The 72,089-nt window shown below is 32.2% G+C and overlaps 2 protein-coding genes across 2 annotated transcripts; both read left to right on the top strand.

Annotated features, from left to right (window-relative positions):
- Positions 1–6,321: 6,321 nt before the first annotated feature.
- LOC127720970 (sigma non-opioid intracellular receptor 1-like) lies at positions 6,322–12,902 on the top strand. The gene is made up of 4 exons (XM_052227694.1): positions 6,322–6,535; positions 8,133–8,336; positions 10,135–10,227; positions 12,487–12,902. The coding sequence occupies exons 1-4, from the start codon at positions 6,400–6,402 to the stop codon at positions 12,729–12,731; spliced, it is 678 nt and encodes a 225-aa protein (XP_052083654.1). The 5' UTR covers positions 6,322–6,399; the 3' UTR covers positions 12,732–12,902.
- A 2,470-nt stretch (positions 12,903–15,372) lies between these two features.
- On the top strand, positions 15,373–44,965 carry LOC127719756 (protein Spindly-like). The gene is made up of 11 exons (XM_052226004.1): positions 15,373–15,425; positions 18,692–18,746; positions 22,180–22,353; positions 23,844–24,038; positions 25,646–25,795; positions 32,741–32,845; positions 35,053–35,163; positions 36,958–37,092; positions 42,493–42,605; positions 43,400–43,584; positions 44,570–44,965. The coding sequence occupies exons 2-11, from the start codon at positions 18,717–18,719 to the stop codon at positions 44,950–44,952; spliced, it is 1,581 nt and encodes a 526-aa protein (XP_052081964.1). The 5' UTR covers positions 15,373–15,425; positions 18,692–18,716; the 3' UTR covers positions 44,953–44,965.
- The last annotated feature ends 27,124 nt before the right edge of the window (positions 44,966–72,089 follow it).

Genomic DNA, 72,089 nt, shown 5'->3' on the forward strand with positions numbered 1-72,089 from the left:
GACTTTTCTGGTATCTAAATATCTAAGACCGCGAAAACATGTCTCAAGTGAGTAGAGTATCAAACACATCGAATCGGTCAACCGTGATGGTAACCGTCAAACGTATGTAGTGTCGACTCAATTCGTTTTTCCACACAACTCTGTTGGAGCAGGTTTTGTTTTTCAGCATGAGAGTGACGCATTACTTGAAATGTAAACCCACTCCGAAGAAAAATGGGAAGTTGACAGTTGGAAAGTTAAAGTCATCACGCACGTTTGATTAATACATGTCATTTTCAATTGAAGGGAACTGATTTCCGTGCACTCTGAACGTGTTTCTAGAGTAACGCTTATCAGAAATGCGTAAGAATAAAACTATAACAAGTTAGAGATTATTAAAAGGGCCGAAATGTAGCAATTTCATAAAAAAAACGTCTATGGTAAACTATGTCTGAGTTATTCATTACCTTAGATTTAGATCAACCGAAAATATATATAATTGCTTAAATTATTCAGTCAAAATTATCCGAAGCGCGTTTTTGGAAGTTGGAATCTTATTTTCTAAATTATTCTACGGAGTATTTAAGAAAAATATGTTAGAATCATTTCAGTACAGAAGCACTGACGACAAAGCTGATGATACCATCGGTGACAAGCTATCCACAATTCAGATAATTTATATACGTGCCTTTAATATAAAAGATGTTGACTGTGCATTTAAAGTTGTCATTTATTCAATATGAAATAAGTACGTCATTTATTTGAGCGCAGTACATTTGAGCCATTTTTTAAGATGTAGTATTCCATTTGACCCAAAGATAAAATACTCATTACGCGAAATTTTTTAGGTATCATAGATAAGGATTAAAGTTTTAATGTTAATTGTATTCCAAATACGAGGCTTGCATAACAAATTTTAAAAAGCACCCCCGAAGTTTAAGTAAGTTCACAATCATGTTCATACGAAATTGTATAGTGTTGAAATGTTCGAGGTGACAAGACAGACTTAATTATACTATTTTACTGTATCATTGCCGCAAATGAAATATTTCATCTTGGCGCAAATGAAGTATGTTTTGTGGCATAACGTAAACTGTTTTTTTTTTGGGGGGGATGCAAATAAAATATCAATTGGCGCAAATGCAATGCGCAGATCCATTTAGCTCTGTAGTATCATATAAGACTTCTTTTCGTTTTATCTAGTTCCTAGAAGTGTTTACTCAAGCATAAATGACAAAGATTTTTTTCCAGAAAAGCGTAGTAAGATAGTTTTCAAATGTTTATCTTATTTACATCTTTGAATGAATTAATAACAATCTGTATTTATTAACTTTGATTTTCTTTCAATCCTTCCTAAGTGCTAACTTCATTGCTGCACCTAACAATACACTTGTGGACTGAAAGAACATTTGAAATTAAAATATTCATTATTATTATTTAATCCATTTGTTTTTACTTTCTGTGAATAACCATTGTTACAAAAAATAAAACAGATCCGAATATATTATTTTCTCAAGTGAAATGCTGTTATAGTTCGTTATAAAAAAAAAATGTTCAAAATCTTTTTATCAAAGATTTTAATTCAATATGTCAAGTGAGTATGTTTTTATCGATTCCATAAAAGAATTTGTACCTACTTTACACTAGATGTCATTGTGCCATGATGTCCCTAAGCCATTTGTTTCTATTTCTGTACGAGCTCGTGCATGTTCTTTAAAAGAACAGTTAAATAGACAGTCATATTTCCTGAAAATATAGATCAATCATCATGGGAAATAAAAATAAAAGCATATTGCCTTTTCATTTACATTCAATCAATCCTGTATTAAGCTGGTCTTTTGTGAGTAAATTGTAAACCGTTTATAAACACCAGCAGTGTGGAAAGCTCTCTGGTAATAAACCTGTTCTAAGGAAATGTGCGTAATCCAAAAGCTATAAAGGCAAAAAGCATTGTTGTAATTTCTGTTCAATTTCACTTGCAGAGGCGTTTTAAATTAACTCTCTGTCTTTTTGTCCCTTACATGTTTAATTTTGGACTGTAGGTCCTTTCGTGTATGCACTTGAAACGAATTACAATTTTTGCTTTATGGCATTTTCATTCTAATTGGGTATTTTTTCCACGTAAAACCTTCTGACATAAAAATTGTAACTCGGAAAACTTTAATAATTGTAGTATATATCTTTTTGTGAGATATTTCATGTGACCATAGATAATGGAGTACGGTGTAATAAAGATAATTTTGCAAGACACAAAGATTTATAGATGTATTTTTTTTATATCACAGACCACTGATATTTTTTTTTTACATTAAAATATTGTTTATTTTACTTTTATTTTATGTTTGAAAATCATATTGTAATTATTCTGCTCATTTTGGGCGCCGAGATTGGCAAATAAAGTATCTGTTCGTTTGTTTGGTAATTAAACTAATATTTCGCAATTGAATAAAAACTGGGTATGGTTGTTTGTTGATGCTCAATATTTGTTGTATAAATGAACAATTTTAAAAAGAGACTTTTCTGGTAGTTTTGAAATTGTCTGCAGGAGGTTATTTGATAGATGTGATATGATCCGCCCAGTTTGATTTTCAAATTCAAAGGGGTTAAAAAGAGACCTATGGTATAACTTCGCATTTACCCTGTCTGTAACGACAAAAAAATCAACAATTTTATGTAAACATCAAAAAGTGCGAGAAATATTTCGCTAAACAGTTCGTTAATAAAAGTGCTAGTTATGTAAAGTCCGTGAACATCTAAAATAGAAGGCAGGCCAATGGTGGATCATGTTTAATATCATAAAGTGTATACGTGATATGGCTATTTATTATACTTCATGTCACAATGCCAGATTTTGATTGGTTAATACGAGGGAGACAATTTACTCTATCCTATGGTAAACACTCTATTACCCTTCACGGAGACGCTTGATTAGGTGTGCGCTTTATTGAATACGGATGGTTGTTATGTACAAGACGTCATAGTTTATTACTTTGAATTTGAAATTTAATAGACAGTAATAACAGAACATTCAGTATAATAAATTAAATAACACATATCTGATAGGGTGATAGAGCAGATTGTTACCCCTCGAAAAGACATTGTCAACCTTGGCTTCTCCTCAGTTGACAATGTTTGCTCGGGGTAGCAATCTACTCTATCACCCTCTCAGCTATGTGTTATTTATATAATGGTGTACTCAAACTGACATAGTGGATGGTTGATTTTAAACCGTTTTATTGGTTCCCATACATCAATAAACCATAACCCGGTGCGCATTTTGAAGAATGTGATGTCTCTATTACAGTGTTTCTGTTTTAGCACAACAGTTTTTAACACACGGACGAAATTCATTTGAATAGTTCAATGAGGATCAAGTACAGTTTTCACCGTCGCAAGATGTACAATAAATGTGATTCATCTGAACATAAAAACGAAAAGTGCATCCTAATTGTTTTTACAAATGATTATATTTGTTCCCACCATAGAAACTAAGTTATTCAAAGAGAAATTTCAAAATCTCAGTTATTGTTGGCCTATCAGTTAATAGTTACATTACATGTATGTTTCATTAGAAACCGTCGTTTTGATTGGCTGATAACAATCACGAGGCACTCCAATATTATATTTTATTTCCTTATAAATTACAACAGGTATGACCGCACGTGCTATCCGTGACATCGTTGAATAGTGCAGGAAAACGAAACGCTTGGTTTATCTCTTAATTTCATTGTTGTAGGATAAAAATGTCAATATAAGAATTGAATGCTTCTTTTAATAATTTTATAGGGTTGTAAAAGCGATGATCGTGCGCACATTTTTTAAATGTGCTTCAGTCAACGCTTTTTCACCACAATAAAACTATAAAAAATTTAAGAAGCATTCAATTCTAATCAGGATGATTTTTTTTCTTCATTTTTACAGACTGTGTATATGTTAGTCCGTGAGTTTTGTAATATACTTAAGAACTGAATGCTTCTTTTTGTAATTTTATTGGGTTGTAAAAGAGTTGACCGTAGCACGTTTTGTATGAAGCGAGGAAGCCTATAAAATTACAAAAGGAAGTATTCAATTCTTGTAATTACATTTTAATGATAAACCATAAAAAATAACGTGTTATAACAAATTGTTCGTTTGTTTTCCTATGCATTGTTGTGACGTTGCCACAGGAAGCATGTGCAATCAGGAATGTTAAATTTTATTCGGGAAATAAAATCTAATTTTGGATTGTCAGTCTATCAATAGTTTGGATTCTTATGAAACATACATCATTACATGGAATGTAATTGGAGATATTCTCGAGATGTAAAAGCCCTATATATAGTAGTACATCTCAAGTTAATTTGGTGTACGGAGACATGACTCCTGCATCAGCAGATTATATATTTTGATTGTTGGTGGGTGTCTTGTTAATGAAAATCAGGATGTGTATCTTCATTTTAAACGAATATCTATCTGTTAGTCTGCGAGTTTTGTAATATACATGGTTATAATCTAGAGATGTATTTGAAAGTACAGTTTAAGATAATTTAGTGTATGGAGACATAACTCCTGTATGACCTGCATCAGCAGATGAGGTATTTTGAGCTTGCATTTAATTAGTATAAATTAAAAAAAAGAGATGTGGGGCATGCGTTAAAGAAACAGCACGTCTGTTTTTAACTGAATTTATAGATGTCTTTTCAACTTATGAAGATGCCCCAAGGGTGAACCTGGTTATAGAAATACTGTGATCCCTGGATTTCTGACATCTAAAAGTGAACCACATTCTATGAGATGTTTAAATACGCTGCCATGTCCTATCGAAATAAGGACGTTAAATCTGATTCCTCGTGTAAGGAGATTTCCAAGCCTTTTGTACGTTAAAGAACACTTGCAACAACTCGTTGAGGTGGCCTGCTTCAAAGCAAAATTCCTGCTCCTATACAGCATACCCTTATTTTCCCGTTTACAGAGCCTACATATAGAATTTATTGTTAATTTGTTCTCGTCCTGAAAATGCATTAAATATTTGCCACTACTCTACTAAATCCGGTCTCGTGCATACAGTATAAAAAAGGAGATGCCAATGAGTCAAATATAATAGTATCTATAAAGACCAATTGACTGAGATTTGGACAACAATAAACAAAACCCATACACTATATGACACAAGTCTGATTGGGCATTTCGTGAACTACAATTGAGTAACCTAGAAGGAATTCAATCATTCATTGTGGTGAGCATTAACTATTTCAAGTATTGTAGAACATTAAACCATTTTAAAAGGCTATTTAAAGTCGAAATTAATTCTACTAAACCATGTAAACGATTTGGGAATTGAGAAAGACAGAAAAAAATATGACTTGGAAAACTTCAAAAGTAAGAGCTATTCAGATGTAAAATGCGCTGTAAAAGTTCTTTGTGACTGGATAAGTAATGGTCATTTATACATCATTATCTTATGTCAAGGGTGATGGATGACTGTTTAACGTCCAGAGGCAAATTTTAAAAATGCATATTTAGGATGAGAACATGTGGATGTGATATATGAAATTCAATATGAATTCTACTTTGTACAAGCCCGACATGCCATGTCAGATTTTTTTACGTTTAGGTCCATTATGTAACAGGAAGACGACACTCAATTCTGATTCCGAGCCGACCAGTCTTTGCTCTAACTCCTAAATGTCGCGTACGAAGCGGAAAAGCAGCGAATACCAATTTCCAAGTCTTGGTTTGACATAGCGGGGGTCAAACCTACAACCTCGTGCACTCGATGGATAACAATTATAGATCAAATCTTCTTTCTGAGTTAAGTTAACGTGGCAGAATTTTTGGTATGTTTCATATAACATTTTGAATCTAAATATAATTTCTTGTAAAAGTGTGCCTTCCTATTTCTTAAATTTTTAAAAGACATGTTTCTCACTCATAGACAAAGAGGAATAACTCAGTTTCACTGGTTGTACAAAAAACAAGTCGTGCATATATCTTGTAAATAAATTACTTATTCGATAAAAATTGCTTTGTTTTTACGAGGAAAGATTTAACTGACAGGCTGAGTAATCGTAAAGGGACCGATTTCTACTGAAAAATAAGAACAACACTTTTTGTTCATTTAAACAATTCTTAAGACATTAAAGTTTTTGCTATGTATGTACAGATCTCAATTCTTATCAGAAAAAAATAAACGACTTGAAATAACTGGCTAATTTGTCCCTCCAAATGAAGACCTACGACATTAGATATATTTTGTACTGTTTGTTAAATCCTTATTTTAATATTATGTATTATTTGTATTTTCAATTTTTTTAGTCTTTAAATAACATATGCTTCCTTAAACAGGAAAAGGAAACCCGGATTTAGGTCATCATGTTACCTGACTGTTTTTAAACTAAACTTTCCTTTGTTTACACTTGTCGTTAATGTTAAAAAATCGCAATGTTGTCGCTTATTTCTGCGATTAAGATTATATTTTTCGTATGCTTTATTGTATTTTGTGTGCAGTATTGGATGCAGAACAAAACATTTCTAACTGATCATAACGATATTGCAGAAATAGCACGGAAACACACCGGTGAGTATCTATATATAGTTGTATCTAATAAGGTTAATAAATAGGACGTAGTTCCTAATGCGGTGCAAGTAGATCTTCTGTTATCCGTACTCTTCGAAATGTTCTATCCTTGTTTAGCATTAGCCTTTCCTCCTTTCTTATGTCATCCTTCATTTCCGCTGTATTCTTTAATTTTTAGGGCCATTTTTCTCTATTCTTTATATTTTAACAACTCATTTTTCTATATTCTGTACTAAACCCCCATTCACACCTTCATGGATGATGGACTCTGTTTTATAATATATTTTTGTTGGTGACATTTCAGTAAATGTAGACTGTATTAGTTTCAGTTTCAGCTTATTTTTTCTTATTATAATGTGTTCTAGCGTGTATCCTCATATTACATTAGACGCAATTTAATCTTTAGCCCCCCCCCCTCTTTAGCCCCCCCTCTATACAAATATTAAAACAAACTTAATGATTTGTTGAATGTTGGTTGCTTAACGTCCAGTGGCAAATAGTTCATGCATTTTCAGGACGATAGCAAATTAATTAACAATAAATACAATAGATATGTCTTGTAATTGAGGCAGTCCGGGATAAGATCAGGGAAATTTCGACTGCCAGTGGAAAATAAGGGTATATTGGGCAGACTTTCCGTTTTGAATGTTCCTTGTAGTTCGGTATTTTTGTTATGGTACTTTTTATATTTTTTATTTACTTGAAAATACGGATTTTGCAAATTTAAGTATATGATCATGATGTTTCCAATTTTGGTGTAAAGATCGGGTACGCTCGAGACCAAAAGTTTTGGAAAGTAAAACCTAAACGGCATGTTCAGTCAAAAATCGGCTAAGGTAAACTTTGTATAATCATGGTCAGAATGATGGCGATGTGGTTGGAATCTTTATGAAAAATGAAAAGAATACCGATCTCCAAAGAAAATTCAAAACGGAAAGTCATTTATCAAATGGAAAAATCAACAGGTCAAACACATCTAACGAATGGAAAACTACTGTCATATTCCTGACTTGCTATAGGCGATTTCCTTATGAAGAAAATGGTGGATAAAACCTTGTTTTATAGCTAGCTAAACCGCTCATTTGTATGACAGTCGCATACAATTCTTAAACACTAAAACACTACGCGCAAATGTCCAAATCAAATGCTAAAAAATGAAACTAGTCGATAGGGTGTCTGATGATACATAATTGGAAGCCCAATTTCATAAATTGTATTCAAAACGTGTCATTTTAAAAACCATGCCAGACTACTACTTAGTAGATGGCACTTGATTGGTCACTCAAGGTACGGATGATAATAAATAAAAATCCAATAGATTATACTAACTATAGGCTACAGGATTTTCCATTAAAATTTAAATTAGTAGCACATGGAAATGTAATAACTGTAATTTATGTTAAATGGAAGTGGTCCTAAATTTTCACCAGTAGTTCGTCAGGGTTTTAGAATTTCAAATTTAATACAATCATGTAATATGATCCAATTTTTCAATCCAAAAAAAGCCTATATGGAAATATGTTTGTCAATATGCTTTTATACAGTGTCTAAATTCATTCTTTTGATATCCTTCATATAAAGTCCTCTTTTATTCTAGGGACGAAAGATATACAAGTATCGTATAAACAGATTTATAAAGAGTTGAAAAAGCGATTTCCTGGACACATATTACCAGAAGAGGATACAGAATGGCTGTTTATGAACGCCGGAGGATGGATGGGGAGCATGTGTCTGTTATATGCTTCTCTTACTGAGTATATACTCTTCTTCGGTACAGCCATTGATACTTCTGGAAATTCTGGTACGTATGTACACCATCACTCCGTGATGCACAGAATGAGAACGTTTAATAAGTATCTGTACAGGACTGTAAGAGTAACGGTTTAATGATTTTGTAAGGAATGACATGATGATCGTTCGGCTCATGACTTTTGAATGAAGGAAATAATTGATTTCTTTGTAATATTGTATGCGTTTGTCAAAGAACGTGTAGAGGTTGGAATGTCAAAAGATCGTTCAAGATTGTAAGATCACTCTCGGTCTCTTAAACACATCCGTTTTGATATAATACAAATCAAATCAAATCAAATTTCTGCACTTCCGTTAGTAAAACTGTTGATTTCTTCTTCAACAATATATTTAGCTATTTTTTTAAAGTTATCTTTTACGTTTTCCGTCAATTAGACTCTACTTTAGCGTCATTTGGTCTTTGGTGGAGAGTTGCTTCATTGGCAATCATACCACGTCTTCTTATTTTTATATTATAAGTCTGTCCCAAAATGAAATAGACAGGTCATTTTCACTTTGAAGGATGCACATATACATGTATATATATTTTGTTGTGTTACAAATAAGGTCTGGTTGTCTGTTTCAAAGATAAAGTATAAACATGCCAAATGGAGGCAAAAGTTATTTGAATGATTCCAATTTTTTTATTTCTTCTTCGTCTTCTACTTCTGTTGACAATAAAAAGTCAAATATTTTCGAACTTTATCATGTTAATGCGACTGAGTTACGATTGTAAGACCAACTACAAGTATTTCTTGTTCTATGCTAACAACGTGTCGTATATGGTAAGAACTATGCCAAATTGGTTCCTACTTTACACTTAGAAAATTAATTTTCATCATCTTTTCTGATTGATTTTGTTTAACATCCAGTGGCAAAAGTGTCATGCATTTTAATTCCACCGAAAACATCATTCATATTTATATATGATTATCAAAATTATTGTGTCAATTATCTAAATCATTGTAATAAATAACTTTGCTCTCCATTGGAATAAAAAAATATCTTATCTTATATCTTATCTTATTTTATTAAAAAATTAGTCCATTAGGTAAGTTTTGTAAAGTATTTCGATAGGGGTGAAGGGCTATAGAACTTTGAATTGCCACTGGAAGAAAGGCCATGTAAATAAGGATGAAAATTTTCCCTTGCAATTAGACCTTTGTGAGGCCACTGATCAATATTGGGATCTAAACGTAGTTTTGTTCCGCCACATGCAAAACAGGGACGCCAGATTGATTATAGTTTATGTAACATTCAGTTCAAAATATCTTTTGAAGCGGCAATATGGACAATATAGATCCTTCAGTATAGGTCAAGCGGAATGAAGATTGTGAAATTAGATTTGCAACTTGAAAAGGTTGAAAAGGACGATTTTGTTGGTAGGAACAGAATTTGTTCCTGAAACAGATTGCATCGGCGGTTTCCCTTACAACTGTTGTAAGGGATCTTTAACAAACAGAGAATGGAGAATCCGATTAGACACCTACGATGCAATCTAATGCGACTGTGTCACTATTTATACATCCCTCAAAGTCAAACTTACTTTGGTCTTTCACATCGGGTCTAGAACTATTGCAAGATAAGTCTAGATAACCATATTTCTTTACTGTGTGTACCTTTAGGCCAAGGCCGCAAGAAACTTTCACATAATATCAACTTTCATATGTTTTCTCCTCTTAAACTACAAATTAAATTTGAATAGGGTATCCTCTGTTTGCTCCTGATTTTTATTCATCCAGAGGAACAAATTGTTCTTTTGAATTTGAAATGTATATGACGAATTTTGAATTGTTGTGTTTTTTCCTTAGGTCGATATTGGGCAAATATATCTGATACAATACTGAAGGGATCATTTAGACAGTGGAAAGAAGGAGAGCTGGAAAGCAAAATGTTCAAACCAGGTATAACGTCGTACATGTAATTATGTTAGTTGAAAAGGTTTTTATAAGATTAATGTGTTCCTCGTCAGTAGGATAGAATGTGTGTGAGATAATGACAAAATATCAAATGCATATATAAAAAAAGTAAATAAACGTGTCAAATCAAAAACATTAACTGACCATCAGATTGACCATTATTTTACAATGTATGTGTCATCAAAGATACAAGTGTTATAATTTGGTACGACAAACCCGCGTTTCGTCTTCATAAGATAATACTTGTCATTTGCGCTCGAACCAAAGCAGTTAGAATGCCATTTCAATAACACCCAGCATGTTAAGTGGGAGGTTTAACCATTTGGATTCCTTTGATTTCGTCACTTAAAACTCAACAGCTTCAACCTATCACCAAGCCAACCATGGAAATTTAAATATCGGGATATGCGGGAACGATAATATGCATGTATTTTAAATATAGTTTGTTGATTCTGTCCTCTCTGTTAAGGAAGAATATCATACATGTATTTAAACTTTCGGGAACGGCCAAAAATAGTGAACACCTTAGCACACTTCTTCAAAACTTAAGACAGATAGGTAGGTACAAGAATACAACATATTTACTAGATGTATTCCCTGTTGGTTCCGCAGTTATATAAAATTATCTCGTACAAGGACCATTGTAAGCTGCTGTCATGACACACGTTTCTTAAAATCGACGTTGAAAAATTAAAAAAATATGAGGAAACTAGGGTTGCAACACCGTCAGACATAGGTGACTGTAGATTGATTTGGCTATTATTTTAAGGTCTCTATAGGTCAGAAGCTCCTCATGAATTCAAGTATTTACACATGCTTGGCTTTCATTTTATGTATGAGCTTTACTGATGAAAGTAAATACAGAAAAACACTTCGGGCGCAAACACTTTACCAATTTATTTCATTTTTTAAGCAGTGTGTCGATACCGCTGCTCATCGACTGCTAGTTCCGGAGTGCATCATCTTCTAGGAAGTCAGTGCTTCATTTATAACATACCTTTTTAAAAAATCGCCGTTAAAAATGAAATATTGAGAAAATAAGATTAAAACTGCCTCATGCAAAGTTGACATCAAATGGATGGTCATATATATAAGGTTCCGAACAAATTCAAGAAGTTACATATTCTTATATTTCAATTTTAGGAAATTGAGCTTTTCTGATACTAGTAAACAGAAGATAAATCCAAATAATAAATCAACCTACGATTGATTATGTTTGCTAAATGTATATTGACAAGTATTACATATATAAATAAACTGCTTCGCTAAGCGCAGCTAGATACGCCCGCAGAGGTCCAACCCTGAACGGTTGGGGCAAAAATGGACACAATATTCAAGCTTGATTCAGGTCTGAATTTGGATTGTAATAAAAAATTTGACATATTATAGGTTTCTGAATAAATGTAGTCAAAGAACTTGAAATTGGTTATATGAATTGAATTTATATTCAATTAAAGATTTCTTGCTGTTGTGCAATACTTAGTAAATCTGTTGTCAGACTATAAACAAATAAAGTTCAACTTATTCTCAATGTCATATTAGAATTTATGAAAATAAAAAGGGAGCTTACATCAATAGATAAAAAATAATTCACCAAAGTTTCATGAGAATTGGTGACAGCATTTTTAAGTTATTGTCCGAAAACTGGAAAATCACCCCTTTTTTTAATGAATAAAACCACATAACTCAGAAATGTAAAATGTAAAATTTATAAAATTCTAAATGACTTAGATAAAGGCAATTCAGTAAAGGTCATCGTACGGCCTTCAACAATAAAGAAACCCCATACCGTATAGTCAGCTATATATAAAAGGCCCCAACATGAAAAATATATATTTAGGACAACAGAAAATTATAGACATCTATATAGAGGACAACATATGGTCTTCAACAATTGACAAGACTTAGTATCTGACTATACTGTATGTCAATTCTTAATTGACCAAGGTCTAGACAAGTTAAATTATTTATAAACAAGTTTTAAAAAAGTATCAAAGCTATGCCGTCAACTCCAAACATCTATGGGAAAGCAGGGTGAAAATGGGTTGCTACTTCTGGTAAGTTAGCTGTTGGTTGAATAGCGTAATTCATTACTTTTGAAATGAACTTGATTTCAGAAGTCTCTATAGCCTCAAAAAACAACAAGGTGCAAAGAATCAGTCGTAGTTATGACAAAAAAAGACAAATAATTTTGTAAAATCAAATTTATTTAGTTCTGATATTTTATGTTTATTCTTTTTGAAGGTGACACTGTTTACCATGAATGGGGAGAAGTGACAGCTGTACAGTGGGAAGGTGGAACATGGATGGTAGAATATGCTAGAGGCTTTATTCCATCCACCCTCGGCTTTGCTCTAGCTGACACTTTATTTAGTACTACAGACTTTGTCAATCTCTTTTATATAATGCGAGTTTATACAAAAGCTTTGATATTAGAGGCATCGACCTCATTATTAGAATGGAAAGAATTTACAAAAGAAAGTTTATGATGCCTTTTGAACTATTTACATTTGGTAGTATTTTTTTAGTTTTTTACCTCTACCAAAGGATGGGGTAGGTTTTTTCACTAGTATAATATAGTCGATTGGTGATAATAGATTACACGTTTGATTTTGTATTTACTTCTGTTATGACAATAAAAATTATTACTTTTCTACGTTGGAATGTTGTTGATACAAACAATTCTCATTGAATATGCTCAGTCTGTGTTTCAGTTTTACTAAAACAAATCCAGTTTTATGAACGGTAATCATTACCTCGTCTGTGCATAATGCTGACTGATTAGGACTCAGCATTTAGTTCTCTTTTTGACTGACGTGTCTGTCCGTATTTTCCTGAGTCAGTTCGAAAACATTTCTTTTGTGTGATGATATTCTAAGGTATAAATGTTTGACTGAAGAAGATCTTACAGTTTTCATGTATCACTTGTCAATTCGCATTTTACTTTCATAACCTATTTTGGGGTTACAATTCATTGGTATCATGGTACCTATTGTGAGTGATCATGTGTTTGACCCCCTGTCAATACAAACACTTTTAACATTTAGGAGAACTCAAGGAGGTAATCACAAATCATTAGTTGGTGAGAAACATAAGATATCATGACAAAGTCACAAACAACAGTTCACAACACAACGCAGAAATCCAAAGATTGGGCAACACGAACCCCACTAAAAACCTAGGTGAACACAAATACTCCGGAAAGGTATAAACAGTTCCTGCTCCTCTATAATGACACCCGTCGTGTTGCTCATGTCAAGCAAAAAATGTTGATGTGATAGTTAAGGAAAAGAAGATGACATGTCGGCGGCGACGACAAGTGGAACATATCATCTGTAACATGTGATGCAGATATTTCAAAACCGTTAATTGTGATGATGATGGTGCTATCATTTTCGGGTAAAATTTTCGATGGGGTGGCTTCCACTATACTATTATGAACACTTGGTTCAGAAGCTTCCTTATCAGCAGCAGCCCTCTATAAAGGAAATTCTTACAGAAAACCCTGAAATATCGTATAAACTGGGAAATATATTTACTCATTATGTATAGGCGCTGATTAAATGTTACACTGAGTAAATTAAATGTTTGCAATGAGAAAATTGAAATCATCTGTTTAAAAGTTGTTTTTTTTTAATCGTCCTCACTAACCATCGAGTTGGATTTAGAAATCAAGTTTAACCTAAAATTCTAGTTCGAGTTTGAGTATCGAGTTAACTCGATTCTAATGTCAAAGTATTGCAATTAATTTGATTCTTTTAGGCTAATTCTTTCAAATTATTATCATGATGGTGTTTTTCTCTGGTGTGTTCGTGGTTTGTTCCATTTCAGGTGTCAAAGCATTATTGTTTTAGTACAAATTATGAACTGTAAATGCAGGTTCTATAGTCGAATTATTGTAATTAATATATATTTTTTAGATTATTTTTTTCAAATTTTAATCATATAAATAGTGCTTCAAGTTGTATCTGTTGGTTTTTTCCATTTCAGATGTCAAAACAATTATTTTATATACCGGTACTTTGATAATTAAATTAATTGAACAAAGAATTGCTTTTGGTAAAATTAAAATACGCGTAAGTGATCCAAAATGCCAAGTTTGACACATGCATGAGATTACCACTACTGTCTTTGTGAAAACCGCCAATCACTACTATGCCGATGATGAGTTTGTGCTAATAAAATATTTGTATTTGTATTTTTAATCGTCAACCTATTGAGGTTAAAAAGTATCATGCAGATGTACATATAGTTTCAGAATTTACAAGGCTGTTTAATAAGGCTCTTTGTTTGCCACGGTGTACATTTATATATTTTTTGTAAACCGACTGTCTCACTGAGCAACCATTCGATTCTGTAGGGGGACAGATTTGTACCCCCATGTGATTTTTTTAACCCAGAAAAGAAAACATTCTTCATTTCTGTATTCTGTACAAAATATTTTTTAACCATTAATGTTTCTCCGTATTGTTTATATTTTTGTCCATCCGATTCTGTATTATTTATATTGTAGCACTCCATTTTCTCTATTCTTTATTTTTTTTGTCCTTTTTCTGTATTATTGGTCCATTATTTTCTATTCTTTAAAACCTTTCCAGACCCTAAGATATTTAAAACATTCTATTTTTTTAAATTCTTGCCAGGTGTAAATTTGTTTTTCATCAAGTTATTCAAAGACATATAGAAAAATCAATGCCATCCCTTCCATCGGGAATTAAATTCTTGCACCCGGGTAACTAATATTAGTATATTTTTCAGTTATTTTTTTCACGAGGAACCTAAGATATGACATATTTAGTTAAACTTTCAAGTTAAAGCAGGGGCACACCACTTATGGGGCACACACTTCAAACAGTTCCGGAATAAAATCCATAACGACTCTGTTATTATTTTTAATATTTAAATTTGCTAATTTATGTCCGGTAGCTGATAAACAATCTTTAATTTCTTAAATCTGATCACATTATTTTCATTATTTTCAAACCTTTTTGTTTATGTTTTTCATAAATTTTTTTTAATTTTTAAATAGAAAAAGATAAATTAAAATTCTTTGTATTGTAAATATTTTTGAAATCATGCAAAATTTATTTAGATCCAAGTACGGAGTGGAATATTGGGTTTTAGTCGTATCGAAATTACAAGGCGGAAATTTCAAAATTAAAAGAAGACAAACACAGATCCAGGTAATCATGAATAACAAACCGAACAAGAATGGTGATTGCAGATAAACTGTATGTCTCATCATCTTAACCATGGTAGGCAGGTGTCGTCTGTGAAAGAGGACGAAATCCGTATAAGATACATTTAAAACCGTACTGATTTTGGCTGGCAAAATATTAAAGCCCGATCAAGGTTCATCAAACACTGAAACAGTCAAAAGGAATTGAAAAATTTTCCTTGTTTATACCACAAATCTACTCAGGGTAGAGTGGGTGGCGCATATTCGCCTTGGACACATTTTCGCCGTTTTGCTATTTTTTCTGTAAAATGTGTGTGCCTTTACCCAATACTTGCCTAAATAGATGGTAAAGGCTGTTTGTAATGTTACTACTGTTGATATTCCTCTTTATCCCATTTCCAAGGTTATTTGCACATATTGAGAAATAGGCAGGTGTTTTTAAATGATTTTGGCAATTATGTAAGATTTATATGGCAATCATGCGCAGTCTCAAAGTAAATATTTGTAAGAAAAATTGTATAGGAATGATCTCTCAAGCTAATTCATGTCTGTAATTGCAAACATTCGTTTTAATTATATACCAGGATAATGAGGATGGTCATATCATACATTGCGGCGAAAATGTGTCCCCCATGGTACAAGAACAACTTGATTTCCTCTCGAGTTTGCGTTCGTTTTTAGAACAATTAACCAATGTTTTGAAGATAATTTCCTTATCAAACATTTTTTTCATATAGTTAAATTTCTGAAACCTTCATAAAAAGTTCCAAATATTCGAATGTAGGTCGAATGTAAGTGGAAATGAACTAATTATGCGGCGAATATGGGTCTCTCACTCTACAGAAAAACTGACGCATCCAGGAAAGTTTTAACAGGTTAGGGAAGATCCTCTTAATTGACTTAAATGAGTGAAAGTATGAAAAAAAAGTTTAATTGTGAAACTGTGACAGTCAAGGATATAACTCTATAGGGCTACATTTGTATTAGAGAAAAATAACATACATTTGTTATTGTGGACTAAAAATAAAACTGTGATAACATATGTAACATTGTTACATGTTTCAAAGGGCCAATTTACATTATTTGTTTTATTAAAATGTATACAAGTTCTATTGATATTATTATTGTCTTTATGTATACTAAACTATAGAAAGATATAACAGTTAATAGTTTGCCAATCATGCATAGTACACCTATGTTATTACAGTAAAAATATGCCTGTAAAGGGTTTTATTACAGCTTCTATACCTCACATCAAAGCCTTTGCTCAGACATACATCATGCTTAATCACAATGAATTTTAATTTATTGTAAGAAATAATGATCAGAACATGTAATGAGGTTCTGCGCAAGCTTCCCAGTAATTCCCAAGTGTCTCATATAATAAGTTACATGCCTTTAATAACCAAACCTTGTTATTACAGATAAGTTTATCCCTTAAAATCTGTCTCATTGATATACCATGGTTGATGAAAAATGTATTAATTTCATTCGAAAATTAGTTATCAAGGCTATGTATTTAGTTTCTGCACAAAGTTTCAAGAATTCCCAAGTTCCCACTAAAAATTAAAATATTTATGATTTATTTAACAAATAACAAACATATGTTACTACAGATTTAGAAAATTTAAGGAATAAAGAGTAGACAACTCATGAAAGTATCTGTAATAACACATGGAAGACATTTTCTCTGATAACCCTACATGTATATAGTTATATCCCTGACTGTGTGATTTTTTTCATGATAATAGCTCAAAAATGGGTTAAAAATGGATGAAAAATGGGAAAATCATTAAAAATGGGTACTTTCAAACGGCTGTGGCAAGAAAAGAAGTGCACCACCATATTATCGGCATATGAATTGATTTTTTCTTCATAAATTACTTTCTTACAATCATCTAAAATGGAATTGGCCGCACTTGTGTTCAGTCTTAATATTTAAATATGTGTTGCATTTAATGATAATACATAACATAAAGTCAATTTCATATGGCTCTCATGGCTCTCTAACATACATATTTTTAATTGATAAAAAATGTTTGTGGAACCCAAAAAGATCGACATTATAGATTTTTTTGGTTCATGTTTATTAAATTTTGTAGAAATCAAAATTTGAGGTACTTTTGTACATGTTGTATGAGGAAAAAATGACATGACATTTAATCTACATGTAACTTGTAGAAGTTAGTTTTTGGTGGAAAAAAATGAGATGAGTTAACTCATGATTCCAAGTATTCTTACTTCCATGAGTAAAAAAATTCAGACTTGTTTATATGTCAGAGCTCTGACTAACATGACTAATAGTAATGAGTTGTTAAATGATCATTTAACATGCATTCGTTACAGTTGTGTAATCTATAAGCTCAGTATACTCTGAAAACAGAATTTTATATTCCTTATCCCAATTCCAACAGTATAATAATGTATTTGGCTGATTATTTTTATATTGAGTAAAATCAAACTGGATACATGTATATCCAGATATGAGCGAGGGTCCAACTGACATTTTGAAAAGAATAGGCAGCTCACAAAATAGCTCTTTTTAACATGTTTAATACATTTAAAAATATTTGTCACGTTTCTTTTTTTCTATATATTTCATGTAAAAACACATTTTTTCTCTAAAAATTATTGTGAAGGCATTTATTGTTTGAATTTTGAACAGATGTGAAAAGACATAATCATGATAATTGTCTAAAGAATTTTTTTATATTTGGTCATAGTTTTGTCGTCCGTTGTTTTTGTTTTCTCTTCATATGTTCACAGCAAAAATATAACCAAATGAACAAAAATTCTGTGACAATTCTTTTTTTTATTGGTACCAAATTGATTAAAATCCAACCAGAAATTATCCCAGTATAATTTTTGATAAAAAATGTAGTTTATGTATATATGAAATATACATGATATATATTTAATCATGATAATATTTGTATATTTCAAGTTTGATTTCTTTGATGCATTTCATGTCATGTTCATTGTTGCTTCACAATGAGTAAATTTAAAGTACAGTACATTTGGAGACTTACTACGACGATAGTCGGACATCTTACCTGTCCGTCATCTCATCTCGGACATCTCGGACATATGTCCGACAGTCATAAATCAATTATTTGTCAGGTACAGCTACCTACATGAGCCCTTTCATCCTTAACCGACACTAAAGACCAGCACGTGTTAATTGTTTTCTATCTTGAATTTTTTTTGAATTTGTATTGTTGATTAACTTGATAGCGTCCAGTCATGTTAGTCTTTTGCTTATTTTTTCAGAAATAAATGAGTTAAAAATAATACCATGGAGTCTAAGTATGAGAAGAAAATAGATGTAAGTATTAAAGTACCAGTTAAAATAGGGCTACTTTTAGAATAAAATTTACAGTGTGGAATGTTATACCTTTAATTCAACTTTATGATGTTTACCATGTTATATAACTGCCTTAACATGATTGAAACACATGTATATTAAACTAAGAATTTTTTATATATATACATGATATATATGTGGTATGAATAGAAATAAGAAGATTTGGTATGAGTGCCAATGAGACACCTCTCCATCCAAGTCACAATGTGTAAAAAGTAAATTATAGGTCAAGTACGGCCTTCAACACAGAGCCTTGGCTCACACTATAAAGGGCCCCAAAATGACTAAGTGTAAAACAATTCAAACAGGAAAACCAATGGTCTAATCTATATAAAAAATAAGAAACACTTAAGAACCACATCAACAAACGAAAACCACTGAACAACAGGTACCTGACTTAGGACAGGTGCAAACAAATGCAGCGGGTTTAAACGTTTTAACAGGTGCCAACCTTCACCCTAACCTGAAATAGTAGTGTAACATTACAACATAGAAAGACACACTATAAAGATATCAATGAATGCCAGTAATACCACCATTGTTTTCCCCTATTAGTCTTTGTTAAATTGGCACTTCTCAAAAAATTGTGCAGAATTTATCTTTGTCATGTTTGTTTCAAATAAAGAAATACTTGGCATGAGTAAAGTTTTATCCTGTCCTGTTCACATAACATTTCATTGCATATAAGATAATAACCATCACTGAAAGTTAACCAATCAAATTTCACCCCTTTTTTAGCTCACCTGGCCCAAAGGGCCAAGTGAGCTTTTCTCATCACTTGGCGTCGGTCGTCGTCGTTGTCCGTTGTCGTTAGCTTTTACAAAAATCTTTTCCTCTGAAACCACTGGGCCAAATTAAACTAAACTTGGCCATAATCATCATTAGGGTATCTAGTTTAAGAAATGTGTCCGATGACCCCGCCAACCAACCAAGATGGCCGTCATGGCTAAAAATAGAACATATGGGTAAAATGTAGATTTTGGCTTATATCTCTGAAACCAAAGCATTTAGAGTAAATTTGACAGGGTAAAACTGATTATCAGGTCAAGATCTATCTGCCCTGAAATTTTCAGATAAATCTGACAACCTGTTGTTGGGTTGCTGCCCTTGAATTGGTAATTTTAAGGAAATTTTGCAGGTTTTGGTTATTATCTTGAATATTTTTATAGATAGAGATAAACTGTAAACAGCAATAATGTTCAGCAAAGTAAGATCTACAAATAATTTGGCCAAAATTGTCAGTCGACCCCTTTAGGAGTTATTGCCCTTTATAGTCAATTTTTAACAATTTTTCGTAAATTTTTGTAATCTTTTACAAAAATCTTCTTCTCTGAAATTACTGAGACAAATTTAACCATACCTGGCCATAATCATTATAAAGGTATCTAGTTTAAAAATTTGTCCGATGACCCCGCCTTTCATCCATCATGGCCGACATGGTTAAAATAGAACATAGGGGTAAAATGCAGTTTTTGGTTTATTTCTCTGAAACTAAAGCATTTAGATTTATCTGCCCTGAAATTTTCAGACGAATCTGACAACCCGTTGTTGGGTTGCTGCCCCTGAGTTAGTAATTTTACAGAAATTTTGCAGTTGTTTGTTATTATCTTAGATATCATTATAATACAGTCAGGGGTACTACTTGTAAAAGTAATCTTTATTTACTTGAAGAAGTAAAAAAAATATACTTATATAAGTTAATTATAATGTTTGAATAATCTCCCCTTAATTTTCTCAAAAATTCACTTGTATTTATAAGTAAATTTTTTTTACAATCCCACAAAAATTCTCAAGTTTTGAGCTGTAAAAACATGCCTTTAACATGTTTAATGATTTTTTCCAGGTTAGCTCATAATTTTTTATTAGAGTTCAATGTTTCATCTCATTCATTCAACAAAGAAACTAATTGCGCAAAGATCTTTAAGTATTTGCCAAGGCCTTCAAAAATTGCTCCTTGGGGGATTGTAAATGAGCAGTGTTCTGAAGATAACAGACAAATGAGATTTTCATTGTCCATGAAATTACACTTAAATGATAAGTTAAGACACCTGCAAAGGACAGACAATTTAAAATTCTATTAGAGCAAAGAATTCCTAAGAATTCAAGAAAAGAAGATAGGATGACTTTTTCACTTATATAAGTAAAAAAATCTGAATGTCTAAGGGACATAACTAAGCCAATTTTTTTTTACCTATACAAGTAAACAAAATACACTTGTATAAGTATCCTACAAATTTACTTATATATGTATATTAATATTACTTAAATAAAAATTACTTGTACAAGTAGTACCCCTGACTGTAATATCTAATACTATTAATTATGATTTTAACCTTATTTTACATGATTTCCAAAGCATCAGTAAATATAGGTGAGCGACACAGGCTTTTGAGAGCCTCTAGTTTCCTGTTTACAAGCTTTAGTAACTGTGTAACCTCAAGTTCCAAAATATTTCATAGAAACACCAAATAAAAAAAAACTTTTTCGACCCTTTTTTGTATGCAACCAGATGTGACGTACGATGATCTGGTGGTATTACACCTCTACCAAAGACTATAGGACAAAACATGTGAATACTTGTAGGTCACTTCATGGCCTTCAACAAACTGCAAAACACATACATTATATCTTATTTTATAATGTTATATAGCAATCATAACATAATGTGAAACCATATAACATTTATAAAGGAGAAACCTAGTGGCCTGATATAAGGTCAGAACATTAAGTAACATGAAAAAACAAATGACAAAATGGCAACAATTATAAAGGGAAAACCAATGGTTGGATTTATACTTCAACAATAAACAATTATGACAGACAGCAACCAAAGACGAGTACTGGATACACTCTTTGCTTGTAGACAGGCACATAAAGAATATGGTAGGGTTAAACAGGTTTAGATATTTTTAATGCATCAATACATGCAATAAGGGATTGAAAATTCATGTATTAAACACATGTGGTAGAATAAAGATAAAGGACATTCGCTTAATCTGCTCCAGATTAAAATATTTTTTTAATAGACAGTAGAGAATATTATAAATTCTCCTATCATGACATTAAGAGTAATGCATATTTCATGTTAGACAAAGTAAAAATCTTCAAATTGCAAGTCTCACACACTGCAGATGCAATATACTTTTTGTGTCTTTTTTAACAAAAATTAAAACACACTTCATATGCATGTACGTAAATATTCATTCCAACCAATATTGCATAATTGCTATACATGTAAAGGAAATAGAGAAATAGAGACAGGTAAATCCATTATTAACTCTGAAAGATTAATTAACAACTTTCCACTTGCCACTCAGGAAGTAATGCAATCATTGTATGAGGATGTTGAAAATTGTCCTTGCTACATCATTTAAATTTGCTATGATTACTATAGGACTTGCTACAAGAGAATTACCAATTGAAATCATTGTTACAAGAATATAAAAGCAAAGAAAATTGGTATAAGGAGGAAATCTCACAATATGAACAGACATCTAGTTATGGTCATGGAAGATCTGATAAAAATGACAAGGAATTTAGAGTGAAAGAAGCAGAACTGAAAGAAAAGGTATATTTACACAAAAGCTTGATATTTCATAAATCTTATCATTACTGTTATCAACATCTAATTACTTACCATGCTTACAGTTGTATAGTGGGAAATGTTCACTAAGTTTCCCAATTAAGATAAATCAATAAACATGATAAAGAAAGATTTGATTAATTGACAAGAAAGACATGAAAAATAGAAAGAGTTGCGCCATGAGCGCAAGATATGCCTGTCATCCTTTTTAGCTCATCTATATGCTTTAAATGAATGTATGTGATCAGCTAGAAATACTGTGAGCACTGTTCAAATAGACACCCCCTCCAAAAAAAACAACATGCACCCAACCAATTGACACAAAACATCAATAATTTTGCACTATTAAGGCTACCTCAAGTATAACTAAGTTTGTGGCCTTGACTTAGGAATAAAATCCTTTCACCTTCCACAGTGTTAAAAATGGACGGTTTTTAACGCTTTTTCATTGAATAAAGTTCCGTAACTCCACAATGTCACATCAGAAATTGATAAAAAAAAAAGAAAAAAAAGGGTGTTCATTTTAATAGATATAAACAAGCCATCAAAGTTTCATGAGAACTGCTCAAAGCGTTTTTGTGTTATTGTCCGAAAACTGGAAAATCCCCCCTTTTTATGAATAAAGTTCCATTGCTCCAAAACGTAAAATCTTAAATTTACAAAAATATAAAGGGAACTTACAACAATAAATATAATCAATTCACCAAAGTTTCATGAAAATTGGTGTAAGTGTTTTGGATTATTGTCCGAAATGTTAACGACTGACAGATAGACCGACAACGGTATACCATAATACGTCTTTGGCACTAATAATTATAAAATATGAATTCTTTGAGGAGAAATATAGATTCTACCACTGCATCGAGTGTGATACGATATTTATCCACTCGAGACAGTTAAATTTTCAAATTTAAAACGCGAGGCTCGCCAAGCGTTTTAAATATTTAAAATTTAACTGTCGAGAGTGGATACATATCGTATTACACGAGATTTGGTGGTGGAATCTGTTTCTCTAATGATTTTCAAACAATACGCAGGCAAATTTATTTCTTCTTTTCGAATGATCTGCAAAAAGAATGTGTTCTTTCTATGTGACGTCATCAGGCATGGTCGCCATGGTTTCATGCCGTCACAATAGGAAATTCAGAGGAAAACAAGAAAATTCGACGTCATAATAGGATTTTAACCAATGAAGAACTGAGATCAAACGAACCACACGTTGATTAAATTTGTTTTATACAATGGGTGCAGAAAGGGATAAATTGACGAAGAATTAGAGAAACCACTTTAAAGTATGCTATAAATTTTACAATGAGTTCGACTTCTATTTATTGAGCTGCATGATCATTGTTCATATGTTCAATTGACATGATTGAAATTTGTTTCTCCAAAATGAAAATTATTTCTTAGTTTCTGTTTTCTTTTGCATTCCAGGAGGGATTTAATCTTGTTCTAATTTATATATTTTGTTGAAGGTCAGTTCTTTAAGGCATGAGTTAGAGTTAACTCAGCAGTCAGAGAAACAACACCAAGATAGGATAGCTGAACTAGAAAAGATTGTAGCTGATAATCAAAGACACAATGTGGAATGTAATGATACAAAGGTGGACTGTGATGAAACATTCGGAGTAAATACTGGAGAACAAGTGGCACAGCTACATGATGAAATTGTAAGTTACTTTTGACAATTACATGGTGACATTGTAAGTTACTTCTAACATTTCATTTTAAGTTACTTCTAACATTTCATTTTAAGTTACTTCTAACAAATACATGATGACATTGTAAGTTACTTTAGACAATTATATGATGACATTGTAAGTTACTTTTGACAATTATATGATAACATTGTAACTTACTTCTGACAATTACATGATGACATTGTAACTTATTTCTGACAATTACATGATGACATTGAAAGTTACTTCTAAGAATTACATGATGACATTGTAAGTTACTTCTGACAATTACATGATGACATTGTAAGTTACTTTTGACAATTACATGATTACATTGCAACTTACTTCTGACAATTACATGATGACATTGTAAGTTACTTCTGACAATTACATGATGACATTGTAAGTTACTTCTAAGAATTACATGATGACATTGTAAGTTACTTTTGACAATTACATAATGACATTGTAAGTTACTTCTAAGAATTACATGATGACATTGTAAGTTACTTCTAAGAATTACATGATGACATTGTAAGTTACTTTTGACAATTACATGATGACATTGTAAGTTACTTTTGACAATTACATGATAACATTGTAAGTTACTTCTGACAATTACATGATGACATTGTAAGTTACTTCTGATAATTACATGATGACATTGTAAGTTACTTCTAAGAATTACATGATGACATTGTAAGTTACTTTTGACAATTACATGATGACATTGTAAGTTACTTCTGACAATTACATGATAACATTGTTACTTACTTCTGACAATTACATGAAGACATTGTAAGTTACTTCTAAGAATTACATGATTACATTGTAAGTTACTTCTAAGAATTACATGATGACATTGTAAGTTACTCCTAAGAATTACATGATGACATTGTAAGTTACTTTTGACAATTACATGATGACATTGTAAGTTACTTTTGACAATTACATGATAACATTGTAACTTACTTCTGACAATTACATGATGACATTGTAAGTTACTTCTGACAATTACATGATGACATTGTAAGTTACTTCTAAGAATTACATGATGACATTGTAAGTTACTTCTGACAATTACATGATGACATTGTAAGTTACTTCTGACAATTACATGATGACATTGTAAGTTACTTCTGACAACTATATACTCTGAAGCAGATTTTGAATAGAGACTGTTTGTGCATGTTGTATTTTTTAAGTCAAAGGGGAAAAAACGTTTTGAAATTTATTATTTATACACCATGTCTTCTGTTCTCTTTGAATACTTAAACATATCTTATATATTTAATGAGATGATTGGAATAATCTTACCCATAGGATACTTTAACAATTCTTTATTAATCATAATCAGTAAATCAGGCATGTGCACTCTTGTTTATTCTTAGGTCAGAATTTGAATTAAGTCTTTTTTTTTCTATAGCTTGAAAGACAAAAATATATTATAATCATTATTATATATTTTGTTGCCTAAAAGTATGAAAACTAACTGGCCAATTCATACTTCTCAGATTCATTTTAGCTGCAGCAAAACACTTATTAAAACCTGACTCTCTTCTCCTTTTTATTTTTAAGTCTAATGTATTTGATTTCAGACAATATTAAAAGCCAAGTTCAGAACAGATAAAACAGAATTGGATTCTCTTAAAAAACAGATGGACAAATTGAAAAATACTCTTTTTGAAAAGGACGAAGAGCTTGTTGGTGTCAAAACAGAATGTACAACGTATTGTAATTTGTTAGAAGTAGGTATCAGAACAGAATGTACAATCTATTGTAATTTGTTAGAAGTAGGTATCAGAACAGAATGTACAACGTACTGTAATTTGTTAGAAGTAGGTATCAGAACAGAATGTACAACGTACTGTAATTTGTTAGAAGTAGGTATCAGAACAGAATGTACAACGTACTGTAATTTGTTAGAAGTAGGTTTTAAAACAGAATGTACAACGTACTGTAATTTGTTAGAAGTAGGTGTTAGAACAGAATGTACAACCTATTGTAATTTGTTAGAAGTAGGTATCAGAACACAATGTACAACGTACTGTAATTTGTTAGAAGTAGGTATCAGAACAGAATGTACAATGTACTGTAATTTGTTAGAAGTAGGTTTTAAAACAGAATGTACAACGTACTGTAATTTGTTAGAAGTAGGTATCAGAACAGAATGTACAACATACTGTAATTTGTTAGAAGTAGGTTTTAAAACAGAATGTACAACGTACTGTAATTTGTTAGAAGTAGGTATCAGAACAGAATGTACAACGTACTGTAATTTGTTAGAAGTAGGTGTCAGAACAGAATGTACAACATACTGTAATTTGTTAGAAGTAGGTATCAGAACAGAATGTACAATGTACTGTAATTTGTTAGAAGTAGGTATCAGAACAGAATGTACAACGTACTGTAATTTGTTAGAAGTAGGTATCAGAACAGAATGTACAACGTACTGTAATTTGTTAGAAGTAGGTGTCAGAATAGAATGTACAACGTACTGTAATTTGTTAGAAGTAGGTGTCAAAACAGAATGTACAATGTACTGTAATTTGTTAGAAGTAGGTGTCAGAACAGAATGTACAACCTATTGTAATTTGTTAGAAGTAGGTATCAGAACAGAATGTACAATGTACTGTAATTTGTTAGAAGTAGGTTTTAAAACAGAATGTACAAGGTACTGTAATTTGTTAGAAGTAGGTATCAGAACAAAATGTACAACGTACTGTAATTTGTTAGAAGTAGGTTTTAAAACAGAATGTACAACGTATTGTTATTTGTTAGAAGTAGGTGTCAAAACATGGTTTAAATCTAGCAATGATATGGTGAATATTTATCACCAACACCCAACTCCTCCAAAAACACAGCACAGTATAACAGACCCAATCAACCACCAACACCCAACTCCTCCAAAAGCACAGCACATTTCAACAGACCCCATCAACCACCAACACCAAACTCCTCCAAAAAACAAAAAACACAGCACAGTACAATAGACCCCATCAACCACCAACACCAAACTCCTCCAAAAAACAAAAAACACAGCACAATACAACAGACCCCATCAACCACCAACACCAAACTCCTCCAAAAAACAAAAAACGCAGCACAGTACAACAGACCCAATCAACACCCAACACCAATCTCCCCCCGAAAAACACAGCACAGTACAACAGACCACATCACCACCCAACTCCTCCAAAAAAAACAGCACAGAACAACAGACCCATCAACCACCAACACCAAACTCTTCCAAAAACACAGCAAAGTACAACAGACCCCACCAACACCCAACTCCTCCAACAAAAACAGCACAGAACAACAGACCCATCAACCACCAACACCCAACTCTTCCAAAAACACAGCACAGTACAACATACCCCACCAACACCCAACTCCTCCAAAACCACAGCACAGAACAACAGACCCATCAACCACCAACACCAAACTCCTCCAAAAAACAAAAAACGCAGCACAGTACAACAGACCCAATCAACACCCAACACCAATCTCCTCCGAAAAACACAGCACAGTACAACAGACCACATCACCACCCAACTCCTCCAAAAAAAACAGCACAGAACAACAGACCCAAAAACACAGCAAAGTACAACAGACCCCACCAACACCAAACTCCTCCAACAAAAACAGCACAGAACAACAGACCCATCAACCACCAACACCCAACTCTTCCAAAAACACAGCACAGAACAACAGACCCATCAACCACCAACACCCAACTCCTCCAAAAAACAAAAAACACAGCACAGTACAATAGACCCCATCAACCACCAACACCCAACTCTTCCAAAATCACAGCACAGAACAACAGACCCATCAACCACCAACACCCAACTCCTCCAAAAACACAGCAAAGTACAACAGACCCCATCAACACCCAACTCTTCCAAAAAACACAGCACAGTACAACAGACCCATCAACCACCAACACCCAACTCTTCCAAAAACACAGCACAGTACAACAGACCCCACCAACACCCAATTCCTCCAAAAACACAGCACAGAACAACAGGCCCATCAACCACCAACACCCAACTCTTCCAAAAACACAGCAAAGTACAACAGACCCCATCAACACCCAACACCCAACTCCTCCAAAAAACACAGCACTATACAACAGACCACATCACCACCCAACTCCTCCAAAAAAAACAGCACAGAACAACAGACCCATCAACCACCAACACCCAACTCTTCCAAAAAGCATAGTACAACATACCCAATCAACCACCATAACCCAACTCCTCCAAAATACAGCAAAGTACAACAAACCCCACCAACCACCAACACCCAACTCCTCCAAAAACACAGCACAGTACAACAGACCCCACCAACACCCAACTCCTCCAAAAACACAGCACAGTACAACAGACTCCATCAACCACCAACACCCAACTCCTCCAAAAGCACAGCACAGTACAACAGACCCAATCAACCATTTACACCAACTCTTCCAAAATCACATCACAGTGCAGCAGACCCCATCAACCACCAACACCTAACTTTGAAATTTATAACAAAACAATTTACGAAAAAAAAATATGATAGAAATGAACCAATGACAACCACTGAGCTACAGGCTCCTGACTTGGGACAGGCACATAAAGAATGTAGTGGGATTAAACATGTTTGTGAGCGCTCATTCCCCCCTAACCTGGGACAGTGGTATTACAGCACAACATAAGAACAAACTATAAAAATCAGTTGAAAATGGCTTAACTCATCAGATTGATACAAAGCAGAAAAACATCTAACAAAAACACAGACTGGACGTGGCAGGGTATTTACACATCCCTAACAACAAAAAAAGACATTAAGTACAGATGTGAGAGTACTCGCAGTTACTGACAGCTGGTTCAAAGCAGATAACAACTAATAAAAGAATTCATGCATTATTCTCCCCAGGGTTTTAGGATAGCACCAGGGTAACGAGTGTGGACAGCTTGGTGAAACAATTCATACAATCAGTTTTGTCGCGTCGCGTCGCTTAGCTATATTCATAGTAACTGTAGTTTTTATGCATCTTGTTTAGTTTTAATACCGTGGTACTGTGTTATGTAGACATTAAGTCAGAAAATTATTGGTAAAAAAGAAGTAAATCAATAAACAGTTTGTTTATTTTTATATTTTTTTTAAATATATAAAACATGCATAATTCATTACAAAATATTCATCTAAATTCAAAGTAATTAAATCTTTTATAAAATCCATGATCAATGAAAATAAAATATTATTCAAAAGAGAACAAAAATGTTCAATTTAAAAAACTTTTTTTTTCTAGTTTCTAGAAAGAAAATTGATGTATGTGAAAGGATTCCTGTCATTCATGTCATAAGGAGATATAAAATTAACAAGAACAAATATTTTATTATTTGAACCAGTTTCTATCTTAAATTTTAATAAGCCCACACCAATTTGATTGATAGTTCTTTGGATTTTCCCGCTGCTGTTTTGGAGAAATTGACTTTTCAATAAAAAAAAATAATTACCGCTTCTGCAAATTTTTGTGCTGCATGCCGCTCCAAATTTTGTTTCTCTTTGAATTTTTTTTTTCACATAGACGTTTTTATTGCTCCGATCGATTCAAACACACGTGTGATAAATCAAATAAAAGGTCAAAAATCGGGATGCCAACATGCAGTTGTGTCAGCTCATTGCCGTGGAGAGGTAGTTACTGAACACACAGTTATCCGAAATGCATCTCGTTTTATCTATGAAGACCTGTTCTAGGAGACAAATATTAAAAATCTGTCTTTAGATGACCATGCACGATTATATCAATGTTCATTAGAACCATCGTCATCCCCAATCATTGACATTGTTTCAACAGACTAGACCTGAATCTGAATAAGTATGTTGCAAGGCCATGATATGGCATCAATGGCAACGGAAAAAAGGCGATGGAAAATTAGTCCCATGATGTGAGAGCAACCAAAGTTTTATAGCTATCAATTGTCTTGGCACACACGAGATTGTTTGGTAGTCTATTCCAATAAAACATTGTTCTTAGAAAGAATGACTGTTTACATTGACTCTATGTTGTTCAGATTTGCTACGTGGAATTTGAAACACCGGCTGCTATTTTGTACAAATTTATCTACAATGTTTGTTATTTTATAGACCTATCTATCTTTGATGAAAATAATATTGAATTCCCATAAATTTTAGAAAAAATCACAGATTTATCTTATTTTGATGAAACCCCATGGCCATATGTCCTTGTTAGTCTATTGGTATGCAAGCAGAACTCTTTTGTAAGGGAAAATTTAACAGTTCCAACGTTCGAGAACAAAGAGGTGGTATTGTGATTGGCATTGTAATTAGGGATGTGTAATTGGTTCAATCACTTCTAGTCAAGCTAAAGAGTTTACAATGCATTGCAGCCTTTAGGAGCAAAATGAAAGAGTATTTTGCTGTCAGAATAATGCATGTGAATGTGGTGACAAGTATACGTATTTTAAGGGAATATTTTAATACATTGAGATCTACATGCATAACAATATAACTATCTTACTCATGATGTTGTTGAAATATTCACCTCACTCATTATGTTGATCATTAGTAGGTATGGATAAATAGTTCCAAGTGGACATCAAGCAGCCAATCATTACCATATATTGATATAATGAAAACAACTATATATAAAAAATATTTAATATTTTCCAGGGGCATTTTTTTTAGATACATACACATATTTAAATTTATTCAACATATGTCATTTACCTAACTAACATAATTCCTCTTGTTAAACTGCATCTGCTATGCTTCCTTAATATATACACATGCATGAATTTTAATGCAAATTCACACAGACGAAGCTTATTTCTCGAAAATAATTAAAACTAACTAAACCACAGCGAGACAAGAAAGTTGGGTATGGTTCATGCACCAATTCATCAAATTATATGCATTAGAGCATGTTTCTTCTCCTTTTTCTATGAAGTAACCCAGTTTTAGCATGTACGTAAATTCTAAATCGCACAATTTAAAAAAAAAAATTATACCGCTCGCTTCACTTGCAGAGCACCCGCCTCATAAAAACTCATTTTCAAGAAAAAAATACAATTAAAAAAATTTCGCTCGCTCGCCCCATATTTTTTGGAGCTTTTGTCCGAAGAACTACAAATCAAATTGGTGTGGCCTAAAAAGAAATTTTTCATAAATTTTAAAACATTTTGCCATAGATTTCATGTAAATATTAACCTTTCTTGTCTTTGGTGATAATCAAACATAGATACAGACTTAATACTGCACTGAAATCTAAATCTTTATTTGTCAGGATTCATTTAAAAAGAATTCCTAAATCTATAAATTTATCTTAGGTCTATAGATCTATAAGTAACCATATTCAATGTCAACAACAAAGTCTCCCTATTTACCCGCTTAAATTACAGGAAGTAGATATAAATAGATTTAACATGTGCTTATGGATAAAATTTGCAAGATTACTTCATTTATTCATTAATTATGGATATAGACATCTAGTTTGAAGGTACAGTCATGCATTTTATTTATTAAATAGAATAGATTGCAATTAATTGTAAATAAACTTGAATATTCTACGTGAACTAACTGGGTCATGTGATATGTACACATGTACGTCCCCTTTGAACTAATTGTTGACAGATACTATAGTTTGAAACCCGACTATCATGCAATAACTATGTCATAATTAAAGATAATTTTGTTAATGGTTTAATCAGAGACATATAATACTATAATATAAGAATTGAGAAATGTATAATTGTCATTTATACGTAATGAGCCAAATTTATTATGTACAGAAAATGTACCAGCGTTTGTACACACTGTTTTTGTACAAAGTATTTGCCTACATGTCACAGGTCAGCGCTTGGGTTGTGAGTGAAGCCATGAAATAGTTATGTGATCATAAAGTTATGATCTCTTAATTAAAACACAAAAGAATAATGTAACAAGTATTAATTACATCAATTTAATCCAATCAACAAGGTTAACCTCATAAGGTAAATCGATCACGTGGTGTAAACAATCTGGGTTTGAACTGGTCAATTTTCACCTGGAATTTTATACCGCAAGGGAAAGATTTAACAAGTCATTTCAAACTTAACCGATTTACAATTTTTTTACTGAAAATTTTAGCACCACGGAGAAAAATTATACATCGCGGTAAGACCGATAGCAACGCGCTCAAAAATTATACATCGCGGTCCTTTAAGGGCCTGGGGAGAACACTGAATCATGTATCTGAGACTAATGTATCATTCAGTACACATCCAATGGATTTAGTGTAAATACATCATTTACAGTTAGAGAAAGACATGACCTTGTTCTTTTTGTAATCTGAGAGACTGAAACATTGATTTTTATAATATCTTCTCCTTCACAGTTTATGCATATGCTTTTGATGACATAATTGTAACTTCACAAATGTGGTGTTGACATCAGATTTATTCTAAATATGAATGTGATAAAACACAGAATTGATTTATATTTTGTAGGTTAATAAAAAAAAATATGTTATCTCTCTTTGACTCTTAGTAATATTAAATCTGTTTGATATTTTCTATGTTGAAAATTGAAATTTTAGAGGGCATGATGGGCAACCAACATGATTTATATTAACCCAATGTTTATTGGCTTATTGACAGCTTACGTTTCTAAAACCACTAACAGTACTCCTCTTTCTTAAACAGAAAGCCAGAATGGAAAACTTAGAACTGACCACACAGCTTGATGTTCTGATGATAGAGGATGAAGAAAAATGTCATGAAAAGAAAGGAAATTCACTGTTCTCTGAGGTTTGACAATTACCAATGTATTCTAGAAAACATTAATGCTGGAATATTTGAAACAAATTTCCTACAATTGTTTGATTTATAATCTCAACACTGTTAAAAAAGCAAGTTGTGATATGTTTAACAGCAAATACATTTTGATACCATCAGAAATATTCTGTTGCATGTAGAATTGAAAAAGGTATACTTTTGCAATGTCAGACTATACAGTCCTACAACTTAGCCCAAGAAATCACATCAAAATGATGTTGGATTGAAAATCAGCTTATCAGATACACCACTTAGAAAACAGAAAATTTTAAATAAATTTTTCACTTCAATTATAAGTTTGTTTGTTGATGAATACCACATGTTTGGTTTTCTTGATAATAGGTGGTAATTGTTGCATGAAGAAATTAAAAGTAAATACATAACACTTATCAATATTTATAAATGCAAATATTAAGTTAATTACAAACATAAACATGTAATACAAATTAAAAATTATAGCATGTATAGGAAGACAAATTAAAATTTCAATTTTTTTTTAATGTGTCGGGGAAATATAACATCACAAACTTTCCTTCATCCTTTATAATATTTAATTTCAATGATTTGTTATAAAACTGTTAAAATAAACAAAATTTTAATTAATTTTATTGTTACTGTGTGCATGTCCTAGAGTGGTAAAACCAGAAACTGGACACATTGAGTATTACCATCTCTACTAAAAAGAAACTCAGTTTTTGTCGAAAAAGCGAGACATAGCGATCCTACATTCCGTCGGCGGCGGCGTCCACAAATATTCACTCTGTGGTTAAAGTTTTTGAAATTTTAATAACTTTCTTAAACTATCCTGGATTTTTACCAAACTTGGACAGAAGCCTGTTTATGATCATAAGATAGTATCGAGAAGTAAATTTTGTAAAAATAAAATTCCATTTTTTCCTGTTTACTTATAAATGGACTTAGTTTTTCTGCCGGGAAATATTACATTCACTCTGTGGTTAAAGTTTTTTAAATTTTAATAACTTTCTTAAACTATCCTGGGTTTGTACCAAACTTGAACAGAAGCTTGTTTATGATCATAAGATAGTATCCAGAAGTAAATTTTGTAAAAAAATAAATCCATTTTTTCCTTATTTTATTTTTAAATGGACTTAGATTTTCTGCCAGGAAACGACACATTCACTCTGTGGTTAAAGTTTTTAAAATTTTAATAACTTTCTTATACTATTTTGGATTTGTACCAAACTTGGACAGAAGCTTGTTTATGATCAAAAGCTAGTATCTAGAAGGAAATTTTGTAAAAAAATAAATCCATTTTTTCTGTATTTTACTTTTAAATGGACTTGGATTTTCTGCCAGGAAACAACGGTTAAAGTTTTTAAAATTTTAATAACTTTCTTATACTATTTTGGATTTGTACCAAACTTGGACAGAAGCTTGTTTATGATCAAATGCTAGTATCTAGAAGGAAATTTTGTTTTCTTCCAGTTAACATTACATTCAGTCTGCAGTTAAAGTTTTTAAACATTTATTAGATTCATAAACTATCCTGGATTTTTACCAAACTTGGACAGAAGCTTCTTACAATCAACAGATAGTATCAAGTGGAATATTTTTATTGATTTACTTCCTCATTTTTGTTGAGCCTGTGATTAACAGAAAAAGTAGGCGAGACACTGGGTTCCGTGGAACCCTTACAAATTTTTTTGTTTTAAACATCTGCTTGTTAAGTAATATTATCTGTCCCTTTATCAGCATGAGATGACAGATTTACAACTCTAATTAACCTTTTTATAATTGAGAGAAGATATGAAATTTTTACTCTGAAGGGCGTAGATGCAAGACTGTAAATATAAATGAATATCTAACCTAATAAGAAATTGAAATGACCTTTTCTAACAGGAATTTTTGACTGAAGTATGCAATACAAATTAAGTTATAACACATTCATGTGCTGTTTTATGATGATGATGCACCTAACCAAGGAATATTCTTAATAATCCACAGGGTAGATAGTTAAAGTTGTGATTATAAACAGTAGATGCAAATTGAGATTTTATGTGAGCACCGAATTTTACAGACATAAATATGAAGAGCATCACCAACTTGGCAGACTCTTTTACATGAAAAAAACTATTCATTCTGATAAAAGTTTGGGAAATGTTGACAGTTGAATAAAGCATGCTCACAGTACATCATCTGTTCAATTTTTCTATTCATAGCTTGATGATCGCAGAGTGGAAGCAGAAAAGACACTTATGTCTCAAAAGAAAACATTCGAAACAATGAAAAAGAAGAATGAGGTGTTAAAACAACACAACCAGAAGCTGAAAGTTAGTGATATTTAAACATATTAAGGATATACTTAGGTGAAATTAAAAAAATCTAGAATTTTTAATTGATGCTATAAGTCAGAAGAGCTTTAGTTAAAGAACAAACTAAACTTAAAATATAAATAGGTTATGGAGCTCCTTTTCAAGATATTCGTTTTTTTGTCGAGCCTGCAACTTTTGTCGCAGAAAGCTCGACATAGGGATAGTGATCCGGCGGCGGCGTTAGCTAACTTCTTAAAAGCTTTTATATTTTAGAAGATGGAAGGTCTGGATGCTTCATACTTTGTATATGGATGCCTCATGTTACGAAGTTTCCGTCAGTCACATGTCCAATGTCCTTGACCTCATTTTCATGGTTCAGTGACTACTTGAAAAAAAAAAGAACATTTTTTGTAATGTTAAATTCTCTCTTATTATAAGTAATAGGATAACTATATTTGGTATGTGCGTACCTTGCAAGGTCCTCATGCCCTTCAGACAGTTTTCACTTGACCTCGACCTCATTTCATTGATCAGTGAACAAGGTTAAGTTTTGGTGGTCAAGTCCATATCTCGGATACTATAAGCAATTGGTCTAGTATATTTGGTGTATGGAATGATTGTAAGGTGTACATGTCTAGCTGGCAGGTGTCATCTGACCTTGACCTCATTTTCATGGTTCTGCGGTCAAAGTTAAGTTTTTGAGTTTTGGTCTTTTTTTCTAATACTATATGCAACAGTTCAACTATATTTGGTGTATGGAAATATTTTATGATATATTTGTCAGTCACACAGGTTTTTTTTTTACCTTGACTTCATTTTCAAGGTCCATTGCTCAGTGTTAAGTCTTTGTGTTTTGGTCTGTTTTTCTTAAACTATAAGCAATAGGTCAACTATATTTGTTGTATGGAAGAATTGTAAGCTGTACTTGCTTGCCTAGCATGGTTCATCTGACCTTGACCTCATTTTCATGGTTCATTGGTCAATGTTTAGTTTACTTGGTTAATGTTAAGTTTATGTGATAGTTGTAATAAAGCTTTATATTTAGGACTATCAACATAATATCAATGATTAGTAAAGAAGGCGAGACATTTCAGCGTGTGCACTCTTGTTTTAAAATGGTGGGAAAAGGCTGACTCAGACTTTTACCTTATATTTGCATTGATATTATTTGGGTCTCAAATCGAAAGAAAAGCAATCTAGAATCTGCTTAAATTTTGGTAAATGACCTTTTATGATCTATTGAGGTCATGTATGAAAAGAAAAATGGGTGTTATGAGGCAAAATATTTTACCCTGCATTGTAGGAAAAAAACTAAGGAGTCCGAACATCTGAACCAAATTCCTAAACCTCACAAAATGTACATCCTACAGATATGCAGACTCCAAAGCCCCCAGTAATATATCTTAAGTTCTCAGAATTTTCAATGTTTACATATTTACTAAGAATTTGTTTTTTTCTTATGCTCCCTGTAAACAGTTATCAGCTTGCCACACAAGGACCAGTTCACAAAACGTAGTTTTAGAATTATAGACAGCTTTAATATGAGAATTATCAATAAAAAATAGTTCATTCATTTCATACTAATTTTGCATATCCTTATAAATCTTGATGAGTTCACAAGTGTATGAAAAACTGAATAGGAATTATTATTAGTATTTTAATTAGACCTTAAGCTGATTGTGGATAAAAAAAATATTTTTGTAAAAATATATACATGCATGTAATTTCAATTAGTTTTCAGTTTAATCAAAATTGCAATAATAAACTTGTAGTTACACATTGATACATTAATTATGTGTTTTCTATGATTAGATGCAGTTATTTGCAGCTATGGGGAGAGGAAATGATGATTCTGAGAGAGTACAACAACTACAAGCACAGCTAGAACAGGAGAGAATAGAAAGGCAACAGATATTGGAAAAAGTTAATAAGTTGGAAGAAAATCAGGTAAATCTAGTTAAACATGGTCTAAAATTTATACGGTTCACAAATATATATGTATGTAAGAATCTTTTCATTTTTCTTCTGTAATAAGTGGCAACAAGTGTATAAAAGGTTACCATTGTATGTCCATCTTTGTACCTAATTGTGTTCCATGTAATACTTTAAGTTGATGTCTACTAAATTATCTAAAATTTAGAAATGTTTCCATAGACTAATATGATTCAGTTTGTCACTCTTGATTTTTGCCCTTGATTAATCAGGGAATTACTCAATTTTAGGTTACAGTTTAGTAACTTTAAAGTAAGCTAAGGTCAATGTTGTTGAAATTTTGAAATATTGTTTTGCAGTTTAAAACATAAATTCTAACTTTGACATGTTTTCATGTTTGACATTTCTAAGGTTATGATGGCCTTTTGAAAGCAAAAACATGCAAATTTCAAGTTGACTTTCATTGGTTTAAGTTAGTCATGGCCCAATCATGCTAAATTATGAACTTTCGTTACAGGACATTAAACCTGATCAAATTCAACTTTGGCATAATTTAGATTTTTTTTCTTGATTTTTGACCTTCATTTGATAGCCAAATTTAGATTTTTATTTAAATTGTAACAATTTTCTGTATATAAACATGGAAGACTGTAATCATGGTAATGCAAGAACCAATTATGCATTCTGATTGGATAAACTATTCCTAAACTAGTGACTGGATTTTTGTGAAAAGGACAGAGTGATTTCAGCGTCTTATTTGACTTAACTTTTCACTGAAACTGAGATTTTAAATATAAGTCTGTTTTCAGGTAAACATAATTTAAATTTTAAAGCAGCTACTTTAAGATCCATGAATTCACAATGAATAGATAGGAAATATATGAAAAGTCACTTTTAGATACATAGATAGTTGATTTTCATATTGTTCTGACCAGCAACAGGGTCAAGAAAAGGTCATAACTAGTCTTGACTGATTAAAAATTCAAATGACTGAAATGAAATTCTTGATTTCCTTCAAATTGAATTTTGAAAATTACCAAGATCAGATATTTTCAACCCCCTTTTTGTATGAAATAGCATATTTTTTTTTTTTTTTTTTTTTCAGTAATAACTAAATCCTGACTGCAAAGCTTTTCTGGTTATAAAACGGCCACACTCTGTATTCTTTTATAATCCATATACAGTTAACTCTCAGTGTCTCGAACTCAGTTGATTCAAAATTTCTGATGAGTCGAAATTTTCTCATGGTCCTGAACTTTGTTCCATATGAATGTATGTATTTCGAATCCTGATGAGTCGACTCTTACTTAATTTTTAGTCCCAGGGTTAACAAAAGCATTTAAATAGCAGTTTCTATCTCAAACTTAATACACATATTATGTCAAAACATGACCTCTGGGATTAAAATAGACTGACAGTTAATCTGACAATACACCTGTAATTAAATTTCCGGTCATTGCCCACTGTATTGATTTATGACATTCTTTTCCCATTAGAGTTTACTTAGGATTTTCTTTGATCGCCATAATGAATAATTAAGGATACATTGTTATAGATTATGAAAAATTAGTTAAAATGTTTTAAAATCAATTAACCCTAATCATACATAAATGAGCTTGGCTTTGCAAAAAGTGAGGATTAAGCGATCAAAACCACTCAATCGGTGTTTTGTATTTTCTCATGCCGAAAAAAATTGCAATAAAAGAAAATGAAAAGAAATCTAAATTTTTCTCAAATCTCTTGTTTACAAGAATGAATGATTTGTCAATTTAAAAATCCATTAAGATCGATTGGAAATTTTTTCCTTGACTAAAAAAAAGGAAAACGTGTTACTGTACAAAGAAATTACTAAGAAACCGAAATTTCTTTTTTTATTCTAATGATAAAAGACCATTAAATACAGATTATTGATCTTTGACCAGAATATTATCCCCTACCCATTTTCATCTGGATTTATTTTAGACTTACCAACTTAGAGAGTTGATTTCCCTTGGTTTGTCAAACTACTGGTATTGGTTTGAGGCAAACTACAGGTATCTCGAAATATTATCTGGTCCGGCTGACTTAGACATAACAAAAGTCGACTGTATAAGTATTGTGTTAATGCCTGCAGGGGATATTGGTATAAGAATTTAACTGTTTGAAAACAAATGAACCAAACACTATAGTCCCCAAAAAATCACAAAAAGCACTTGAAATTCTTTTTCAAACCCTGGAATTTTATATTAGGAGCAAATGCATGAACCAACTAAGTTTGTACCACAGTTTTTGAATGAACAACACCTCTTTCACAATACTTACATACATTTAACATTTCCTTATTATATCAGTATATGACCTTTAATGATGTCACAATCACATTGTTTATGACATCATTGCTCCTGAACTATCTATTTTTAATTTAATATTATATCAGCTTGATATAAACAGAACAACAGAAATCTTAAAAAAAAGAATAACCAGTGAAATATTTTGACAGAGAACAGGGGCAGACCCAGGATAGTTGAAAGGGGTGTAATTCCATAAAACACCGATAGGAGCAAGGTGAAAAAAATTGGGACAATTATATATTTTCCAATCAAGGAGGACAGGGGTACGCATTCTGCCACTGGAAAAGGCCTGTATTGCTACCTTTTCTTTGACAAAGTCACAACTTCTAAAACTTAACCTATGGTTTGATTGCATTTATAAGATAATTTTTATTACAGAGGATGACCTTGAGGTCACTCCGATGTATTGCTATCGCCTAAGTTTCCATTATGCAAATTAGTTTTGGGATTTCAACCGATCTATAAAAATTATAGATCCGCGGTCATTACAAGGGAAAAAAGTGCATTTTTATACCTTCGTACGATGTTTCATCAAAAAATGGAATCATTTCAGTTGTTGATTTAGTACTGAAAATTTGACTGAATTATCTCCTTATTAAATACGGTTTTATATGTTTAATAGGTGTTTAAGAAAGAGGTCAGGTGCTCATGTTCATTCATAAAATTATCGTTCATTCATGAATTTATCGTAAAATCAAAATCACTACACAGGTCACACAGGTTGTATACGTAGTGTCAAAAGATTACCTGTATAGTATCTAAAAATAGACAAACTTAACTGACTCCCCTTACTGTAGTGTGTGATAACATTTTGATAGGGAATTCGATGTTTGCTATACCACTGTTCATTTCAACGCACTTTATGACGATACCACTTTATCAATATGAATGAAATTTTTTGCAGTGTTTTAAGAAATAATTTTACTTTAAAATCGCGTATCATTTGTGAACTATTAAATGTTTTACAAGGACGAATTTTCTGTATAAAGTCAATAATTGTGTGAACTTTTGAAGCCCAAACTTTTTATAGCCTTAAATACGCTAATGAAAGATCCGAAAACTATACCCATACAGAACGACATGTTTTTGAATTTGTAGCAAAACTTTTGGTTGACAAATTTTAATTCGTTATTGCATAAATATTAACTTGAAATATCTGTAATTTTCTCCCTACCCAGTTTACCTCTATTACTCATTATGATGTGGACTTGACATTGTTATTGAATCTTATGCAATTTGATTGGATTAAGTTATTATTAGATTACCTTCTAACTGTTCATGCTTTTTCGTACGAGTATATTGATTAAATCAGAGCGTGCATGAATGTGTACAGAAAATTAAATGACCTGCAAACTGGACACTGGACCAGTCCATATTACGTTTTATCAATGAATAGATTTTTTTTTTATTTCCCAAATTACAGGGCCCATAAAGGGCATAAAATCAGATACAATTGATTTACATAATTGGTAACAATAACAATAATAGCGACATATAAATAGATATTTAGTATATAAGCATTGGTCAGAATCAGATGAACGAAACTTAAGGTATGAAAGGTAACAATTGCCACTTTTTATCTTTTCACATAATTTTCCACATACACATTAGATAAATTATTTTTGATAGCCTATTGCGGAGAAAAAATAGAAAGTTTACTGTATTAACGTTCTATTCCATTAAATACGCCATTTTTCGAAGATAAATGCAGAAAAACATTTATGAACGGCTACGCCAGGTAAAATTGTTGTTTATCCTAAAAAAAAATACAATTTTCAGTTTCATTAGAATATTATAATAATAATAAATCCCAAATTTATGTAGTCATTAGATAAAGTCCTTATATGTCCGATCTGCCTATTTTTGGACATCAAAAGACAATACGATCGTTTTAAGGTCAATTTCGTCTACCTCACGCAATCTTGTTAGGCACTATAATGAAATGGACCTGAAATTTATTTCACATGTTTCCTGAAAATTGATAAATATCAAAGCAACATAGAGCTGTTTGTTCTAGTTCGTATAATGACAATTTAATGTCATGTTTGTTTGTGATGACCCCCCTTTTCGGGATTGCATTAGAATTATAGTTATCTCGTATCGCATGAGGATGACACATGTCAACTGAGCAATTATGTTTGGGACTTAGTTTTAAGGAATGATGTCAAAGTAACATTATGAAAATATTTTTAGTAAGCTGAAATATATATTTATTTTTTACATGTTTATGTCTTGTAAGATATTTTATTTCTGTCCCGTTTTTCAACATTTGCGTCTGGAAAGTTGAAATGTTTTAACTGAATGGTTAATTTAAATTAATTATGAAAATGGTTAAAATTAAATCAATAAAGGAAATTATTGCCCAGTTACAAACACTACCAGGGGATAATCCATAATGATTTTTTTTTCAGTTATATGTTTCAGCACATGTATAATTAACCCCAACTTTAGCCTGGTAAACTTGTTGTCTCCTTGTAAAATATAAAACATATTTAAAATGATTTCCTGCTAAAGTCTTATATTGATATAAAGTTAAAACCGTCTTGCTTCTCACTAGTCAACACTCCTGTCCTGTCAGGTTTAATTCTTATATATATGGATGAAAAATAAAAGTCCTCAAAACATTAACATGGCAGCAATTGCTTTTACAGCCTTTAAGACTTTGATTTTTTTTTACAGAAGAGTGTCCACCATGCACTTGCATTACACTATAATAATAGTAGAATAGTATGATATACATATAGATGAAAATTATATATACATGCAACCGTAATATTAATATAATATATAACAACAAACCAGTGTATTCTCTGGAACTATTATTATATTAGTATAATAGTCTAAGGTATACTGATTTGTATCACTACAATATAATAGTTATTACGGTGAGGTTGAATTTCCTGTCATTTATTCATCATCCAAGCACGAACTTGTATAAGAAAAAAAAATCTCTGTAAATTAACCTCAGTTTCAGGTATAGAGATGTGATCTGTTTCTGTGACATGTGCTTTTGACCATCCACAAGAACCTGCGGTCATCCGATGTTCAGTACTTCAGTACTTTGATTTTCATTCATTATTTAAAGGCACAAGAAAAGATGACAGACAAGCTGTCAGAATTTTCACAGCAGATAACAAGTCAGACGGGTGTTGACAAGGACTACATTGAATACTTGGTGAATATGTTGAAGTCTAAAGAGTAAGTCTGAATGTTTAAGATTTTTACACCAAAATACTTAAATATGTATGGTTAATTTGGCATAACAATGTAGAAAATTGCACTATATTTTAAGCTTGGTCTACTTAAAACTTGGTTTTCTGTAACAAATATATGTTTAGCTAGCTTTGCTACAGGTCTAGCTAAACTCGACAGTAAAACATTGGTTTTACATCTGCCAAACTTCAGATTCAAAACTGCTATATCCTAACTCTTAAATTATTTATTATTTAAAAAATGATTTCTATTTACAGAAGGTACATCACAAAACTCCTATAAATCACTTTATATATCATATGAGTAAAACACTTGATAAAATGCACACACTTTCAAAATCGATGTGGATACAGCCACACAGTTTGATGTTAAGATGCAAATTGGGGGAATTTGAATGTTTCATACCCAATAGTCATGACCTATATTTGATGGTCCAATAGTTCTAAATAAGTTTAATTTCATGTTCAGTTATCAGATACTAAGTGACCTACAATTTTCTCTTAACCTGATGTAAGGATACATACAGAGAGTAAAAACAACTTCCAATCAAATGTAGGTCAGTATGACAAACATACATAAAAAATTTAATTGCAAATGATTTTTGTCTGACCTTCATTTTACTCTGAAAAATTTGACAACAGTCATAAACTTGGTATACATGTCTTAGTCAGTCTGCCTGAATAAAATTATTTCGGTAGATATACAAAATTTGAATTGTTTTCACTGTGGATTAAATAATCTTTGTATTTTCATTTCACTATGGATATTTTGCTTTACAGAGGTGAGATAGAAGATTTGTCGAGAAGGTTACATATACAAAGCATGCGTTTACTAGACCAGAAAAATAAGGTCACGGAAAAAGAGAGATTATTGTATGCAGCTGAGACAAAGAAGGATGAAATGTTGAGGAAGTTTCAGCAGTTAAAACTTGAAAAAGAAGAATTAGAAATAGAACTTAAACCAGGTATAAAAGTTGATGTGGTTGATAGACAACTAAAATATGAGACCAATGCCTAAAAAATAAAGATCAAGATATCCAAGAAAGAGAACTGAGAGAAAAAAAAAAAGTTGTTAAATGCCATACAGTGACCTATAGTTGTTTACTTAAACGTTATTTGGTCTCTGGTTGAGAGTTGTCTCATTGGCAATCATACCACATCTTCTTATTTTTATAATGAATACAAATGTTCGAAAAATAGATTTGCTAAAGTGTAACTCGTGTAATTTCCTTTACTACTGTTTAGCAAAACATATGTCGTGTAATGACATTAATTGATGAAAATGGATCATCTTTTTTTACCAGCAATATTTAAACCATGTACAAAAAGTCTAAATAATTTTCTCTTTCAAAACTTAGTGTCATTTTAGAAGAAGAAAAAAAATAAATGCGTTTGCAGATTTTCACAGGAAGGTAATTAGATATAAGAAGATGTGGTATGAGTGCCAATGAGACAACTCTCCATCCAAGTAAAAATTTATAAAAGTACACCATTATAGGTCACAGTACGGTCTTCAACACGGAGCCTTGGCTCACACCGAACCGTAAGCTATAAAGGGCCCCAAAAAATTACAAGTGTAAAACCATTCAAACGGGAAAACCAACGGTCTAATCTATATAAAAAACGAGAAACGAGACACTTATGAACCACATCAACAAACGACAACTACTGAACATCAGATTCCATCAGATATCCTGTTGACGACTTGAAATAATTTTTAAACTTTGAACTTATTGTCTTTTGTGCACCTGGATTTTTTTATCTGAAATTTTATGGGTTTTAGATAGCAAATCATAAACTTTGCCATTGCTTCATGTGGGGACAGGGTGGTATACTTTTGTGGGTATTGCTTGCAGTACCTTTAGTTTTAAATTTAGCTGTGAAATACATATAGATTAACTATGTCAATTATACTATGTATTCACAAATTGTTTTTCACTCTTCTTTTAGAGATGAAAAAGGCACAAAAGCCAGTAGGAAGAACAGAGCAGATACCAACAGGCCTAGAAGGTATTGAAGAGAAAAATGTGTCAGTTTTACGAGAAAGAACAAGTGATAATGAATACAAAGGTGCAGATAGAGAGTGGGCTTTAAATCTATTGAAAAAGGTAGAAGAAGACAAAAAGAAAGATCAAATTAGGTCAAGGTCAGTCAGAATGTCGGATGACGTTGATGTATTTGATGCAGATGGACAGATGAATACAACTTCATTAAAAGATGATGAGAATTATAGAAGACTTATTAGGGATAAACCTTCTCAAGGCAAAGTAACTGTTTGTACACGAAAAGCATCAGAACCTAAATATAAAGTAGATGATTGTAATACCCAATAAATATATATATATATGTACTTTCTATTATGTAATTATGTAATATTATTTTCATTGGTAATAGAATGATATTATATTCAAATTTTAGGACAGGGCTATACTTTCTTCCAATAAATATATTCATCACACTTTTGTAAGGGGGCCTCGGTGGCCGAGTGGTCTAAGTAGTTACTACTGTAATCACTAGCCAGTCAACACTGAGGTTGTGAGTTCGAACCCCGCTTGTGCGGGTGCACTTGACCCTATATCTTAATTGACTAGGATTGTCAGTTTTTCTATCGAAGGTCGTGGTTTTCTCCAGGCACTCCGGCTTCCTCCACCAATAAAAACTGGCCGCCAAGAAATAGACCAAAGTGTTGCTTAAAAGTGGCTTTAAAATACCAAAAATCTAAAAAATCAAAAATCACTTTTGTAAGTAAATAATAAACAGAATGACTTTGTATTTGGTCAGCAGCTTGACAGTGATGTGTTGTAACACCTGTGAACTATCTTTAACCTGTCATTATATCTTTGTCCTGTTTCCTGTTTATTTGAATTTTTCAATATGTTGAATAAACTTTAAATTTTTCTTCATACATTTCTCCAATACTACAAAACAGAATTACTTCATATATGGCCAGCACTTCAACAGTGATGAGTTGTAATATGTGTTTGCTTTTTGGGCCTATCAAACATCTAATTCCTCTTTTTCAAATACTTTGAATTAAAAGTGGGGACATGTATGCTTATCAAGACAATGTGTGCATTCTTTTTAAATAAAGTGTATGTACAGGAAAGGTCTATAAATTGCTGTGACTCCTTTACCTTGCACACTATAAAATATTTATCACAATGACTTATGACTTAAGTTTTTATGAATTTCCAGATTTGAAAATTGTATGGTATGCAAATATTATGCTTCTCATCCTATATCCAGTTTCTATCTGGTTTTTAACACAAAATGAAAGCATATTTATCAAAGGTATTTGGCTATACTTGTAAATGGACTGTGGTTTTAAAAATCACTTTGTGTCTTAAAACAGGAGGCACATAATTACTGGGAATAGAATTCAGAAGTTGAACCCGAAAACATCATAGAGAATCGTAATCCCCTAACTTTCTGTCATGTTTTATTGTCTCACCTGCAACAAAAGTCACAGAATGTGAGACATAGGGATTACATCCTGGAGCAACAATAGTGTAAACTATTTGTATAAAGCTTTATATTTTAGATGGTAGAAGACCTGGATTCTTCATACCTTAAAATTGAGAATGGAAACAGGGAATGTGTCAAAGAGACAACAACCTGACCAAAGAGCAGAAAAGAGCCCAAGCCCATCAATGGGTCTTCAACACAGTGAGAAAATCTTGCACCTGGAGACAGGCTTCACCTGGCCCCTAAACAATAATGTATACTAGTGCAGGTTATGCAGATACCTTGTGTCATGAAGTTTTCGTTTGACATATGTCCATTGTCCTTGACCTCATTTTCATGGTTTTGTGACTGCTTGAAAAAATTTTTTATATATCGTGTATGGACTATTGGTAGATGTAAATGTCTGTCTGGCAGGTTTCATTGACTGTGACCTCATTTTCACTGTTCATTGGTCAATGTTAATTTTTCATGGTTTTGTCAGTTTATAAGATACTAAAAGCAATAGATATGTTATGTTTGGTGTTTGGAATGATTGTAAGGTGTACATGTCTGTCTGATGGGGTTCATTTGACCTTGACCTCATTTTCATGAATCATTGATAATGTTAATCGTATTTGATAGTTGTAGTTAAACCTTCATATTAGACCTTTTCAACAATTGTCTGCACCCACAGTTGAGAACGACTACGACAGGTGAGATATGAAGGGTCGTCTCAAAAATGAAATTTAAAAAAATATTATTGATTGCATATGATTATTTTGATTGCCAATGAGAACTTTCCAACATGACGTGTATAAAAGCATTTGTTGTGTACCGTACCTTATTTTGTTTATTAATTAAGTATTTGCTTATCAAAATTAAACTTATTTTTGAATTGACTATGCGGAAAAGGAAGGACTTCAATGTTTCATTTCTTTTAGACGTCGAGTTGGAAAATGAAAAAAAAAACAACAAACAAACAAAAAACAAACCTATATTTTGTAGTTGATGTTTAATTAATCATTATTTTATGTCTGACGACTAGGGCGGTACATGTTTTTACAATATCTGTTAATTTTGCCTTCGGATGCCTCAACGTACTCATTACTTTATTTCTTTTTAATTCACCAATTTAATGTTCAACTTGAAATCAATATTGAACGACAATGCAATTTAAATTTTGTGTCTTTCTCTTTAAATTATCTGGCTTACTGTGCCGTTGCTAGACCTGCTCCCCGGCAACCAGATGCCGTAGCTGACCAGACAGAGAGGAGGAAGCTGATTAATCAGTCAAAAAAGACACTGCAATGACAACAAGCTTTGTTGAGATATAAATATCATACGCAACACTGAAGAGACAATACTTGTCAAAATGCGCATGTGGTGTGGACTTGAAAAAATGATGCTGTTGATGTTTCCAGTTCATTAAGGAAACACATCATCTTTAACATGGTATCTTGAAGCGGAGTAGTCCCTCGTGACTAAATTATCGATGTAGCCTTTTTTGTTGACCTTTAAACCAATAGGCGTTTACCCCTCCCAAAATTGAATGTGTACAACATGTGACGAAGATCGGTTGAGAAATACAAACTCTAGCGGACGGACGGACAGTCCTGTTACAATATAATAGTGTGATAAGTGATTGCCAATGAGACAACTATCCACCAAAGTTGTAATGAATTGAATGTAAGCAATCATAGTCAACCGTACGGCCTTCAACAATGAGAAAAACCCATACCGTATAGTCGGCTATAAAAGGCCCCGACATGAAAATATGAAACAATTCAATTGAGAAAACTAACGGCCTAATCTATATCAAAACAATTTAAGAAAAACCAATATGACAGACATGAACCAATGACAATCATTGAACTACAGGCCCCTTACTTGGGACAAGCAAATAAAGAATGTGGCAGGGTTAAACATTTTTGTGAGTGCTCAACCCTCCACTAACTTTGGACAATGGTGTAACAGCACAACATAAGAACCAACTATAAATATTTTCCTTCCACAAACTTCATAAATAGCATTACAAAAACGATAAAATATTCTGATCCCCAGTTTGATGAAAAAAAATATTGTTGTCAAGCAGATGAAAAAAAATTATTTTGAATCCAGATTTTTCTCATACCTTATAGTGTTAAATTTTGAAAAAAAATAATTAAATTGATAGCGTCAGAAAAACTAAAAAAAAATGTTCGCGTAATCCCCCTTAAAGTTAAATGGTTGCTCCCTAAATACTCACATAAATTTAACAAGATAAAAACTTAAAAAGGCAGATGCCAATGTGACATAATTGCAGTAATTATTTCCTTGAAAGTTTAATAAATTCAATGTAAAATGTTGTATAAATACATGTAATTATAATATTAAACAAAAGAGAAAAGTATAATTCATATTTGTTTGAAATATGTTTTTTCGTCAAAATAGTGCAAAAGTTGTAAACGTAAAACTATTCATGATGATTTTTAATTTTGAGACGACCCCTTCATTTTACCTGTAAACTGTAGGTGTTATTAGTCGGTGTCGAGAGTTGTTGAAAAGGTCTATTACAGACTTTCATTATAAATTCAATCAATCAATAAGTAAAGTAGGCGAGACATTTCAGCGTTTGCAGTCTTGTTGAAAATTATTTTTCTGATAAAAATCAGACAGACAGACAATTGTTTCTCATATTGAAGTACTTGTTGATCAAAATAAATAGATTCATGAAAGATCTGAAATTTTTAAGTATGCAAAAATTACCTGGTGTAGAGAAATAACGAATCAACTTCAGTAGAGCATTATGAACAGGAATTTTCATACTTTTATGACTAAATAATCAACATGTGAAATATTTTTCTGGCTAACTAATAATTAGATTATCTTTATCAAAGACATGTTGACCTAATCTAAACAAATTTAGATTCGTCTGCCTTAGAAAACTTGCCAATATATTTTTTATATATATGTAGATTTATAGAATGTCATTTTGTAAAGACATGTGTTCATTGTTGAAGACCCAATGTTGACCTTTAAATATTAATAAAAGGAGATATGGTGTATTTGTAAATGAGACAGAAACCCAATGACAAAATAACATAAATTAGAGGGCAACATACAGTATTCAACAATAGGCAGATGGATATTAATGATGTTAAGCCCTACATCGCCTTGATTCTATACAAGTTGGGAAAAATTTAACAGAAACAATCCAAGATCTGCAACATAACATGAAAGCAATTTATAATTCACACACACATCAACCTTTTGGTTTGACAATTACTAATTACTGTAAATTCAGAAATATTTGCCAGCATTAAATATTGTGATTGTTAAAAATGGACAAGCATGTGAGTTTTACTATGATTTTTGGAAATGCTTCATACAAATAACGCTATCAAAAGAAGTAGCTTATATAAGGCCCCAAATTTGGCTCCCTATTACTAGCTTAAATGTCAAATAAGGATTCATTGACCATTACAAAAACAATGGCTAGATAGGAAATATGTCTCTTTGTTTGAAATTTTGGAATTCGCTTTCTTTTTGTGACAATTAGCACAACTTCTGATTTTCTTCGAAATTCAATGAAAACAGGTTAAAGTCCATTGGTTTTTAGGACACAGCTCATATGTCGACAAAAAGATCTTTTGACATTAAGTTTGTTATCAACTTAATTGCACCAAAATGTCTAATTTTGGTCTATTTGGCGTGTATATGTGACGCTTTGAAAGTACTTCTAACATTTGAAAATTGGCTTAAATGTGTCCAAATTGCATTTTGATTTATCTTCATGCATTTTTAATTTGGTTATCTGTTTAGAAATAAGCCATAATATTGTTAGAACCATTAATTACACAAATTGGAATGTTAATTTAAGTAAAGATTAAAAGACTTTAATAAAAACCCTGGTGTGAAGTATATTATGGGGAAATACAAACTATAGTTTGGTTAACAAAAATCATCTGACTGCAATGATAACAAAAATTAATTCAAGTAATAGAAGATAGATTCACTTTCCCATCAATTTAGGTTTAGATTTCTTTACATTTTAAGCTTTTTATTTTTCTTTCAATTATAAATAAATTATTTGTCAGGGCTGGATCCAGGATTTCTGAAAGGGAGATGTTATTGTATAAAACTGATTTTTTTTTTTATTTATTTGGACAAATTTATGCACAAAATGATATTATTTCCATAAAAAATAAATACTCCCTTTATGCCCCCACCCCCTGAATCTGCTACTGTATGTGTGATCTTTCTTTTCACTGGTTACTTACTGGCTTGAATTAAAACTATCATGAAATAGAGAAATGAAAGCCCATTTCTGTTTCAGCTCTGCCAAGAATTTTTTTTTTTGTTGCCAATAAAGCTTTACAGTTATCTTTTGAAATTGATTTATAGTTTCCATTTATCTTTAAAGGTTATTGGTTATGCTTCAATTTATAGTTTTGATATATATTTCAGTTTTAATTTTCTTATTTAATTAATAATATGTTTTAAGCTTTTGTTATTCAATATATTACACCAAAATTAGTTCTATGAATCCTATTAAACTTCCTGGGTTACTTTAGAATTACTACTCTTCGTATTTTCCACTTTTATAATTTCAACAGCAATTTACATCAGTTACTAATGAAAAGTAATTACTCATCATGGCTTACTGAAAACTTAGAAAATAATCATTAAATATTTACAGCTTATGATTTCAAATTATTTGGTACAATAGTTTTACATTTGAAATTAGTAATAGAAAGAAAAAAAAAACAAGAGCATGATAAAACCTTTCTTGATTAACCTTGAAGGTTAGCTAGAATTAATAAAGATATGAATAATTAATGGGTTATCCTTTTTAGTGTAACCACCTATGACAAGCAATTTAATTAGTTCAAGTTATGCAATTTTCCTATGAGATTTCTTTTTTTCAATATTGTTACATATACATATAACCAAAACGTTTTCTTTTTGGTATTTTAAAACTAATAATACTTTTTTTCTGCATTTCGTCAATTTCTCTCTCTCTCTCTCCTCTCTCTCTCTCTCTCTCTTTCTCTCTCTCACTATATATATATATATATATATATATGTATATGGACATGGCCTCATTTTCTCATTCAAGAAGGTTTCTTGCGTATTGATGCTCCGCCTAGGATCGTTTAGAAGGGTGGCATTATATTTTCTTGTCTGTACGTCCTTGATACGCATGTAATATATGCCACCGCATGTTAAACACCAATCCATCGATATATGATATACTAACTGATCGCTAAGTTTTCAGTACTAGGCATGTAGTTTAAAAGACCAACAATAAAGTTGTTAAAATATACGAATTTGTTTAAATATATGGATTTGTTTTATAAAATACATGTATTCACCTTCTTAACTTTTGGATTAGAAAAAGCCTGTTTTAGGATATTCTTGTGTCGCGTGTTTGGAATTCGGTATCATACATTTTATTTGTAGAAAAACATTTTATATGGCCTTTTCTCATTTTCACGCTTGTTGGTATGTGAAGTTTACCGAATGTGATCTTTTGCTCAATTATTATATCTTAAAAGTCAACAACATTTGGTATATTGAATCATTTTTTTAGGGTTTTTCATATTTCGTATGACCATAAACCTATTTTCACACGAAAAAGTAAAATGCACCATAGGGACAACCAAATTGAACGACATGATGGTTAAAAGGGGACAAAACACGAGCAACGAAATACACAACTGTACACAGAAAACGAAAAATTGAACATCAAATGTTTCGGAATTAGGATATGTCTTTCTTACGTTTGTCACATGGTTATTCTGGGACTATTATACTAATTAGTTATAGTCCCAGGGTTATTACAATATTCCAGTTTTCCGGTTTAGACTAGTTTCTCAGAAGCTATACACGAAAGTTAACAAAGTGATGAATATGAATGCATGGTATGGAGTGCATGTTTATCTTACGTCATCTTTTGAACTGAGATTAATGCCAAATGATATCAGATTATTACGGTGGCAGAATGAGGTCATGAAAGAAAACAAAATATGTTGTTCCCTCAAGATACTATGTCGTTCCCACAAGAAAGTTATTTCGTTCCCTCAAGATGCTATGCCGTTCCCATAAGAAAGTTATCTCGTTCCCTCAAGATTCTATGTCGTTTCCACAAGATAGTTATCTCGTTCCCTCAAGATGATATATCGTTCCCTCAAGATATGATGTCGTTCCCTCAAGATGCTATGTCGTTTCTTCAAGATAGTTATCTCGTTCCCTCACGATGCTATGTCGTTCCCTCAAGATGATATGTCGTTCCCTCAAGACATTATGTCGTTCCCTCAAGATGCTATGTCGTTTCCACAAGATAGTTATCTCGTTCCCTCAAGATGCTATGTCGTTCCCTCAAGATACTATGTCGTTCCCTGAAGATGATATGTCATTCTCTCAAGATATGTCGTTCCCTGAAGATGCTATGTCGTTCCCAATAACTTAATATCTAAGGAGGGGGTCTCAGGCTGAATTCCCGAGAAACTAAATGTCAAATTCCGAATTCCCTTGAAAAAAATGTGCCATCATATAATTAAATCCCGAATTATCGACAGGAAGTAATTGACTATGCATGAATTCCGGTAAATTAAACGGCTCAATCCCGAATTCCCGAAAAAGGTGCTTCCGTCCCTCTCTAAAGCCAAGTTTCGATGTTTTGCTACTAGTTTTTGTCGAGCCTGCGACTTTTGTCGCAGAAAGCTCGACATAGGGATAGCGATCCGGCGGCGGCGGCGGCGGCGGCTACGGCGGCGGCGGCGTTAGCTAACTTCTTAAAAGCTTTATATTTTAGAAGGTGGAAGGTCTGGATGCTTCATACTTTGTATATGGATGCCTCATGTTACGAAGTTTCCGTCAGTCACATGTCCAATGTCCTTGACCTCATTTTCATGGTTCAGTGACTACTTGAAAAAAAAGTTAAGATTTTTTGTAATGTTAGATTCTCTCTTATTATAAGTAATAAGATAACTATATTTGGTATGTGCGTACCTTGCAAGGTCCTCATGCCCGTCAGACAGTTTTCACTTGACCTCGACCTCATTTCATGGATCAATGAACAAGGTTAAGTTTTGGTGGTCAAGTCCATATCTCAGATACTATAAGCAATAGGTCTAGTATATTCGGTGTATGGAAGGACTGTAAGGTGTACATGTCCAACTGGCAGGTGTCATCTGACCTTGACCTCATTTTCATGGTTCAGTGGTTATAGTTAAGTTTTTGTGTTTTGGTCTGTTTTTCTTATACTGTATGCCATAGGTCTACTATATTTGGTGTATGGAATGATTGTAAGGTGTACATGTCTAGCGGGCAGGTGTCATCTGACCTTGACCTTATTTTCATGGCTCAGTGGTCAAAGTTAAGTTTTTGAGTTTTGGTCTTTTTTTCTAATACTATGTGCAATAGTTCAACTATATTTGGTATGTGCGTACCTTGCAAGGTCCTCATGCCCTTCAGACAGTTTTCACTTGACCTCGACCTCATTTCATGGATCAATGAACAAGGTTAAGTTTTGGTGGTCAAGTCCATATCTCAGATACTATAAGCAATAGGTCTAGTATATTCGGTGTATGGAAGGACTGTAAGGTGTACATGTCCAACTGGCAGGTGTCATCTGACCTTGACCTCATTTTCATGGTTCAGTGGTTATAGTTAAGTTTTTGTGTTTTGGTCTGTTTTTCTTATACTATATGCCATAGGTCTACTATATTTGGTGTATGGAATGATTGTAAGGTGTACATGTCTAGCGGGCAGGTGTCATCTGACCTTGACCTTATTTTCATGGTTCAGTGGTCAAAGTTAAGTTTTTGAGTTTTGGTCTTTTTTTCTAATACTATGTGCAATAGTTCAACTATATTTGGTATGTGCGTACCTTGCAAGGTCCTCATGCCCTTCAGACAGTTTTCACTTGACCTCGACCTCATTTCATGGATCAATGAACAAGGTTAAGTTTTGGTGGTCAAGTCCATATCTCAGATACTATAAGCAATAGGTCTAGTATATTTGGTGTATGGAAGGACTGTAAGGTGTACATGTCCAACTGGCAGGTGTCATCTGACCTTGACCTCATTTTCATGGTTCAGTGGTTATAGTTAAGTTTTTGTGTTTTGGTCTGTTTTTCTTATACTATATGCAATAGTTCAACTATATTTGGTGTATGGAAATATTTTATGATCTATTTGGCAGTCACGCAGGTTTTATTTGACCTTGACCTCATTTTCAAGGTTCATTGCTCAGTGTTAAGTTTTTGTGTTTTGGTCTGTTTTTCTTAAACTATAAGCAATAGGTCAACTCTATTTGTTGTATGGAAGAATTGTTAGCTGTACATGCCTGCCTAGCATGGTTCATCTGACCTTGACCTCATTTTTATGGTTCATTGGTCAATGTTTAGTTTACTTGGTTAATGTTAAGTTTATGTGACAGTTGTAATAAAGCTTTATATTTAGGACTATCAACATAATATCAATGATTAGTAAAGAAGGCGAGACATTTCAGCGTGTGCACTCTTGTTCTTTTATTGGATATGATTGTTAGATGAACAATTTGAAAATTATCCTTGAATTTTGTTTAGGTTGATGAACATAGTTAAATGACACCTTTGACAAGAAAGTTTGACGTAAATTGAACCGCATATTTCAGGTATCTAAAACGGAAATTCCATAATGGAAATTATGTCACGAGATAAAAGCTTAAATTTGTATTATTGCGGTTATGTGCCAGATTTGTCACCCACAAATGTTCTATTATGATAAGAATACATATTAACCTAACGTGGAAAATATGCTTTCGATAATTGTTGCAATGTTAAGCCTGGTTTGCGTAATACTGGCTGATGGTAAGAAATGTTGTACATTATGTTTCCAAATCTGTACTTAAGTTTAAAGATGATTGAAATGACTTTTATCAAATTTAATCTAAGCTTAGTATCGCAGGGTAGCTTTCAACTCATGAATATAGTAAACATAATATTAAAAATTCCTAAAAGTCTGTGTATCTTCCCCTAGAATGCACCCATTGTCTCTAAAAAAAATACCTAATAATACGTTATATCAACGTTGTATTAAGGTATATAGGTAAACAACGATTCAGAGACACGTGCTTGTGGACGCACCAATGATATTACCGCTTTTGATAATATGCAAAAACTAGACTTTCTTTCCTATGAATAAGGCCATTAGGGAATTGATCATGCGGACACAATATTGCATTCAGCTTGAAACGATGTTTTTTGGTCGAGCCTAGGCCTGCGACGTTTTGTCGCGGAAGCGAGATATATCGATCCGATATTCAGCGTCGGCAGTGTCAACATTTAGGTTCATTCTGTGGTTGATATTGTTTTAGACATCAAGAACTTTGTCTTACCTCCTTGGAATTTTACTGAATTTGGACAGAAGTTTAATTTTCATGATCAAAAGACGGTACCCTGTACAAAATTTTAAAAACACTTTTATTTTGTTAATTTTTTTCGTATTGTTTTTTTTCAGCAGTTAAAAGGACTTGATTTTGTTTGGCAGATAACAGTGAGATACAGTCTTGAGTTACATTTTTTTTGTCTCGCCTGCGACGAAAGTCAAAGGATTCGAGTCTTAGAGATTACAATCCGGCGGCGGCATAAACTATATGTTTTAAGCTTTATATGTTAGAACGTAGTAGACCTGGAGGCTTCATACTTTGTATACAGATGCCTCATGTTACGAAGTTTCCGTCTGTCATATTTCCGTTGTCCTTGACCTCATTATCATGATTCAGCGACTGCTTGAAAAAAGTTTAGTTTTTTTGTTTTGTGAATTTCTCCTTTATTATGAGTAATATGATAAGTATATTTGATATATTGGTTCCTTGCAAGGTCCACATATCTGTCAGACAGGGTTCACCTGACCTCGACCTCATTTCCTGAATCAGTGATCAAAGTTAAAGTAACGTGATAAGGTCTTTTTCTCAGATACTGTAAGCTGTAGGTCAACACATTTTGGTGTATGGGATGATTGCAAGGTGTACATGTCTATCTGGAAGGGTTCATCTGATGTTGACCTTATTGTCATGGATCATTGATAATGTTGAAATTATGTAATACTTGAAGTAAAATTATAGCTTTAGGACTATCAACATAAAATAAGTCATCATAATTACCCAGGCGAGACATTTCAGCGTGTGCATTCTTGTTTTTAGATATCAATAACTATGTCAATCTGGCAGAAGCCATTTCTAAGAGATAATATCAATCAAAATTTTGTAAATATTTTTTTTCATCTTTCAGTATTTTACTGATAGTTAAACATGTTTGCAGTTAATATTTACAGTCTTAAATTACTTATTTTTTAGATTTCAGGCATCCGTTTAACTTTCATGGCATAAAATGAAACTTGGACAGAAACTTTTTCATGATTAAAAATAGCATCTAAGGGTCATCTAAAAAAGAATCATTTTTCTTCATATTTTACTGATAAAAAGACTTTTTTTTTGGTAATCAAGATTACACTTTTACCTTTACAGCAGCAATCGCAAGCGAAACACGGGGTTCAGCAAAACGCTTTACAAATTTGTGCATAAGAAAATGATGAAGTTCATAACTTATAGATGAAGTGTAACACAGGCATCAAAATGCACTTTACTATTATCAACACCAAGTTAATTGAGAGCCTACAATTTAGTATGATATAACTACTGATACATAAACAATTTAACGTCTATATCAAATAAGGATCTGGTGTCAATGGATACTGTATAACAATCATTGGAACGTTACTACTCTATGGTACACATACTGAGTGCATTTCTTTCTAACACAAACGATGCAAACGGCTAAGCGCTCACATGTTTTGATCATTTGTTTCTAACATACGTTTGCAAAGTTTACATAAACTTTGACAAACTATGCACTCGTTAAAAAGGCGTCTACAGTTTGTCGTTCATCGTTTGTTAGTACAAACGCTACATTTGTTTCTAACTTCTAAGTTTTATACAAGGAATGTCCCACTTACTCTCATTACTAAATATAATCCAATGGTAAAAAACCTCAGTAAAATTATAAGAAAACATTGGAACAATCTGCAAAAAGACAAACACTGCAGTGAAATCTCCACAAGTGCCTATCATAGCGTATAATCGTAACAAAAAATAAAAAAAATAATACCTTGGTAAATCAAGGCAATAGTTGGAAGACTTTTGGAAAGGGACCCATGCTTTAACAGTATAAGCAAAAAATCCCGAAACACTGTGCAACTAACTTTTATACATATGGAATTGAAAAAACAGTGTAAAGTCTTGAGATTTATTACGTATGTTGGTTGAAGGAACCGCATTTAATTATAACTAACATTATTGAAAGTTCAAACAGGGTCAGTAAACACTGATTAAACGATGTATTTGTTCTACTTTTATAGCGTTCAGCAAGCGATAACAAACGCCACACAACGTTTACAAAATTTTAGTAAGAAAGAAATGCACTCACTCTTATGTACTCAACATCGATCCTTTTGATTTACTATCGAAGCATAATACAACGACACAACTTATCAGGACATGTTTATTAAAACAAAGAACTATATATACTGTAGATTCTTAAAGAGATTATAGGAAAGATTCCAAAGATAGAACTATAAGACTTGAAAACATAACATTTTATTACAATGATTATTTAAGGCGAAGTAGACAGTTAGCGTTATGCTGATGTTTTTAATAGAAATTTTCTCAATGTTTATTTCATGTTTGATATCAATATGAGCATTAATCATTAAAGACTTTATTTAAATAATTGTACAACAGTGATTGTTCCTGACAAATATTCAGGACAATGATGCGAACAAGGCCAGTTTATTTAACCCATCAAGGTCAACTAAAACATTGTATAATTACAAAAGAGAGGCGGAAGATACCAAAGCAATATCTAAACTGATAAGTCGATGATAAACTGACAATGCAATGGCACAAAACGAAAAAAATACCTAAAGACAAACAACAGTATACAAAACACAACATAGAAAACTAATAACTGAACAACACGAACCGTACCAAATCCGGGGGTAATTTCAGGTGCTTCAGAAGGATATGCAGATCCTGCTCCACATGTTGCACCCGTCGTGTTGCTCGTATAGGTAAAAACTCGACGATAAGGTTAATTCGTCTATATCGTATTCGAGGACAGACTTTTTAACTTATGTTAAATTACTTTTGTTCGTTTTTCTTTTAATTGCTCTTGCTATATCAGTTTTCTTTTAAAACAAATATTGATTGAGAAGCGGGACGAAGATAAATATTGAATAACTTTATTTAGTGTTAATTTTAAGAGTCTCAATCACAATTATAGGATAGAGTAAGACAATTGTAATGGACAGTCAATTATGTAATGGGTATAATGATTACATTTGCAATGCCTACCATCTGACCAATTTTGTTTGCTTTGAATGACAACACACCGCGCATTGGCGACTCGACGCAGAGCAGGTCTTCGAAGCTTTTAAAATATATATAAAAATATATAGCTACCATTGAATAATACATCTTTTAAATCTAATATTTTGCCTTCTGTAAAAATTTGTAAATCTCGGTGTAGACATTTCTTTATTGCAGATTTTTGTTATTGCCTGAATATCGGACAAAAGCTTTTAAAAATTCAGCATTGTACATGATTTTGTCCAGGTTTGTTATAAGTGTACTTTATAGATTATGTTTTTGAAAATTAGTGTAGCAAGCTTCGAAAGCTATTTTCGAGGTAAATGCTTAAAGTATGACATGTAATAGCTAATTTCATTTAATTATAAATTTGTTTCAAAACTTTCAACTTTTAGTTGGTCCTGCTTTGTTTCATAAAACAGAATGGCCAACGTTGATACAAGTATCTTGTCCTAGGGAGGGATAAATCCGGCTTTGTAAAAAATCACTCTGATTAAGACAACAAATTCTCTGAAACTGACATTATCAAGATGCTTGATTTTTTGATTGACAACATATTTGTTACGTTTGGAGGACGTGTTTTTCAACAAACAGTCGGCATTCCCATGGGAACCACCTGTGCCCCTCTTCTTGCTGACTTGTTCCTGTATTCATATGACTTCATACAGAAACTTTTAGGAAGAAAAGAAGTTAGCAGTATCCTTTAACTTTTCTTTCCGCAATATAGATGATGTTCTCTCACTAAATAATTCAAAATTTGGTGACTATGTTGAAAGCATCTATTCCATCGAACTTGAGATAAAGGATACAATAGATACAGTTAAGTCTCTTCATATCTTGACTTACATCTAGAAATTGACAATGAGGGTCGGTTGAAAACAAAACTTTATATCTCCCAGTTGATACTTTATTCCAGGGCTTGTATTTCCTATCATGATTTCCAGGGTTGCTGATTACAAGGTAGCTTTTTAACCAAGAGTTCCAAGTGGTGAAGTTGAAATTATCCCTTCGATATTTTACGGACGACATCACGAGTTGGTTGACTGTTATGGAATATCCGTTTCACAAAAGATAACGGATGTGTTCCAAATGTCGTATCTATATATACAATCCCGTCCCATTTCCCTCCCCCGAATGTGACCTACTGAATAAGACTTATTACCGGGTTTGTACTAACATGAGCAACACGATGGGTGCCACATGTGGAGCACAATCTGCTTAACCTTCCGGAGCACCTGAGATATTCCCCAGTTTTTGGAAGGGTTCGTGTTGGTCAGTCTTTAGTGTTTTATGTTGTGTTTTGTGTACTATAATTGTTTGTCTGTTGGTCTTTTTCTTTTTAGCCATGGCGTTGTCAGTTTATTTTAGACTTATGAGTTTGAATGTCCCTTTGGTATCTTTAGCCTCTCTTTTTCAACTAGTATTGTCATCAAAGGAAACAAGCCGGAGACTTTTTATTTAACCTAGTCAGAGTAAATGCCAAACCGAGTTATTTTTAGGTTCTGGAATCAACGAATATCCACACTTGGAGACCCTTCTTAGTATCTAAACAAATAACTTTTTAAACTGCAACCTGATTTTATTTTAAGCTTGTCCTACAAAACACTGCTTTAATGGAGGAACGTGTTATATGACTGGAAATACATATGAATGTAAATGTTCTGCTTGGTTTACAGGAAGACACTGTGACAGAAGTATGTAAATATATTATTACATTTACTTTATTTCTAACTATATAGATCAGTTTAAATCATTTTACAATTGATAATAATTGTGACTTATACACTTGATGCAGGGAAATTCTTCACTTTAATGACGTAAGAAAGCAATTTTTGCTTCATTACACAACATGTACACTATATAATAGAAAAACAATAACTTAAAAAGATAGTCACAAAAATATATAACATTACAGTCATTACATTGTGCAGTTGTTTGAAATCAGTTTAAACCCCCCTCGAAAATATATAAGTTGTATATGAAGTCCCTTTTCATACCAGAATCTACGAATCCTGAACATAAGATAATAACAATAAATATTCCATATCAACTTCACAAATAGTACATGATGGACTTGAAGTATAGATTCTAGGTACTGACGTTGTTTATCATTTTAATTAATTGTTATAGTGCTCTTTTATTTGTTTTTGTAAATTATTTACCTTTACTGTTTAGTCCATTTTTGGTAATATCCTTTTGTCGTGGCTCGGTACTTAATATACATCCCGCTCTTGTGTTATTGTGCTATGTTCTTTTTTGTATTCTTGTCTTTCATTTATGCTTATGTGCTTTGTATATATGCCATTTTGTTTTTCTTTGTTGACATATTTATTTGTTTTTATAGTGATTAAGATTATAACACAATGTTTACTGCTGAACCTTTTTTTCGACATTGTTACCTATTAAGTCTGTTTGTTTTGTTCACACATTGTTGTCAATATAATGGAATTTTATGCGACTGTCACACAAGTGACAGGTTTGACTAGCTATAAAACCAGGTTTAATCCACCATGTGCCAAGTCAGGAACATGACAGATGTTTTCCATTCGTTTGATGTGTTTGAGCTGTTGATTTTTCAATTTGATAAGGGACCTTCCGATTTGAATTTTCCTTGGAGTTCGGTATTTTTGTTATTTTACTTTTTATATAGATTCAAATATTTTTCACTTCAAACGATAACGTAGACTTATTCAGAACTTATATAGGATGTATTGTTCAGTGCCAGTCTACTGGAATCTATATTAATTTACAGCTCGTGACATATTTTATGTAGACAAAAGCGTTGAAAAAATATATGATGGGAGAGGGAGTATTAATTCGCTATGACTTTATAAAAATAAGAAAAGGTGGTATGATTACCAATGAGACAACTATCCACCAGAGACAAAATGACGTAGAAGTTAGCAACTAAAGGTCACGTACCGTATGGCTTTTAACAATCAGCAAAATCCATACCGCATTGTAAACTAAAAAGGCCCCGAAATGACAAATGTTAAACAATTCAAACTAAAATAAAGACCTGATTCATGAACAAAACAATAAACGAAAACCAAATATGGTATACAGCAACAAACGACAACCACTGAATTACAGGCTCTTGATTTTGGACAGGCACATACATAATGTAGCGGGGTTAAACATGTTAGCTTGTGCTTAAATCATCTTATTGAAAAGTTGGATATTAAAACAAACGAAAAACTGTATCGTACAAAAGATGGCCAAAAAGCATTTTAATAAAATAAACTTCTCGAAAAAGAGTGTTAATCTTAAATTCAAATACAGTACTGGTAACCCTTAAAAACCGTAAGACTATATGCTTTATTGTATGGAATGTTTATAACTTTATTTTTATCATTGGCTGTTCCTATGTTACACATACATGTTATATTGAATACATGGTGAGGTTGTAATGATTATAAGAATGTTTGCGTAGACAAAATATTTATTCAAAATGTAATGTACAATGCACCAAAGCATACGAAAGAATAAAGAAATTTTTTACATGCTTTTGAAACGATTTTAAATGGTAAAATATATTGAATTGTCCCATCTTCTTTTTACGTTTATGATCCTTTCTCTCACTTTACCTAAAAGCTTTAGATTATATAAATTGCATATGCAATGGTAAAAAGCATCCAAAACATAAATACAGTATAGAAATAAACGTGTATTTCCCAATACGAAATTTTACATAACGTTTAATTATAGTTAACGGCGTTTTTCTCACAATGACGTTTTACCTCCATAAGCCTTGAAATGTCATAGCGGATCACATATTAATTTTTGTTTTTTTCCCCAATTTCAGTTAACCTGAATTACATATTTGATAATACACCGACCACAACTGTTACAAGTCGGTGTCGAGATAATTCCTTTATTTGCCATAGAAATGGCTGTAGTGATGATATATATAGACAATTATGTCCAGCAAGCTGTGGACAATGTAAGTTAATTACATATAGCAACAATTTTTTGAACACGTTTACCTGTTTTTTTTTGTGTGTGTGCAAAACCTCAAGTAAAGATAAAAATAATTACTAAGACTATTAAAAAAGAGGGACGAAAGATACCAGAGGGACAGTCAAACTCATAGATCGAAAACAAACTGACAACGCCATGGCCAAAAATAAAAAGACAAACAGACAAATAATAGTACAGATGACACAACATAGAAAACTAAAGACTAAGCAACACGCAACCCACCAAAAACTGGGGGTGATCTCAGGTGCTCCGGAAGGGTAAGCAGATCCTGCTCCACATGTGGCACCCGTCGTGTTGCTTATGTTACAAACATCAACTACCGAAACAGCAATTAACCTGATTGCGATTGTTAGGGTCATCAGTAATTCTTGCACCCCTACATTTCTAATTTGTCCGTTCATTCAATTTCCTTTATTTGATAAATGTTACCCTCATAACATTATTTGCTTATATTTTTATATGTGAGCAAAGAGGCTTTAATTCTTTTTATAAAACATGTGTGATATATGTTTATTGTTTATTTAAGGTCAATCAGCAAGACTCCCAATAAATACTACTGTCCAACCAACGATAAAGACACAAACATCAACTACTGAAACAGCAATGACAGTAGCACCCGTTGTAACGGTCAATAGATGCGAAAATAGTCCTTTTGTGAGGTGCAATGATTTAAAACTCTGCAGTACTAGCTCTTGGGCCAGTTACTGTCCAGTTACTTGCGGGAAATGTAGTAAGTTTAACTGTAATATATGAGATATAAATAGAGATATGGTATGATTGCCAATTAGAAAACTATCAACAAAAGACCAAAAAAGAACAGGGATGTAAGACATGAACAGATATCACAGCTGGTTGTTTATATTAAGATTCTTGAGGAAATTCTCCTATGAAAAAGAACAGTTCAACATCGACGTCAATTAAACCAATTACTGAGATTTGTTCGAAATTAAAACAAAATTGTCCATTCATTAGTTAAATAAAATGTTAAGACATTAAAACATCGTTTTTAGAAAAGTCAGTGTAGTTTATATAATTGAGCTGCGTCGGATATAAATCGACCTTATGCAAGTGCACGTATACATGTACATAAGACTTTTATTGATTTTGGAACATTCAAATACGAAATAAAAGATGAATTTTGGTCTGTTTTGTAGGGTTCTTATAACAACTCAATTTTCAAACAGCTACAGACTTTGCATAGATATTTGTTCAACCCGAAATAGGTTAACAGATAAGTTGATTTTCATTTGCCTAAGGTCGATTTCAATTCGACGCAGCTCAATTATGTAAGCCTCAAATCTTATGTCCAGTATCAAATCTGTCTTTTTATCAGATCTGTGTCCCGTGACGTCATGACACTCACATTTGTGTCCCTTTCTTCAGCCTCAAATATATGTCCTTTTCTCAGATCTGTGTCCCGTAACGTCATGAAACTTCATATACATATGTAATTACTTAAGATAAATAATTACTCTTAGAAATTAATGATATTTTATTGATCTTTTCTTCTCAGCAAAAGCAACATCACAATTATTGCCATTCAACTGTGTTGACAGTAGATTGGTTCATTGTTACCAACCAAATATTTGTTCCAAATCAATTGGACGATTATGTCGACAGACTTGCGGTCATTGCGGTATGTTTAAATCAGGCATTAAATGGCCTTATTGTTCCTATTCAGATCTGTATTATTTTGAAGATTAAACGTAAAAAGTAAAATAACAAAAATACCCAACTCCAACATAAAAAGTATTGATCGTTGTTACGTACTACAAATGTCGTCTTATTTAACCCTCTTGCTGCCAAAGGGACATTTATGGCTTCTACACACAAATCTTGTTGATTGTGTAGAACGTCAAAGGTTCATGGTAACGTCACAATACTGAGGGGCACTGACAACGTCAAAGACGGCGCCAAAAGGACGATTTTGGCGGGAATGATGCATATTGAATAAAATGCATTATTTGTATACTTAAAACGGATGTCAAAAAATGATACAGGATCATAAGCTTGTTAGTACTATAATACCAATTTATTTAACGTGTTTACTAATTATCTAGTTCGTTATTTTCATGTAAAATGTTGCATACTTTCGAGAAATTTGTTAAACGTTTTTTTCATACATCTTTCAATCAGAATATCTCATTTAATAATCGCATTCCTAATAAATAATCATAGAAAATGTAACTGTTATACTTGATTACACGAAATATTAATATTCACAATACACGCTTTGTTTAAGAGAACTGGAAAATTTCTTTAGGGCTCAAATGCCGCGATTGAATTCTCAGTGAAGATTTTTTTTTGTAAAAGTACACAAATGTTACCCGATATACTTGTATTGCCATACGATATTTCAATACATTTTATACCCTTTTCACCACTGAAGCACTAATCTAACAATATTTATTTTCATTCGAAATGGGGATGTTAAATTAGTACGTGACCCAATGATTTCTTTTCCTATCCTACATACATGTATCATCTTTTCCCAGTGGCAACCTCAATTTTCAGCCATTCATCACAGATCTTTTACTTTGTTGGACCCACTGAGCAACAGATTTATTGTACATTAAATTTCAGACGTCCTTAATATTGCATGAAATACTTGCCATTGAACGTTGAGAAGAGAACAATTTATCAATCAACAGATTTTAAAAGATATTTCGTGTATGCCAATTACAGTGTGTACTTCATCATAGAAAATGAAAATGAATTATTGATTCAGGTTCACTTGTCATGCTTGTAGACAATAGAAATTAATTTTAGAGAATTTCTTCCCTCGTTTTTCTGGGTTTTTTTTAAATTTGTATTTTCAAACATTTCTCTAAAATTTTGAGCAATAAGTGGTCAACAAAATAATAATAAACATGATTAAAAAATAAACAAAATGAATATGGATAGTTATGTCTATAAAAATTATTTTCTCGCCTACCGAAACAAGGCTTGGAATGAAAATTTTAATCTGACACGTTTGATACTTTACAACAAGAAGTAGTTTATAGAATCGGCTGCTCGGAGTTTTTATATATTTGTATTTGTACACGCATTGTTTTATTTTTATTTTTATTGGGGGCCGTTGTTTTGTTTATATAATTATTTGAGAGATTTTTTACGGTATTTATCCATTATAACAAGGTTTACTATGCTAATCGGATAACAAGGATAAATATATTTTAGTATTTTAGAGGTGGTTAAGAATCAGTTATGCATTTCACTTGACAAAGATAAAACAAAAGCACTTATAAAGCTAGTAGCAATGGGTATATTATTTTCATTTTTTTTAAAGACAAAAAAGATAAAAAAAAACTACATTTCAAGGTTAAAAGTTGTATTTTTAAATAATATTGTATTAAAAACATCGTTTATAACAATCTTAGAGCAATAGTTTTCATAAAATTACTTTTACATCGCTCTTCATAATTACGGCTACATTGACGCGGGAAACATTATGGACGGCGGGAAAGCGCTGTTCTACAGAGAGGCACAAGTTTTGCAACGTCACAGATATGAAACGTCAAGATGCTTTTGGCGCGACAATGCAAGAAAAAAACTCGGCAGCAAGAGGGTTAAGATGTCGCTGAAAATGACAATGCATGACAAAGTTATCTTTTATCTGTTAGGGAGAGTGTAATTGTTTGAGCATGAGAAACCTATTATGATTTTCAGTTTCCAACATTAATTGATTATTCGTAGATTACATATTTCATAATTTTATCATAATAGTTTGTTCGATATCGTCTGTCCATTAAATAGAAAAGTTTCTGTATCTCTTCATTTATCATGCTTACAACACAGTGAATTTTCAAAACGTCAACAACCTTTACCTTCATTTTCTATACCTGGCGTACAAAATAATAAGCCTGGTATCTTTGATGAGTTTTTCATGTGTAGATGTAGAAGAATAAATTTCACACTCGAGTTGCTGAAATATAACACTTTGCTCCGTCACTTTTTCCCTTATTCTAGTTATTTCGTATCATTGATTGTATCGCTGGTGACCACATACCGTTACCCAAGTCAAACCTTTGTGGTTAATTCTGTTCTTAAGGAAAGCGAAAAAACAAAGGCCATCTGAATTTAGATCCTCTGATCAGGGTACGTTTGTTTGGCTGTGCGGAGTGAATAAAATGCAGCCAAGTCTGATCGGAATGGTAATTTTAAATTAAACCATAAGAGACGTAATGTAAGAATGCTATGCTTTTTGCATTTTAAAAGAATTCTAACAACAACATTTAAGAGGTCCGTTAGTAACCTTTTGCAAAACAAAATAACGTCCGCTATCAAACATGCCATCTTGTCAGTACTAATTCCCCGTTCTCCACCTAGTCTACAAAAAAGAGAGACGAAAGATACTAAATGGACTTTCAAACTCATAAGTCGAAAACAAACTCACAATGCCATGGTCAAAAAAGGAAGAAAAAAACGATGAAAGGACAAACAACAGTACACAGAACACAATATAGAAAACCAAAGACTGAGCAACACGAACCCCACCAAAAACTGGGGTGATCTCGGGTGCTTCGGAATGGTTAGCAGATGGGTTTTGTCTCTCCTCATCTCTTTTTATACATAGTTATTGCTGGCCATATAACTTTTTTTGAAATGTGAAATGGACGTCTAAATCAATGTAACTAGACTTTTGAGAAAAAAATATGTAACACATATATCGATAATATTTATATGGTTTACGTATAATTGCATACCGTTTTGTTTTTTATGTATCTCATGATCTCTTGTGATTTATAGCTATAAGGCACATTTACATAATGAAACCTTAAACATTTTATGTCAAATATAAAAATTAACATAATTTAGGAAATCTGTATGTATCATAGTCTTCAGCACTAAAATATAAAAATATCTTAATCCCCTAGTTAAACATTGAAAGAACCATATGATTTTGATCGTTAGTTTCCAAAACGCCAAAGCTCACACTAATTTCTTAACAATTATCATTTTATTGACAGGAATGGCATTGACAACACAGAAAACAACACCAGGAACAACAACAGACTGGTTGTTGATTGGACAGAAACTTACAACTACAGACTGGCTCTTTATACCTAACAATAAACCATGAACAAACATTCACAAACATCAATTTTTCATTCTATATAGTTTGGATTTTCTGTCATATTTGACTAAGAATAAATTCGTTTATGACTTTTGCATATTCTCTTTGCATCATGAAAACTTTTAATATTTTATTTTAAAAAAGTACGAAAAAAATCAGTTTGACATTAACATTCTTCATAATTTAAAAAGACGTTGTTTTAGACAAATGGTTACTTTGAACTTTTAAAAAAAATTATTATAGCAATTAAAACTGCAAATGGAATTCAACATCAAAAGAAATGATGGATTGCATACTTTACAGCTTATTATGCATCCGTGGTTTTCAAAAGTGTAGGTTTGATCATTCCTGATGAAGGTAAATCCAGAAAAACGCTTCGGATGCACGAAATCTATAATGTGTTTACTTCATTTACTAGCCCTGCATCTATACCGCTGCTGATGGATTTTAATTCGCAGATAAGATGGTTTCATCAGCTCAGTAGTCAGTGCTTCGGTACTGACATGATTTATAATATATTCCTTTTATATATTTTGAAACTATAAAGAAACAAAGGTTCCAACTCATTCAGGCAAAGTTGTCCTTAGCTGAATTTTGCTATTCTGTTTAGGACTTTTGGGGGATCATATAGATCCTAATGTTGCCGCGTATTTACGCATCCCTGGCTTTCAACTGTTTAGATTTGAGCGTTACTAATGACGGTTTATCCGTAAAAGCGCTTCGAACGTACGAAATTTTTAAAGTGGTTAGTTCATTGTAAAGAATATACAGTTTGAACACCATACACTGTACATGTAGCGTCGGAAACTGTTCTTTATTTCACATATTTGTTTACGTTGCTTATCAATGCCACGTTTCGGCATGTTATTCAATTGAGCGCAAATTATTAGTTACTTGCTTCCCCAATTTAAAGTTCATACACAATACACATTATTAGCAGCCACCGTAGAGGTAGCATACTTCTGTATAGTTTTAGGCTGTAGTTCTTCCAGTAAAATAATTCATTCGCCAAAACAGTGACAATTGTCCCGAAAATTGAGTAACATGGTATATTTTTTACAGCAATATCACCGTTGATTCGGCAGTCTTCTTTTTATTCTTCTTACATATTCTTCTTCTCCCCGTTTAGTGGCCACAATAAACTGTGGTAATATTCCTCCATGTGTTCTGCACAAAGAACAAAATAATAATCAGAAATATACAACTATTTGATAGTTAAAATCCTATATACAGTTTTCTTCAAAACCTATGGCAAGCCGTTCTCGTCAAAACTATGTTTAAACCATTTTTCGAAAAATTTACACACTGAGAATTAAAACAAAACACACTGAGATTAAAAAACCTAAAAACACACACTGAGAATTAAAATTTACACACTGAGATTTCATAAAAACGCACTGAGATTATAAAAAATGAAAAACACACACTGAGAATTGAAAATTACACAATGAGATTTCCAAAAGACACACTGAGATGAAATAAACTGAAAAACACACACTGAGAATTTAAATTTACACACTGAGATTTGTGCGCACTTTTTATGCGCACATATCTAATTAGCATAATTAATCTGAATCTTTTACAAGCTTAAAACAACTAGGGGACAGAACTCTTTAGTCCTTCAATTAGGCGCTAAATGTTTTATAAAAAACATTAAAAATACAACGTATAGAAAAACTACGTTATTAAAGACCAATAGAACAAGAAAAATACCCACTTACTCTCATTACAAAATATAACCAAGTGGTGAAAAACTTTATTAAAATTATAAGAAAACATTGGAACAATCTGCAAAAATACAAACAATGCAGTGATTTTTCCCCAAGTGCCTATTATAGCATATAAACGTAACAAAAATATAAAAAATTACCCTGCGAAATCAGGGTAACAGTTGAAAAACTTTTGAAAAGGGACCATGCTTAAACAGTTTTAAGCAAAAATCCCGATATACTGTTAGTAATAATCTGAATTATAGGCAAAAAAACTTATGAATACGAGTTAGCAAAAAAATTTGTTAAGTCTTGAAATTTATTACGAATGTTGGTTGTAGGAACCGCATTTCATTATAATGACAAGAGTTCGGGAGACTAAGATATTAATCTGTTGAATTATTCATCTCATGAATATTCATTAGTAATTTGCATATTAATTTCAGTGTGTATTTTTGAAAATCTCATTGTGTAATTAACAATTCTCAGTGTGTATTTTCAATTTATTTCATCTCAGTGTGTCTTTTCAAAATCTCAGTGTGTAATTTTAAATTCTCAGTGTGTGTATTTCATATTTTTAAATCTCAGTGTGTAATTATAAAATCTCAGTATGTAATTTCGATTTCTCAGTGTGTAATTTCAATTTCTCAGTGTGTTATTTAAGGTTCTAAAATCTCAGCGTGATTTTTTAAATTCTCAGTGTGTAATTTTTTCGAAAAAATGGTTTAAACATAGTTTTGATGAGAACGGCTTGCCATAAAAACCAGTAATTTTGTCTAACCAAACTTTAAATTATTCAAGATTGTGGTAAGTGGTTAGGCCTTCCATTCCAGATTAAATTAAGGATAGAAAGGCATTTTTATTATGCCTGTCATTCCGATTTCTCAGTGTGTAATTTCAATTTCTCAGTGTCTTATTTAAGGTTCTTAAATCTCAGTGTGATTTTTTAAATTCTCAGTGTGTAATTTTTTCGAAAAAATGGTTTAAACATAGTTTTGACGAGAACGGCTTGCCATAAAAACCAGTAATTTTGTCTAACCAAACTTTAAATTATTCAAGATTGTGGTAAGTGGTTAGGCCTTCCATTCCAGATTAAATTAAGGGTAGAAAGGCATTTTTATTATGCCTGTCATGTATAAGGATCCAGTACGAGCTGCTATTTACAAATTTATGTTCGGCTTGTTGGAATAAGTCTGGATATTACATCTATGATAACAAGTCCATTTGTGATTTTATATACTTCATACACATCCTTGTTGTTGATTATTTTTCTTCTTATTGTTGAATCATGACATCTACTGATGATATACTACGGTATTTGTCCATGACACACCTTGTACATCTGCTTTGTACTATCTCAAATCTTTTCTTATTGTTTTGTTGATGAGGGTTCCATACCACACTTCCATAATCTAATGTTGGTCTTGCCAATGACTTGTATGCATTATCTTTTAGCTGTCAGTTGATGTTTAAATTTCTTTTTAGGAACATCATAGTTTTATTTGCTTTTAAACAGATGGTATATAAATAGGTACTCCAGATGGTAACTCTTACATGTCTTAGGTATTTTACAGCTAAAACACTCTCTGGTACAGGTAGTCTTTCAAGATGTATTTTCTTTTCTAGCTAATTTCATTTTACTGGGTTGAACTTCATTAATCATCGATGTTTCCAGTCTGTTAGTTTATTCATGTGGTATCTGTATATGCTGTTAGAGGGAGATTCTTTTATGTTTTAAACTACTCAATTCTATTACAAAACGAATGCATGAAAACAGTGTAGCATGTTCGTATGTACATCAGTATATACAAGATAGTATTGCAGTGACAACTTTATAAATGGTTGTTCTCTTAGGAGTAAAGAGTCACGCCGAAACATAATTTTGTTTGTAGTTCTAATATGATTATTGAATGAGAATTAATTATCATATATTAAAGCTCAAATTAATATACATTTTAAATGGCAACCATTAGTTTTCATAAATTCACAATATTGACAGAATATTAAAACAAATAGTAATATTAAAGGTCTATGACGGCTCTTAATCTTATACAGGCATCCATATCAATCAGATACTGAAAAGTCAAATGTTCCGCCAAATGATACTATATGTAGAGGATAATATATAGATGCCGTCTAGCTTCCAAGATCACTCATTTAACGAGGTCGTTCCAACTATAGACAACTACTGGGTCGATATTTTTGCTGATGGACTGTTTGTGCCCGGCTTTAGCTATGATTGTTGTCCGTTTTGGTCTATGAGCTCTTATTTTAAAAATAACTTTTGGATTTTCAAATATTTTGACCTCGAGCATCACTGAAGAGACGTTTATCGTCGAAATGCGCATCTGGTGCAGAAAAATTGGTTCCGTTGATATTATAGACCAATGATTTTCAAGATAGTTAGATGGTTTGCCTATATTTAGTATGATATAATCGTACAATAGATTATCGGTAATGTGTGATACATGTAATTGCTGCATTAGGTATGCCTATATTTAGTATTGATATAATTGTACCATAGATTATCAGTAATGTGTGAAACATGTAATTGCTGCATTATGTATGCTTATATTTAGTATTGATATAATTGTACCATAGGTTATCGGTAATGTGTGATACTTGCTGCATTAGGTTTCATCATATTGATATTTCAAATTTATCTGTTCAATTAAATCTGTAATTGCAGAGACTTATTCCGATATACGCCATTTCATTCCCTGTAACAATAATGATGTCTACTTGAAAAAATTTCCTGTTCTAGACGAATATTGATAATAAAGTAAAATATAAAAGGAAATTAGACTCCATTTCCGATAAGTTAGCATTTATGTTTAAAATGATTAGTGTAAACCCGTTTACTTGG

The sequence above is a fragment of the Mytilus californianus genome, unplaced genomic scaffold (assembly GCF_021869535.1).
Source record: "Mytilus californianus isolate M0D057914Y unplaced genomic scaffold, xbMytCali1.0.p SCAF_11, whole genome shotgun sequence".
In the NCBI taxonomy this organism is placed as follows: Eukaryota; Metazoa; Mollusca; class Bivalvia; order Mytilida; family Mytilidae; genus Mytilus; species Mytilus californianus.

Bases quoted from the DNA above. Each gene is read 5' to 3' on its own strand.
- LOC127719756 (XM_052226004.1), top strand. From the start codon at position 18,717: ATGGAGTCTAAGTATGAGAAGAAAATAGAT. The intron at 18,747-22,179 runs GTAAGTATTAAA...TGATTACTATAG, and splicing joins AGTATGAGAAGAAAATAGAT to GACTTGCTACAAGAGAATTA. The intron at 32,846-35,052 runs GTTTGACAATTA...TTCTATTCATAG, and splicing joins GAAATTCACTGTTCTCTGAG to CTTGATGATCGCAGAGTGGA.
- LOC127720970 (XM_052227694.1), top strand. From the start codon at position 6,400: ATGTTGTCGCTTATTTCTGCGATTAAGATTATATTTTTCGTATGCTTT. The intron at 6,536-8,132 runs GTGAGTATCTAT...CTTTTATTCTAG, and splicing joins AATAGCACGGAAACACACCG to GGACGAAAGATATACAAGTA. The intron at 8,337-10,134 runs GTACGTATGTAC...TTTTTTCCTTAG, and splicing joins TGATACTTCTGGAAATTCTG to GTCGATATTGGGCAAATATA.